Source organism: Grampus griseus (assembly GCF_964374135.1).
Source record: "Grampus griseus genome assembly, chromosome: 3".
NCBI classification, from domain to species: domain Eukaryota; kingdom Metazoa; phylum Chordata; class Mammalia; order Artiodactyla; family Delphinidae; genus Grampus; species Grampus griseus.
The window spans coordinates 131973403-132045491 of NC_139019.1; the positions used below are offsets into that span (position 1 = coordinate 131973403).

At 41.8% G+C, this 72089-nt stretch overlaps 1 protein-coding gene across 2 annotated transcripts; it reads right to left on the reverse strand.

The window, feature by feature from the left end:
• Positions 1–20341: 20341 nt before the first annotated feature.
• On the reverse strand, positions 20342–55005 carry TIMD4 (T cell immunoglobulin and mucin domain containing 4). 2 transcript variants are annotated; one of them, XM_082652507.1, is made up of 9 exons: positions 54907–55005; positions 48873–49211; positions 46380–46706; positions 44758–44841; positions 43371–43451; positions 25349–25395; positions 23784–23877; positions 22352–22391; positions 20342–21412 (listed from the first exon to the last, which is right to left on the reverse strand). In XM_082652507.1, exons 1-9 carry the CDS (start codon positions 54962–54964, stop codon positions 21340–21342), a joined length of 1143 nt encoding a protein of 380 aa, XP_082508633.1. In that variant the 5' UTR covers positions 54965–55005; the 3' UTR covers positions 20342–21339. The 2 variants fall into 2 exon arrangements, with proteins under 2 accessions (XP_082508633.1, XP_082508632.1); XM_082652506.1 differs by lacking the exons at positions 20342–21412; positions 22352–22391 and adding an exon at positions 39768–39840 and having other exon boundaries at positions 23867–23877; positions 54907–54980.
• Positions 55006–72089: the final 17084 nt, after the last annotated feature.

Below are 72089 nucleotides of genomic sequence, written 5' to 3' on the forward strand. Positions count from 1 at the left end.
AAATGCTAAAGGCACTTCTCTAGGCAGGAAACACAAGAGAAGGAAAGGACCTACAAAAACAAACCCAAAACAATTAAGAAAATGGTAATAGGAACATACATATCGATAATTGCCTTAAATGGAAATGGATTAAATGCTCCAACCAGAAAGACACAGACTGGCTGAAAGGATACAAAAACAAGATCCATATATATGCTGTCTATAAGAGACCCACTTCAGACCTAGAGACACATACAGATTGAAAGTGAGGGGATGGAAAAAGATATTCCATGCAAATGGAAATCAAAAGAAAGCTAGAGTAGTAATTCTCATATCAGATAAAATAGACTTTAAAATAAAGACTATTACAGGAGACTAGGAAACTACATAATGATCAAGGGATCAATCCAAGAAGAATATATAACAATTGTAAATATTCATGTACTCAACATAGGAGCACTGCAATACATAAGGCACGTGCTAACAGCCATGAAAGGGGAAATTGACAATAACACAGTAATAGTAGGGAACTTTAATACCCCACTTTCACCAATGAACAGATCATCCAAAATGAAAATAAATAAGTAAACACAAGCTTTAAATGACACATTAAACAAGATGGACTTAACTGATATTTATAGGACATTCCATCCAAAAACAACAGAATACACTTTCTTCTCATGTGCTCATGGAACATTCTCCTGGTTAGATCATATCTTGGGTCACAAATCAAGCCTTGGTAAATTTAAGAAAGTTAAAATCTACCAAGTATCTTTTCTGGCCACAACGCTATGAGACTAGATGTCAATTACAGGAAAATATCTATGAAAAATACAAATACAGGGAGGCTAAACAATACATTACTAAATAACTAAGAGATCACTGAAGAAATCAAAGAGTAAATCAAAAAATACCTAGAAAAAATGACACTGGAAACACGACGACCCCAAACCTATGGGATACAGCAAAATCAGTTCTAAGAGGGAAGTGTACATCAATACAATCCTACCTCAAGAAAAATTTCAAATAAACAACCTAACCTTACACCTAAAGCAATTAGAGAAAGAAGAACAAAAAAACCCCAAAGTTATCAGAAGGAAAGGAATCATAAAGAGCAGATCAGAAACAAATGAAAAAGAAATGAAGGAAACAATAGCAAAGATCAATAAAACTAAGAGTTGGTTCTTTGAGAAGATAAACAACATTGATAAACCATTAGCCAGACTCATCAAGAAAAAAAGGGAGAAAACGCAAATCAACAGCATTAGAAATGAAAAAGGAGAAGAAACAACTGACACTGCAGAAATAAAAAGGATCATGAGAGATTACTACAAGCAACTACACGCCAATAAAATGGACAACCTGGAAGAAATGGACAAATTCTTAGAAAAGCACAACCTTCTGAGACTGAAATAGGAAGAAACAGAAAATAAAAACAGACCACTCATAAGCACTGAATTTTAAACTGTGATTAAAAATCTTCCAACAAACAAAAGCCCAGGACCAGATAGCTCCACAGGCAAATTTTATCAAACATTTAGATAAGAGCTAACAACTATCCTACTCAAACTCTTCCAAAATATAGCAGAGGGAAGAACACTCCCAAACTCATTCTACGAAATACAAAGATATCACAAAGAAAGAAAACTACAGGCCAATATCACCGATGAGCATAGATACAAAAATCCTCAACAAAATACTAGCAAACAGAATCCAACAGCACATTAAAAGGATCATACACCATGATCAAGTGGGATTTATCCCAGGAATGCAAGGATTCTTCAATATATGCAAATCAATCAACGTGATACACCATATTAACAAATTGAAGGATAAGAACCATGTGATCATCTCAATAGATGCAGAAAAAGCTTTCGACAAAATTCAACACCCATTTATGATAAAAACCCTCCAGAAAGTAGGCATAGAGGGAAGTTTCCTCAACATAATAAAGGCCATATATGAAAAACCCACAGCCAACATCGTCCTCAATGGTTAAAACTGAAACCATTTCCACTAAGATCAGGAACAAGACAAGGTTGCCCACTCTCACCACTATTATTCAACATAGTTTAGGAAATTTTAGCCACAGCAATCAGAGAAGAAAAAGAAATAAAAGGAATCCAAATTGGAAAAGAAGAAGTAAAACTGTCACTTTTTGCTGATCACATGATACTATAGATAGAGAATCCTAAAGATGCTACCAGAAAACTACTAGAGCTAATCAAGGAATTTGGCAAAGTAGCAGGATACAAAATTAATGCACAGAAATCTCTTGCATTCCTATACACTAATGATGAAAAATATGAAAGGGAAATTAAGAAAACAGTCTCATTTACCATTGCAACAAAAAGAATAAAATACCTAGGCATAAACCTACCTAAGGAGACAAAAGTCCTTTACGCAGAACACTATAAGACACTGATGAAAGAAATTAAAGACGATACAAACAGATGGAGAGATATACCACGTTCTTGGATTAGAAGAATCAACATTGTGAAAATGACTAGACTACCCAAAGCAATCTGCAGGTTTCATGCAATCCCTATCAAACTACCACTGGCATTTTTCACAGAACTAGAACAAAAAACTTCACAATTTGTATGGAAACACAAAAGACCCTGAATAGCCAAAGCAATCTTGAGAAAGAAAAATGGAACTGGAGGAGTCAGGCCTCCTGACTTCAGACTACACTACAAAGCTATGGTAATCAAGAGAGTATGGTACAGGCACAAAAACAGAAATATAGATCAATGGAACAGGATAGAAAGTCCAGAGATAAACCCACACACATATGGTCACCTTATCTTTGATAAAGGAGGCAAAAATATATAATGGAGAAAGACACCTCTTCAATAAGTGGTGCTGGGAAAACCAGACAGCTACATGTAACAGATGAAATTAGAACACTTCCTAACACCATATGCAAAAATAAACTCAAAATGGATTAAATACCTAAATGTAAGGCCAGACACTATAAAATTCTTACAGAAAACATGGGAAGAACAGTCTTTGACATAAATCACAGCAAGATCCTTTTTGACCCATATCCTAGAGAAATGGAAATAAAAACAAAAATAAACAGATGGGACCTAATGAAACTTCAAAACTTTTGCACATCAAAGGAAACCATAAACAAGACGGAAAGACAACACTCAGAATGGGAGAAAATATTTGCAAATGAAGCAACTGACAAAGGATTAATCTCCAAAATATACAAGTTTTTTGTATAGCTCATGAAGCTCAATACCAAAAAAAAAAAAACCCAATCCAAAAATGGGCAGAAGATCTAAACAGACATTTCTCCAAAGAAGATATACAGATTGCCAAAAAACACATGAAAGGATGCTCAATATCATTAATCACTAGAGAAATGCAAATCAAAACTACAATGGGGTATCACCTCACACCGGTCCGAATGGCCATCATCAAAAAATCTACAAACAATAAATGCTGGAGAGGGTGTGGAGAAAAGGGAACCCTCTTGCACGGTTGGTGGGATGTAAATTGATACAGCCACTATAGAGAACTGTATGGAGGTTCTTGAAAAAACTAAAAATAGAACTACCATATGACCCAGCAATCCCATTACTGGGCATATACCCTGAGAAAACCATAATTCAAAAAGAGTCATGTACCACAATGTTCATTGCAGTACTATTTACAATATCCAGTACACGGAAGCAACCTAAGTGTCCATCAACAGATGAATGGATAAAGAAGATGTGGCACATATATACAATGGCATATTACTCAGCCATAAAAAGATACAAAATTGAGCTATTTGTAGTGAGATGGATGGACCTAGAGTCTGTCATACAGAGTGAAGTAAGTCAGAAAGAGAAAAGCAAACACTGTATGATAACACATATATATGGAATCTTAAAAAAAAAAAAGGTTCTGAAGAACCTAGGGGCAGGACAGGTATAAAGACGCAGATGTAGAGAATGGACTTGAGGACATGGGGAGGGGGAAGGTTAAGCTGGGACGAAGTGAGAGAGTGGCATGGACATATATACACTACCAAATGTAAAATAGATAGCTAGTGGGAAGCAGCTGCATCGCAGGGGTAGATCAGCTCGGTGCTTTGTGACCACCTAGAGGGGTGGGATAGGGAGGGTGGGAGGGAGGCGCAATAGGGAGGGGATATGGGGATATATGTATACCTGTAGCTGATTCACTTTGTTATACAGCAGAAACTAACACAACAATGTAAAGCAATTATACTCCAATAAAGATGTTAAAAAATAAATAAAAATCTATTTATAAAAAAAAATAAAGAGCAGCACATGGACTTGAAATCAGTATTCTGGATGTGGAAGAGGGCAGGACTCAATCATGGCTGTTTTGCTGGTTCTCTTCTTTGAGAAGGAAGTGAAAGGATCGCATCACATGGCAGAATGTTTATTGAGAGTGTTCATGTTTTCTTCTTTCTGTTTGTCTTATCATGACACCCAGAGCAGGTGGTGGGACTTGTGTGCTGCCATGCTTCTTGGGAAGTTTGTGTTGCAAAGTTAAGAGAAGAAGTTGTCCTCAGAACATTGTTAACTTCTCTTTTCCTGGATCTTGTACTTGTTTTCAAATTTGGAGGGCGGCAATAAGGGCAGAGAGGGGGCAGTGTCAATGCAACAGAAAGGTTAAAGCAAGAGAAAAAAAGATGAGATGCCCCAAGATGGGCAAGGAGACGGAGATAATCCACAAAATTGTGGAGACCTTTGCCCTGTGGGGTTTAAGAGATGTGGTCTGTTCTTGGAGAGGGGAATGCCTGCCTGGGGGGACCAGATGAGTTGGAGATCCCACCTGGGTAAACAAATATTCTCAGAACAAGCTTGGCACAAAAGCAACTGAGACATTTGTATTCAAGAGACCCCACTCTCCCCACTCAGGTTTGGTAAGGAGATTTCAGTGGAGGCTGTGATGGATTAAAAATAAAGGAATATCTCCCCCACTTTCTGGCAACAACTCATGTCTCCAAAATTTGGATGTGACCCCTGGGAAAGGGAGGGGAGCCTCCCAAAATGATTGAAATTTACTTTCCCTACAGCCTCCCAGATTATAGGTTTACAGTCTGATTTAGAGAAAAAGAAATACTTTAATTTTTTTTACATTTGCCTTATTGTTTACATTTTATTTCCATTATGACTGTATGAAGTATGGTGAAGGGACTCAAAAGAATGATCTCTTGCCTCAGTGAAAGTCCTATCTAATCTAGAGATAATACTCTGATTTCTCTTGATCATGAAAGGTATTATAGCCAAATAGAAAGCAATGTGACTACTTGCCTTGTCATTTTATCTCGCTGTGTCTTAATTTCCTCCCCTGATAAACAGGGATAATAATGACATAACTTCACAAAGATTACTGATAGAATGTGAGATTCCCATGCAGATGGCGATATTAAATTTGTAATACCCATGAGATTTGTAGCATTTATTTAGGATATGGGTTAAAAGCTTGGCTTCTAGGGTCAGAACATCTGGTTATGCCCTGGTTTATGCCTATGTGAGTCTTTGTAGTTCTGGGTAAGCTAACTGCCCTCCCAAGACTTTAACTCCTTCAACTATAAGACGGGAATAATAATAGTAGCTAGTTTGTAGGGTGGTGTGAGAATTAAATACTATAACCCATGTAATGTTCCTAGCAAAGTGCTTGGTACGTTCTAAGTGTTAATTAACTATGATACATTGGGGAAGTTGAGATAAAACATTTTACAAAATTAAACACATCCTATAAATGTTAAGTCATCATTAAGTACTTGGTATTTCAGTTTAGTTGAAAAGAAATTTTTTAAAAGAAATTAAACACCTGGACCTAAAATATATATAATTATAACAACAAAAGGAGAGAAAATATTTATATCCACAGATGGGAACTATTCCTTATTTGGGTCTAAAAATAACCCAACACCATGATATAACTCAGATCCATAAATACTCATGGGATGATTAACCAATGCAGAGTTAAAATACAGTACTCAAAACTTCTTTTGTGCACGTATGTCTGAATATGTACATCTTTAAAATGAAACGGTTTTCATTAATTTGCCAGGCAGCTGATACAAAGGTCTAATCAATAATTCATCTTGGCAAAGAAACTCATTACTCAGCCGAGACTATGATGAAACTCCTGTCAGGAAGGCTTGCTTTGGCCAAACAAAACAACTAAATTAAGTGCAAAGTGAATAATCCAACTTTCTATAAATCATTCATTTCAGGATTAAACATTATGTATTTCTCCATTAAATATGCATCCCAGGCCTGGACATGTATTTACTTCTATATTGCTCAGTCCTGAGGGATAGCCAACACGGTCTTCTTGGAGTCTCTTTGAAACTACCAGCCCACTGGGCAGAACAAAAGCAAATAAAGGAGAGTTTTGGAGAAGCCAAGAATTGAGAACCGGAAGTCCTCAAAGCCAACCTTTCACATAATCTGGGTATCCCCTCCATCCCTACTCTGAAGGCTGGTCATCCTCTTCTGTGTAAACACTACTGTGAATGGGGGGTTTACTACCCATTTTAGTTAAAAATCTTTCCATTTCTAATGGCAGAAAACCCAATCCAAACTAGCTTAAGCAAAATGGGAATTTATTGCTACGTATCTCGGAGCATGAAGAGTCTAAGTCCATACTATCAGTCTTGGCATAATCGAGACTTAACCAATGTCACCAGGATTTGTTCTTTTTTCCCACATTTATTCTTAGCTCCTCTTTCTCTCAAGTAGACGCTCCTTGTGGTGGCACAATGGCAGCTGCAGCCTTCTACTCCGTCCTTCAGGGCCAGCAGGTAAAGATCATCCCCCTGGATAACTCAAAGGAAACTCAGAATTGTTTCTTTTTGGCTCTAATTGGCCTAACTTGTGGCTTTTTAAATTTTTGAATATCACAGACTTCAATCAGAATACTTTAAAAAATATTATTCTGCATGCACTTAACAAATCTGACAAAAGGTAAGAATCCAGTTGACTTGTTCACATATATTTAAAATCGTTAAGTACAGGTAACCATGAACACTTCACTGCATTAATCTGAGGGCATCCTACTTCTGTGCACACATTCACGTAACACTACTGGTAATTACCCTGGAGCAGAGGCAAGATGGAGATGGAGGAATCACCCTACAAAGCAAGTTTAAGGGATTAAACAGCGTCGTCATCGTCGTCATCACTACTGAGGACAAAGCTGCTGCCTGTGGACAGGGGCCCTTCCTCCTTAACATTCCCTAAATCACCCACAGTCCCTCTCTCATGAGAATCTTCAAACAACTTGTCACTGGCATCGTCATCAAACAACTTCTCGTTGGAATCGTCATCTTCGAACTTTTTTTTTCTTTTTTCTTTTTTTAACCACCAATAAACAAAGATTTATTTGGAAATTTCCAAACCTGCCAGAAGTGGCACTTGCCAAGCCCTAGGCCCACCTTCCTTACCAAGCTCCAAAGGACAACAATAGTCCTCGCCATCTCTCCCCTGCACCTACCCCTGCCCACACACACCCATGCCTCAGGCCACACCAGAGAACTAGTGTGCCCTCCCTCTAGGAAGCGTTGCCCCTGGGCCCAAGAGCTGGGGTGGCAGCCCTCTGGCCTCTCAGGAGATGATGGAGGCCAGAGCCGCTTGCATGGATTGAGAAAAGAAAATAAGGAAGGAGACACCAAGTAGGGCTCCCTGAAAAACCCCAGCTTACCCCTGTACAAAAAAAAGCGGCTCCCGCATAGAAAAACCTGCTCCACAAATAGTGCAAATACCCAAGAAAGGAAAAAAAACCCAGCAGCAATCCATCCCTGCTCAGTGGATTGAGAGGGGTGGGGTAGGTCTACGCAGTGTTCTGATACCTCAGGCTCGGTTTACGTGCCGTGGTTGCGGGGGGATGAGTCAGCGGCCGTGGAACTATAATGAAAGGGAAGAAGAGATATCGAAGCAATCAGTCCAAATGGAAAAGCAGAACAAATGACTGTTTGGTGACCAAAATCCTACTCTCCACAATATTCACCACTGATCATTATTCTAAGTTGTTCTAGTAAAGCATTCCTTTCATTAGATATAAACTAATTTTTGGAATTTCCATTCCCAGTCCTAACTTTGCATTCCAGAATCACACAGAACAAGACTACTTCCTCTTCCCAATGGCAGTCCTTCAACTGTTTGTATACAGACATCAAATCCCCTTTGGTCTAGTCTCCTCCAGGTTAAATATATCAACATACGAGGAAATAGACTTTTTGGATTGAAAATAAATCAAGGTAGGCTATTAAGTAGACACTAGAATCTTACTGTGGAACTAAATATAACTTTTTGTTCTGTTTATCTTTGTTTCAAAGAAAATGATAAATTTGACAATGATTGGCACTGGCAAGGCTATTGGTGAAATAAACATTTTCAAGGACAATCAGTTGATTAGGTAATATTGATTAGATAATTTAGGCCAACCATTCAATCGAAGACACAAAAAACCTGAACAAAATATTTTAAAATATTCTTTCAACTACCAAAGGGCTAACAAAACAATGAAAAATCACTAGGCCTAAAAGTAAAGAATATGCTAAACCAGAGAAGTAAGTCTAGAACTCAAAGTTTCTTTTGCCATAAAGGCATTTTCCAATCTGGAAGGGACATCTGCAAAACTGTGGTTTGGGCTGCCTGATGAAGTTAGAGGAAAAGTGTCAAGATCTAGAATTCACCAAAGTTAGGGACTTCGATAAACCACTATCCAGTATAAGCTAGGACAAAAAGGGCTATACCCTCAGGATAAGGATGAACCTGTTGTCCTATGGGCTTGCAACCTCACAACAAGTGATCTAAGTAATCCATAAACCTTCAAGCATTGCACTTGAATTATGGTAGTCTTAGACTGGTGACACACAAAATGCCTGGCAGAAGCAAATTCAAAAGGTTCTTTCTGGAGAAGATCACATTATACTGGGACTCAAATTATTTATACCAATAATTTCCAAATGCAATAACCTCCATACATTCAAGATAGCCAGGCATACAAGAAATTAAGACAACATGAGTAAGAACCTATGGAGACAAGGGACAACAGAAACAAAGCTGAAAAGACCTCAAGTAGTGGAATATATATATGTAACTAAATCACTTTGCTGTACACCTGAAACTGACACAACGTTGTAAGTCAACTATACTTCAACAACAACAGCAAAAGACTAAGCCAAAACACCCTTAGAAGAAAACATTGGGGTATATTTTCATTACCTTGGATTTGGAAATGGATTCTTAAATATGACATGAAGATAACAAGCAACAAAAGAAAAAACTGACGAAATGAACTTTATCAAAACTAAACTTTTGTGCAAAGGACATTATCAAGAAAGTGAAAAGACAACCTACAGAATGGGAGATAATATTTTCAAATCATGTACCTGGTAAGAAATGAATATCCAGAATATATTGAATGTAAAGAATTCCTACAACTCAACAACAAAAAGACAAACCCAATTGTAAAATAGGAAAAGGACATAAATAGATATTTCTCCAAAGAAGATACACAAATGACCAACAAGCATATGAAAATAGGTTCAACATCATTAGCCAGCAGATACCACCTCACACCTACTAGAATGGCTAAGTGGTTTTTTTTGGTTTCTTTTTTTTTCATTTTTAAGGAAAGTAAAAATTGTTGGTGAGGTTGTAGAACAATTGGAACGCTTGTACATTGGGGGTGGGAATATAAAATGGTGAACCCACTGAGCCAAACGGCATGGTAGTTCCTCAGAAAGATAAACACAGAATTACCATATGACCCAGCAATTTCATCTTAGTCATATACCCCAAAAATCTTAAGCAGAGACTTTAACAGATACTTGTACACCAATGATCATTGCACTATTATAGCCAAACAGTGGAAACACCCCCAAGTGTCTATCAACAGATGAACAGATAAACAAAACGTGGTGTATACGTACAATTGAATGTTATTCATCCATAAAATGGAATGACGTTCTGATACATGGTACAACATAGGTGAAACTTAAGAACATTACACTATATGAAAAAGCCATACAAAGAAGGACAAATATTATTCCGCTTATATGAAATATCTAGAATAGGCAAATTCAGACAGAAAGTAGAACGGTGGTTGCCAGGGGCTGAGGGAAGGGGTAATGGGAGTTATTGCTTAACTGTTACTGACTTTCTCCTCGGGTGATGAAGAAGATTTGAAAATAGATAACGTACATAATTTTGTACAACGTTGTAATGTAATTAATACCACTGAATTGTACATTAAAAATGGATAAAATGGCAACTTTTATGGTATATATGTATTACCACAATTTTTTTTTTTAAAAAAAAGAATCCAGGCAGAAACCAGAGCATTTTCTTATAGTCTTCATCATTTGCTGGGGGTAGAAAAGCCCCACAATGAACCAAGATAGATAAGATGGATTTAAAATTCAAATAGAAAATTACCCAGCCTACTTTAACATAAACATTCAATGCATTGTCTACATTCCACATTCCTGGTGTTTTTAAGTCATGACTCAAGTTTGAAATGATGCCCTTGCCATGGTCCAAGATTCTCCATCATACTGGAAATCCAAAGGGGTGGCTGGTACCAAAGACACAAATGAGAGGCAGGAGAGGACAGCAAATGACAACTGTCAACAGATGTGCAGAAGCCACAAGAGTGTCAGCATCACCTTAGGGGAATTTAGGATGGGAAACAGGATTAAACCAAAAGCCAAAACTTAGAGGTGTTCATGAAAATTAGCTGTGAACCAGGAGCAACAGCTGAGAGTAAGAACCACAGCTGGAGTGGGCAATGCCCTGGGGTCAACCACAGTGGACCACAAAAGAGCAAAATCAGAGCTGAGCACAGGGCCCAGAGACAAAAAAAGATAAAGCAGGGTCAGAGTTCAGAAAAGGATGGCAAGGCAGAGGGGTCAGGAATCGGGACGGCTAACAGGAGCGCTGTTTGATCGTGAGCTTCTGAGCCACCTTCAAAGCGTCTGTGCCCCCTGCTTCAGAACTCCACCAAGCAAGGTTATAAAAACGCAAGTAGTAGGACCCAATTCCAGACTCACTGAATCAGTATCTCCTGGGGGTTGGACCCAGGTATACGTATTCTAACATGTTCCCAGATGCTTCTTGGCTCTCTAAAGTATGAGAACCACAAATCATTCACACAGCTTCTGAGATAGACTGGAAGCTCCCAGGTTCAACATGATGCCCAGGATCTATCCTCACTGGGGGCTATGCAGGTCCTGCCAGCAAGTTTTAGTAAACATAGACTCTGAACTGGCTGGGGCTGGAGAGGGAACTACGACAACGGCACCAACTCTTTATGGAGCACCCACCCTGTGCCAGTGCTTTCCTAGCATTGCTACATTTAATGCTTACTTATGAGGAGGGTCCCATTATTATTCCCAATTTACAGGGGATGAAACTCAGACTAAGAGAAACCAAACGACTTGTCCTGGGCCACCTAGCCGGGCAAGAGCAGCTTCAGGTTCTGGGCCAGGTTGACTCCAAGACCTGTGCTCTTTCCATATACCAACGTGTCACAGAATTTTTCAACCATTGTTTTAAAAAGGTGGTGGATGAAGAGGAGACTGTAGCACTAGTTGTTGGTGAGTCTTTTGTTAATTAAAAACTTATTTCACCATGGCATGTCCAGGGCGTTACGGGGAAGCAAGACTCTGCTGTCTTTTCTAATTATCTTGATCCCCCAGTCAGAAGGTATTGTCAGGTTGTGTAATCTCGTTCGTTTTTTGTTTTTTTTCATCCCAGGGAAGAAGGATCTGAGATTAAGTTTAGGAAGAGATTGAAAACCAAAGCTCAGAGGAACAGAATAAAATGATGCAGAGGCATCCTGAATCAGGAGAAAAAAAATGATAGGACTTTGTTGATGGAGCTGCTGAAGGAAGAGAAGATGCTGAAGGCATCTCAGAGGGAAGAGCAGGGGGAATGAAAGAGAGCAGAGCCCAGGGAAGAGAGATAACCGGGTGGAGAACAGAGATAAAAGGCAGCACACGGGCAAGGCCAGGGAGGAGGACGGCAGGCTCTCCAGGCCACTTCCTTTCTCTTTCTGTTTTGTTTCTGTCTCTCAGGTTATATCTTCAAAAGGAGGGAGGAGGCCATTTTGGAGCATATGTTAAATGTTCAATCCTGAGCATTCAATCTCTATGCCTGAAAACATAGCCTCATTTGGTGGTAAATCTAAACTCTAGTCTCTTGAAGAATGTGAGGCCCAGGCCCAAAGACCTTCTGGCTTCATGTCCTTCACATTCCCCCCACTCCCATTTCCAGGTCTGTTGTATTCAGACAGACGTAGGCAGGGAGAACACCTGATTTTCCTGAGGTTACTAGGGGGAAACCTACAACTTCCAGCTGAATAGCCCTTTCCACCTCACACACTAGTATAATCATTGAGAGATCACCATGGTACTTTATGTATCTGGAGGGGCCAGGGCACAGGGGCTAAGGCCCTGGGCTTTGGAGCTGCTCCAGAACTTGAATCCAGCTCAACTGCAGACAAGCTACTTTTTGTATCTGAGGTTCCATTTCCTCATCTATCAAACGGACAAAACTGGCAGCTCCCTCATAGAGACGTTGCTATGATTAAATAAAATAGTGCATTTAAAGTGCTTAGGGCCCAGGAGATGGAAGCAACCTAAGTGTCCATCATCAGATGAATGGATAAAGAAGATGTGGCACATATATACAATGGAATATTACTCAGCCATAAAAAGAAACGAAATTGAGCTATTTGTAATGAGGTGGATAGATCTAGAGTCTGTCATACAGAGTGAAGTAAGTCAGAAAGAGAAAGACAAATACCGTATGTTAACACATATGTATGGAATTTAAGAAAAAAAATGTCATGAAGAACCTAGGGGTAAGACAGGAATAAAGACACAGACCTACTAGAGAATGGACTTGAGGATATGGGGAGGGGGAAGGGTAAGCTGTGACAAAGCGAGAGAGAGGCATGGACATATATACACTACCAAACGTAAGGTAGATAGCTAGTGGGAAGCAGCCGCATAGCACAGGGAGATCAGTTCGGTGCTTTGTGACCACCTAGAGGGGTGGGATAGGGAGGGTAGGAGGGAGGGAGACGCAAGAGGGAAGAGATACGGGAACATATGTATAACTGATTCACTTTGTTATAAAGCAGAAACCAACACACCACTGTAAAGCAATTATACTCCAATAAAGATGTAAAAAAATAAAATAAATAAATAAATAAAGTGCTTAGGGTAGTGCCTGGCACACAGAAGTGCTGAAATCATGTTGGTGCTGACTGCTGGCCCTGTGAGTAGGTCCAAGTGCAAAGCTAGGTGCACATGGCAGGCACCCCATGAAGATGATATTGACTCCTGGATTGAGGGCGCTTGATTCTAGCTCTCATTCACGATAGAGGGAACCTGGAAGGTCACTGGACCTCTCTGTGCTTCCCTTTTTCTCCTTTATAAAATGGAGATGCACCCTTCCTCTGACACAGACTGCTATGTGTTTGAAAATGCTTAGAAAAGTATGAAACAGCATAGAAATACAGAAGTGGTCATTTCCATTACTCTAACACTGCACTTTTACCAAGCTGACCACTCTCTACTGAGCTTACAAAGTTTCACGGTAGCTAAGAGTTTTCGCTCTAATTGGCCATCACCTCCTAGGGCAGAATGTTTCTACCCGCATCCTGCATTGACGCCGGACACTTGCATCAAAGGCACAGTTCCACAGCTTCCAGGAAGTGTGCATGCAGAATTCCAAACATTCATTCTTTTTTCTCTCTTCGTTCTTTTTGCCTCTCAGGTACATTAGAAATGATTCAAATTTCTGTACTATGCATTTAGCATAATAAAGACGGAAATGGCTTTGTAGACTGTAAGCTGTCTGGGAACAGGGACCAGGCAGGTCTGTCTAGTTCATCGTTATACCCCAGCACCCAACACGGCCCTTTGGCACATAGGAGACACCCAATACGCTTTTGTTAGATGAGTAAATGTGGTAGAAATCAAGACTGTTTGCCCAACAGCCGTTCCCAGGTTCTCCCATGCTGACTGATCCTAAGTTTTGGCTGAACGGCAATGTGCCCAGCCTCAGTCCCTCTTGCCTAAGGGTGGGCCTGTGACCCAGTGAAATATATGCGGAGGTCTTCTGGTAAACTCTATGAAACATTTCCCTTTTTGACAAAAGATAAGTGTCATATTAGGGAAAAAGTCCCATTTCCCATCTACCCCTTCCTTCCTGCCTGGGATGCAGGAAGAGTCAAGGGAAGTCACAGAGACTCTAATATCTCATTGCCAACTAAAGGATGTCACTAACCACCTGGCTCTACAAGGATTGAGTGATGAGCCACCGTAGCTGCCGACCTTCAACACACCCTGAAAGAAGTTCAGGGCGGAGATCAGGAATGAGAAACTCTGTGCTCTGGGGGAAAAGGCAGAACAGGCCTTCAGATAGATATTTTCAGAAGAAAACTTATATGAACCTGGATTCTTGCAGCTTCACATACTTAGAAAAGCACTAAAACCATTAACTATCTGTTCCTTGTGACTAGCAGCAACCTTCTACAGAGAAGTGAATGTACTCCCTTGGATGAACATACTCCCTTCACCAAATTCACATATATACGGGGTCTCCCATTATATTTAGGTACCGGAGGGCAGAGAGTTGCCTTTTGACCAAGTTCCTTGTTCTGCAACAAAGGTTTCCACTTAACCCATCCTCCATGTTTCTCTTATCACCTCGGTGCCCTCTCCTCATTATGCCTCTGATACCTCTGAAGAGATTCACAGCACTGCCCTGTCCCCCACCCAGACATTCCTTCTCTGTTTATCTTTTCTGTTTCCTCATTATCGCTTTCCACAAACCAAATAGTACATCTTGGTTTTTAATTACTTTAATGGGCCTCATGTCCACAGTAATTGGGACATTGAGGTCATTATCCTGTCTCCTCAGATCTTCTTGAACAATTTTATTGATCATTTCTTGGACTAGACTCACATAAACCTATAATTTAGGCCAAGGGTTAACCTGATTAATTAGCATCATTACTTTCTGGTGCAAAGCTGTCCTCCCTTTAAAATAGTAGTTTGCAAACATGGCCGTATATTAGAAGTACCCGAGGTGCTTTAAAAACTCCTGAAGCCCAGGTCTCCCCCATGCCAATTAAACCAAGAGTGCAGAGGGGAGTCCAGCTTCAGGACTTTTTTAAGCTCCCCACAAGATTCCAGTGTACAGCCAAGTTTGAAAATCAGTGGTTTAGACAAGGACTTCCCAATCTTTAATGTGCATGTGAATCACACAGAGGCCTTATTTAAATGCAGATTTTGAGGGTCTGGGGTGGGACTGATATTCTGCATTACTAACTAGCTCCCAGGTGATGACAATATTTGTCTGAGGCCCACAGTTTGCATGGCAAGAGGCTAGAAACTAGATTTTGCAGTCTATTCTAATGCTGGATCTGAAATTAAATTCCCCTTGGGTCCAACTGCAAAGTCACAGAAAAAAAATAATCCCTGCAATAAAGTCAAGAGCTGGGGCAGTGAATGAAAGAACTCAGAGGGTTGTTGTCTTTGATCTCTAATTTAGTTATGGGCTTGGGTGGACAAACCATCCCAGTTTGTCGGGGACCGAGGGGAGGTTCTTGCATGCAAGGATTTTGAGCGTTAAAACTGGGACAGGGCTCCCCTGGTGGTGCAGTGGTTGAGAGTCCGCCTGCCAATGCAGGGGACACGGGTTTGTGCCCCGGTCTGGGAAGATACCACATGCCGCGGAGCGGCTGGGCCCGTGAGCCATGGCCGCTGAGCCTGTGCGTCCGGAGCCTGTGCTCCACGACGGGAGAGGCCACAACAGTGAGAGGCCTGCGTACCGCAAAACAAAAAACTGGGACAAGCTGGCCACCCTAGTTAATGGCGGCGTCCCTAAGAGAGCAACAGCCGAGCTTTGCACTTCAGCGTTCCGATTCCTCTTTCTGAGAAAAGGAGTCCACCTCAGGGTCACGTGTATGCCGGGAAAGATAGCTTATGGAAAAGAAATGCGGAGTTGCATGCCCAACAAGAACTTAAAGAATGTGACTTCAAAGGGTAACTAATCAGGCAGGTGAAATTAGAAAATTCCAAGAACAAGGTTATACCAGGGCCGTAGAGGTCAATCTAGGGTTACATGGTTTAGGTCTCTGCTCTAGCACTGGTTTCCTGTGTAGCCTGGGGTAACTCATTCCCCCTCTCTGGGCCTCAGTGTCATCAGCTAAGAAATGAGAGTTGAATCGAAGGGTGTGTAGCGTCTTTCCTGTTTCCCCGTCCCCCGACTGCTTATGCAACACGGATAAAGCTACAGCAGAAGTACACCTTTTCAGCGCAGTTAGAAAGTGAACCCACCTTCTGTTTTGCGAGCAGCCATCCCCAGGTCTCTCCAGGCTCCTCCACAGCAGCATGAGCGTTCCTCGTATTCGGGAACACTTCCCTTTGCTGTCCTTTAGTGCTCAGAGAGCCGAGAACTCACGGTGCTTGTTTGTTTGTTTTTTTTCCTTAAGACCGTAACATGCGGACAAATCTAAATGAAACTCTATTTCAGATCCAGCCTTTTGGTTACAAGTGGTTTCCTCCCTCCACGCAGGGAGCCCACTTAACTTTTCGTTTTTCTTTAGAGAGACAAAGAGCCTCGCCAGCCACCCACTGCCGGATTCCTGTTAACCTTTCATTAAGCCCGCTGACACCTGACTTCAGCTCTTCATGACTTAGTTCAACACATTCCCATTTCAGTGGGTCCACCTGGCTTCATTAAGGTTCCTGCCAGCTTCTCTACTAGCAGCTTCCTCCGCAAATGCAAATAAGATCCTGCGTAACTAATACGGGGGGCAAGGGAAGATTGAGCTCTAAAGGGGTTGGCATTGGAGAAGCATCCCAACACTCAGGTTGCCATGGACCTGAGTAAACTAAAACCCATTTCGAACCAACACGGGTCAGTGTCTCAGTTTCAAATGCTTGAAGTGTTAAACGAGGGCCATCCCTGTGAAGTATGGGGTAGTGGTGAAGAGCCTGGAGTCCTTCAGGCCTGGTTTCCAGACACGGCTCTGTCACAGCGGGTAGGACTATGTGACCTTGAGCAAATTTCTTCACCTCTCTCTGCTTCTCGGGAGTAATATACTGTTTCATGGGGCAGCTGTGAGGATTCAATGAGAAACTGCCTTGACGCACTTGGTAGAGGAGCACCCAGAACATAGCAAACGCTCTTTAAGGATGGGATGTTATCCATTTCTTTTAGTCTAGAAAGGCCAAGGTGGAGGTTTCAGAATTAGGTTGCTTTAAATCCTCAAGGTTTGACTGTGGTCCCACCATGTAAACATCAACTGTAAGAGCCCTGTCGCCATCAAATTCCTTCCCTGTGGGAATAAAAACACGACTCTGATTCCCTTCTACTGCATTTCCCCGGTGGGTTTTGTCTCATTTAGATTTTTAGGCTCCTTAAGGGAAGTGATTCTCTCTTCTGGGCCCCCTACGCAATAGATACTAGGGAGTTATTTGTAGACTGCTACCAATTCATCCTGATTGCACAGAGAGGGAAAGAGGAACAAGTGCCCCAGCAAACTCCTCGGATCAAGGAGTCTCAGTATAGAAAACCATAATTCAAAAAGAGTCATGTACCAAAATGTTCATTGCAGCTCTATTTACAATAGCCTGGAGATGGAAACAACCTAAGTGTCTATCATCGGATGAATGGATAAAGAAGATGTGGCACATATATACAATGGAATATTACTCAGCCGTAAAAAGAAACGAAATTGAGCTATTTGTAATGAGGTGGATAGACCTAGAGTCTGTCATACAGAGTGAAGTAAGTCAGAAAGAGAAAGACAAATACCATATGCTAACACATATATATGGAAGTTAAGGAAAAAAAAAGTCTGGAAGAACTTAGGGGTAAGACAGGAATAAAGACACAGACCTACTAGAGAATGGACTTGAGGATATGGGGAGGGGGAAGGGTAAGCTGTGACAAAGTGAGAGAGAGGCATGGACATATATACACTACCAAACGTAAGGTAGATAGCTAGTGGGAAGCAGCCGCATAGCACAGGGAGGTCAGTTCGATGCTTTGTGACCGCCTGGAGGGGTGGGATAGGGAGGGTAGGAGGGAGGGAGACGCAAGAGGGAAGAGATATGAGAACATATGTATATGTATAACTGATTCACTTTGTTATAAAGCAGAAACTAACACACCATTGTAAAGCAATTATACTCCAATAAAGATGTAAAAAAGAGTCTCAGTATAAGAATTATATATTTATTAATTCATCATTCTGTGACTTCCACTCCCCATCTCCTAAACCTTTGAGTCTCAAACTAGCTGCCTTGTTCTAGTTCCTGGCCATGTTCTGCTTGCCTAGGACATTCTTTTTATTTTTATTTTTTTTTTTGCGGTATGCGGGCCTCTCACTGTTGTGGCCTCTCCCGTTGCGGAGCACAGGCTCCGGACGTGCAGGCTCAGCGGCCATGGCTCACGGGCCCAGCCGCTCCGTGGCATGTGGGATCCTCCCGGACTGGGGCACGAACCCGTGTCCCCCGCATCGGCAGGCGGACTCTCAACCACTGCGCCACCAGGGAAGCCCTAGGACATTATTTTAATACTAAGTGTGAGTGTTAGTGCCTGTAAGTGGACACACAAACTTCCATTTCAGTAGAGGCCACATCACTTCCCCCTGCTTCACTCCTCCGCATCAGCTGCCCATCCTCTGAGTTTGCCACTCCAGCCTTGGGCAGAGCCTAAGGGTGCTTCTTCTATGCCCCCTTGGGTGGAAATCAGGAGATAGGAATCTCACATCTGCATTGGGAAGATTCCTCTGTCACAGCATGGAGAACAAATTGGAGACGGAAAGGAGTGAAGTTGGTGAGGGTGGTTAGAAGCTACCCTAAGAGTCCAGGCAGGAAGTAATGCTAGCTTAACCGAGGGCTGACAAGGAGCCCACCCAGACCTTGGGCACTGGCTGCTGGAAACTCCCACTGCCCCGCGCCCCCCCGATGGCCACACCCACCAGCACAGAGCCCTGGTTACAGGAGAGTATTTTCTTACAATCTCCATCCTCCTATTAGGGGTTATTATGCTTCCATAGTTCTCAAACTCTAAGGTGCATCATAATCACCTGGAAGACTTGTTCAACTACAGATCACAGGGCTCCACTTGGGAGTTTCTGAGTCAGTAGGTGTGGTGCGGGGATGAGAATGTGTATGACTAACAAGGTCCAGGTGATACTCAGGCTGCTGGTCTGAAGTGCCCCGTTTGAGAACCACGCAGCAACAGCAGTGGTTCTCAGCCCTGGCTGCACATTAGAGCCACTTGGAGCATTAAAAAAAAAAAAAAAATTCAGATGCCCAGGCCACACCCTAGACCAATTACAAAAGAATCTTCTAAAGGGTAGGACTCAGGAATCGACATTTTAAAATATTCCCCAGATAACTGCAGTGTTCAGCTAAGGTTGAGAGCTACTAGGCTAGAGGGTCCTGGAGGCCATTACCAGTTGTAAAATACTACAACTACTCATTTAGATGTTTCTGAATCTGACCAAGGAGCTGCAGAAATATAGTTGGGAAAAGACTGAAGATGGCCCCTTGCAAAACACAAAGATACTCATTGAGCTGACATGTTCTGTTTAGGGGGTATCGTATTTGCTGTCGGCTTTTCTAGGTAGACCCGAGTTGGTCATGGCACTGGTGGTGGTCGTTTGGGAAGGTGGGTAGGCAGGCAGCATGAGCTAAGTTAGGATGGGGTGTCTCAGTGACCCATGAAATATTAAAACCTGTTTGTACAAGGTCACCTAGTCCCACTCCATTTTCCAGATGGGGACACTGGAGCCCTGCACCTGTCTCTACTGCCCCACACCCACCCACCCCCAGTTTCTAAATTTGAATGTAACAGGCTGGTCAAGTCATTTCCAGTATTTTCAGTTAGCACAGAGGAGAAAGTCAAGCTAAATAAAGAAGCAACCAGCGTTCTGCTAATTATTTCCTTCACTTAGTCCAAACCTGCCACTCACCTCGGCACCGAAAGAGTGAGGCAGAAGGCATGCTGCCCTGGGCAGGTAGTTCTCCAAGTGCTCAGGTAAGAGGGGGATGTTTTTATTAACTGCTGGATCCGTGTGAACTAACAGTTCGAGGAATCTAGAGGCTGTGGCAGTCAAGTCATAAGACTGCTTTTTTCTCCCTCTCTTAAAAGTAATGTCAAGAGAGTCGAAATATAAAGTATGGTTACCTGGAAAGACTGTGCACTTATTTCATTAAGGCGGTTACTGCCCCAAACATACCAGGAAGTATTTCAGACAAATTTCTTTCAGCTCTGGCTGACGCTCCACATTTCTGCCCAACCAGAGGCCTCTCACTCAGGTGCACATTCTTTCCATTCAGTCATCAACTGCTTGTTTTAACCTCTCTCCCATGGTTCCTCATGCTACTAGCTCTCAAAGTAGGTTTAAATAAACCTATTCTTATTGAGGAGTCAATTCCCATGAACTTTATTTAGAGAAACTGATCTGGACCGACTCACTGTCACATCCATGTGCCCGCCCTGTTTGAACATCCATGTCATTCGCCACAATTTACTCTGATGAACTCTTGGCTGTTTCCAACATTAAATTCCCCAAGCAAGAATTAAGATGTGACACTATGGTCGCCTCTAAAGATACTCAGGTGTGAACAGAAAATAATAGAAAACCTAGACATTTTAGAGGGGAGTCAAAATGATGGTGTGATTCCATGTCGTTTCCTGCATTATTGATGACAGTCAATACATAATATATCATCAATATGTTATTGATGACAATCAATAACGCAGGGATGCTCACACCATACCCAGAGTGGGGCACTGAATTCTTCAAGCTGGGCATAAAAGGAGAGATACAAATGAATGCAAGGCAAAGGCAACTAGGGTAGGGAAGGGACCAGAAATCATGTTCCAGAAACAAGGCAATTTAGAGAAACATGAGGTTCTCCTTTCAGTATCTGGAGCACTGTTACCAGGTTGAAGAGAGTTTAGACCTGTTCTGTGTAAGCACAAGTTCAACTAGGACCAGCAGGCAGATGCTATCTGGACACAGACTTTGTTCTAAATATTTCGAAGTCTCAGAAGTGCCCTGAGATTGAATGGACTTCCTTGGGTGTGATAGTGAGTTCACCATCACTGAAGGTGTTCAATTATACTGTGGAAGATCACTTAGCAGTGATGCTACAGAGATTAAACCATGAGAAGGTGTGGTCTCTAAGGTAACTTTCACTTGTGAAACTAAGGCAAGACTGGATCAGTGACACCAAGGCAACAGACGGTTTTAAAAAAAAAACATTCTAAGACTTATTTTGATAATTCACACATCATATCCTCATCCTCAATCCTAAGAGAAAGGGGCACTTTAGAGTGTGAAAAGACCATCTTCATTTTCTCTTTCGTCGAGTACATTTTTACCTTCTCCAGCACTGTCTAGCCTGTAAAGAGAGAAGAGAGGCTGATGATGAGAAACACCAAGACCAGGAATGAATGGATGCTGGTAGATTATAAAACACCTAATCAAGGGCTGTTAGAGTTAAAAGGGCTCAGAGTCCAGTCCAGTCCAGAGTCCAGTCCAAGCCTCACATTTCACAGATGGGAAAACTGAGGCCACAGGGGATAAAGGGCTTTTGCCAATCTATTATAATAAGGGGATTTAAAGTTTCTGTATTAGCAAAGTATAAAATCATGATCTAAATTTACCAAGAGGATCTCCAAGTATGACTTTGAAAAGTTACCTTGCTAACCTTTAGTTTCCCTACTTGTTAAAATTTACTTGTTAATATAGATATTGTGGTATTGATGCAATTATTAGGTGAAAGCAAGGTCTTCATCACAGTTTACACCAAATCTTTTCACTTCTTTACCAAAAAGCTATTTAACAGGACAGATATCCAAAATCCCTTTCCAAAGACTCTTCAAATTATTTAAAAAACAAAACAAAAACCTGCTCCCATGGTCTAATTTGCCAGAGGAATTAAATCCCAGGAATGATACTATACATGCTTTTTCATTTTCCATACTGCCAACTCTCCTCTCAGTGAACTCCAGTTTAACAATGACCTTTTAAAGTGAGTCACCCAGAGTGGAACAACTAATGGGTAGAATGACATATCACCTTCTTTCTTTTGCATGTCATACTTCTGTTAATGCAACCTGCCACTGTATTTGCATTTTGGACAAATATCACAGTGTTAACCAAGACAGAGGTTAACGTGAGCTGAATCCCCACATCTTTTCCACCTCTAATGCCACATTTCTCCAACCGTGTATTTAATCCGAATACAAACACAAGTCATTAAACCACTGAGTAGTATCTAATCATTGGTAACAGCTTGTACAATCATTACAACAGTCAGTCATGCAAGATGAATTACCTGGTGTGTTTCTGGACACAATTGGTTTTCATGACTTTCCCTGAAAAGACAAGGCCAGGTTAGAAGCAGAGTAGCTGTGCTTATGTGAAATGCTGGGGGAAGGACAGAGCAACATTATGAAGAGCAGAGGTGGTCCAAAGGTGGGAACTTAGGAACTGGATTTGGTAGAGAAAGCCACTCCTTTCCCCAGATCAGATGATTGCTTCTTTAGGCCCCTAGTTACTGCTCATCAATCACAGAGTTGTTCCAATATTGTGGGCAATGGCGTTAAGCTGCTTTATTCTTATTTTTTTGTTGTTGTTTTGTTTTTGGCCAGGCTATGAGGCTTGAGGAATCTTAGTTCCCCGACCAGGGATTGAACCCAGGCCCCGGCAGTGAAAGGGAGGGCGACTGGAGGGCAAGGGAATTCCCTAAGCTGCTTTATTCTTGAGTTATTTGAATTCAAGTACTCACTTGGGTTTTAAAACACTTCCTTAGGACATGCACCCATAATTTCCCAAACTGTAACATGCCTTTGTATGAAGGTTAATGACAAACTTCCACTAAGCTCCACACTTCCTTTTGTAGTGCTCACTAGGGATAGATGTGGAGACACACGAGTTTCCCTGTTGTTGCTCAAACAGGCTGAGATGGTTACTACTAGTCAGAGCTCCTCACTTACTACCAGTTTCTGTTAATGACTACAGAACAATTTTTTCCCCATTTTTACAGGACCAGGTGCTACGTGCCTATACTTGGCATGAAAACTATAAACCCTGGTTCATGATTTCTTTTTGCAATGTTTTAAAACTTTTTTTTTTTTTGAAAGCAGGGGAGGGCAGCCACAAGGTCATGGACCAGCTCAAGAATCTAATGACAGCTACGGACCCTGCCCTCTGAAAAATGCAGATATGAATGTACAAGTGCTTTTCCACACGATTTTAAGGGATTCACTGGTCCCCTGAGGTCCATCTGTGGACCCTAGGTTAAGAAGTTTTACTTTAAGGGAACAAATAAGAAGACCGGGGTGATTCACAGCTCTCTTCCTGGGGCATTCCTAGCCAGAGGAAGAGGCTGGGTCAGGGTTTCCTCCACCCCAAGACAGTGATAAGAATAGTACTTCCCACTTAAGGCAGTCAGGAGCATGAAATGAGTTAGATATGTCAAGAATATAGCAACAGGACTGGCACAGAATAAGTGTCCAATAAATAAAGGTGCTTTTCTTTCCCAAAATGTAAACTCTATCAGGGGCATGATGCTCAAAGCCTTTAGCATCTTGGGGAGAATGAGTTTACCTCTAACCTCCTTGACAGGGATGATGAGGGCAATCATAGCAGTGGGACTCTAAGGAATGGGGAAAACAGGCAGGAAGCAGAATCCATCCACTCCCAGATCCCCCTGGAGTTTCCAAAGCTCTGAAGGGCTTCATCCCACCTGGTCCTGCCTTCCTTACCTCGAAGGAAATATGCCAGAAGCAATGCCAACAGCACAAATCCCAGGGAGGGAGCAATGATCATGAGCAGGTTGTAGTTGTTGGTCATTTTTATCTGGTGAGACACAGGGAAGGCGATTGGGTCACTCATTTCCGAACAGCATCCTCCTGTGAGTTTCCCATCACTAGCACACCATCCAGTGACCGGCAGCTTCACTGCAGCTCACCACCTTTTGCCCAATGTGTCTCAAGATCAAAACAAAGCCAGCCTTATTAATTAGACTTAAAAAAAAAAAAAAGTGGAAAATCTGAAACATTTTACCCAGACCCTTCCCTCAAATTTTCCTAAGTCTTAAACACCAGGCAGTTGGGTTGTGGGGTGTGAAGATTAAAAAAGTAACTGTCCTGTAAGCTGTGCCCTCCACTGTCAGATCTCTTTACCGGCCATTGCCTAAATCCTTTCAGCTCTACCTACACCTGTGTGTTAGTTCTTTTCCTGGCTGACTTAGACTTCTAGAGGCAATAAGGTGAAAGAGAAGGTGAAACTCAATATCAAATTTTCTGCAGTCGTGGTTCTCAAAGTGTAGCCAGGGGACCCCCTCATGAGATCAAAATGATTTTCAGGACACATTATTTGCCATTTTTACTGTCATTCTTTCATGAGACGTACAGTGAAGTTTGCCAGAGGTTACAGTTATGTGACATGTGATGTGAAGGTCTCAGTGCTCTGATAACATAATATGCAAGATACGAGAACCTCTATCTCCTATTGAGCCAGACATTAATGAGACTTGCAAAAATGTAAACCAATGCCACTTTTCTCCCTAATATTTTTTCATTCAGGAAAATGTAGTTATTTTTCATAAAGTATTATTTATGTTAACATGTAATGGGTTTGTTATACTTTTTTAAATGAATTCATATTGTTTTTAACTTCTCAGTTTTAATTTTTATGAATATAAAGGGGTCCTGACACCAAACAGTCTGAGAATCACCGCTCTACAGGCAGCATCTAGTTCCCTGGGGGCTACACCATCTCCCATTGGCCAGGCCAGGCTCCATCCCCTCAGCTTCCTGTCCCTTCTCTTACAAGGCAGCAGAGGCAGGGCAATAATCTCTCTCTGAGGAGAGAGAAGGGGAAGAAGGAAGAATGAATGAGACCTTCACGTTTCCCTTATAGGTTGTCTATACTACCTGAAGGTTTTACATGAAGCAGCTTGAATCACTTTCACAAGAATACAAATGAATGAAGGATAAGCTCAGAAAATAAGAGGAACGCTGGTGACAGGTGTTGATTCTGTAGAATGTCACTAATTCTGGGGCAGCAGAGGGACCACAGAATAATTTCAATGTTTTTTGTTTATACTTCTTTTTTCTTTTCAAAGCGTCTGCACATATAGAAGTAACGATATCAACATTATTTCTGCCAAGAGTACAAGTCTACGAATTCCTTCACTGTTTCCTAACAGTTGCAATGTATTTTGCCCTTAGATAGAGCTGCTCTCCCAGTCCATTTCCACAAAACTTTATTGTGGATTTTAAAACTGTAGGTTATATACTTCAAAATACTTCACAAAAATTTTTACCTGTTCTGATTCAAATCCATTTTGCACAAGAAATGGCGTCTCAGATGCTGGGAAGGAGAAAGAGAAGATAATGTTTATATTTCCTGTGGGAGAATAAAATGCAACACCCTGAAATAGACCCTTCAGTTGATGTGTTTAATCTTTCAATCCCAACTTTCCTTCTTTTGCGTAATTTATTTATGCACGTTTGTTTTGGTATGTTTTTATCTAAAGCTCATCTGCTGTCCAGTATTATCCCACAGGAGCATCTCCATTTTATAGATGGGTAGAGTGAGGCATTAGGCCAGGAGGCAATTGAATCTAAATTTTCTTTAAGTCCCAGTAATGCATTCAGGACTTTTCTCCAGCAAGAAAACCTGTCAGTCTATCAGTCAACAAATATTTATTAAGCATTTATTATAGGCCATGCACTATTCTAGCTGTACCATCGACCTTCTCGATGGAGTTTACAACTTAGTACAGAAAACCAAATTTAAACAAATAATGTAAATAGTTGTAAAAAAGCAATTGTGCAAAATTCTGGGAAGAAATAGTATAAGGTGTCAGAGGTACATCATAAGGATGGCTGACCGGTTCTAGAGGGTCACATCCTTGAAAATGTGAAATTTAAGCTGAGACACGGAGTCATGGATTTATAACTGATAGCTGAGTTCAACAAGGGAAGCATACTGAGAATCTACCAAGTACTAAGCACGGTTCTGGGCACCAAGAATGCAGAGATGAATATGGCATGGTCCCACCCTCATGAAATTTACAGTACACTAGACGAGGGAGACCAGAAGCTTATTTATTTCAGCCTAACGGGCCAAAGGTAAGGATGCAGGATGGACAGGCCGCTGGGGAGGGTGGGCAGAGGGAGAGGCACTTAGCCCCATGGTAGTTCAGTGAGCGCTATCAGAATTAAGCTCCGTGAAGACACTGTCCCTCTGTGCCCGCTCAACAGTGGGACTCCAACACTGCCTGACACATACTTGGTGCTCAATAAATGTTTGTTGAATGAGTTAACACCTGAACTGAGTTAAGGTTGTGTAACGATTAACAAAGCAAGATGGTAAAGGCATTTTAGGTAGAACATCAGCAAAGCTACGGAAACATGAAGCAGGATGGTTCCCGTGCAACTGGCAAGCGTCTGTGCAGGTGTAAAATGAGAAGTCGGGGGTGGCAGGGGATGGCATGGAGATGGGCAGGAACCAGTCACGGAAGGCCTTCTGTTTCATGCTGCTAAGTCTCCCTTTAGTTCTGTAAGCAGTGGGAAACCACAGAAACGTTTCAAGCAGGTTATGATCCAGTTAGGAGGATAAGAGAACAGCCAAGAGATTACTATCTACCTGATTCCAGGTCTGAAATTCAGAGCTAGAAGTGAAGGGAGAGAGACAGATTCCAGAAATGCTTAGGAGGGAGATCAAGAGGATACGGACATTGAATGGGGGGTGGGAAAGAGCTGAGTCGAAGTTTCCTCCTTGAGAAAGCGGGCCATTGCCTGAACTGTCCCCTAGGATTGGGAAGAGAAGCAGCAGCAAGGCAGTGGGCGAAAGGCAAGGAGCTCAGATTTAGAGTCGCCGAGTGTAAGCTACTAGAGGGACACTGCAAACACTATTGGCATAATAAGCAGTTGACTGATTTGAATCTGAATCAAAGTCGGGAAAAGGTTGGAGCTGGAGATACTGATTTAGGAGACATCAGGATCCAGGCAGCAGATAAAAACCTCAGAGTGTATAAGAAACCCAAGGGCTACATGTCCAGAGAAACAGGGGAGCAGGAATCCTGAGAAATCCTAGCACTTAAAAGGTAGGCAGAGGAGGGGCTTCGCTGGTGGTGTAGTTGTTGAGAGTTCGCCTGCCGATGCAGGGGACACGGGTTTGGGCCCCTGTCCGGGAAGATCGCACATGCCGCAGAGCGCCTGGGCCTGTGAGCCATGGCCGCTGAGCCTGCGCGTCCGGAGCCTGTGCTCCGCAACGGGAGGGGCCACAACAGTGAGAGGCCCGCGTACCGCAAAAAAAAAAAAAGTAGGGAGAGGAGGTGGAGGAGAAGGAAGAAGAAACAGGGCAGGGGGCAGCGAGTGAGAGCAGTGTCCCGGGGCCAGGGCAGGGGAGAATGTCCAGGAGGGGTGCAAAGTCGTATGTGCAATAAAACCTTCCCGTAGAAGCAGAACACAAAGCCACACACAGAGGAGGCCCGAATGTAACAAATAGGGTAATAATTATTGAAATTGATCGCTGTTTCCCCCAAGCTTCTCTGCACTCAAGGCAAAAGGAGAAACGTGACAGGTTTTGTAAGGTTCATAATTTGGTACAAGACAGCTTATTTGTTCTACAGGGAAAGTGACTTGTTGAATGCCTAGGAGCATAAAACTCAGAGGGGGATATTCAGCATGTTTTCATATCCTACAACTTAGTTAATGTTGTTTTTCTCTCAGCTATTATCCCCTAGAGCTGGAAACTGCATGTAAGTATTCAAAATTCCTACCCTGTTCTGTCAAAATCCTGCTGAAATCATTTGTGATGGGTAAGCCTGAAATTGAAACCATCAAAGAGAAAAGCCAGCCTGGGTCATTTTTGTCAGAGCTAATCTGTATTTTAAATTGGAGGTGTCTAAAGGGAGACACATTTTGCAAACACAAACACCACTGAGTGATACCAGACAGGACTTTTTCTTCTCCTTCTTCTCCTTCTCCCTTCTGAAAATGCCAGAAGCCCAAATGGAAGTACTCATAGGGCTGCAGTGTTATACACCAAAGAGCAACAAGAAGTACACATTGGTGGTTGGCTTTTCTTCCTTGTGAAAAGTAGCAATGCCTGCAGCTGGGGGATAGGAGTTAGACAAGTCCAGGCTATTGGTTTTCGTGTCCTCTGTGTTCTGCTGGCCATTACATTCTCAAGGCCCTGAACGCTGCCACGAGCACGTTCAGGCAGAGGCAGAGCCTCCCAGAACTTGCAAGAAAAGCAATTCTGTGAGAGAGGAATTGTAGTGGGTTGAATATTGTCCCCACGCCCACCCCCCGCAAATCATGTCCAAGTAGAACCTCAGATTGCAACCTTATTTAGAAATAGGGTCTTTACAGATGTAATTAGTTAAGGATCTTAAGATGAAATCATCCTAGATTTAGGATAGGCCCTAAATCCAATGGCCGGTACCTTTACAGGAAGAGAAGAGGACACACAGAGCCACACACAGAGAAGGTCATGTGAACACGCAGGCAGAGACGAGAGTGACGCTGCCATAAATCAAGGAATCCCTGCGGCACCAGAAGCTGGAAGAGGCGAGGAAATATTCTCCTCTAGAGCCTTCAGAGAGAGTAAGGCTGTGCTGATACCTGGATTTCAGACTGCTAGCCTCCAGAACCGTGACAGAATAACTTTCTGTTGTTTTAAGCCACGTTGTTTGTGATAATTGTTACTGCAGCCCTGGGAAACAGATATAGGTATTAAAGGAAATTGACATATGAAGAACGAGCGTGGCCTTCCATGGAGGAAACCAGCCTAAGAAAGAAAAAGGAAATGGGTGCTGAGCACATATAAGATGACTAAATGGGTATAATGATTTGCATTGAATCTAGAAAAGTGATGGTCCAGAGCCGTGGTCTCCAGAGAGGGCTCAGCGCTCACCTGGACTGTGCAAGGCCATCCACTGGGAGTGGGGAAAACGAGAGCTTCTGTTTACATTTAATTAAATTGAATCCTTGCAACATTTATTCGGGAGGGATATATTCCAACATGTACATGTTAGTATGGAGGTGTATTTGAACAAATTACCAATAAGTGTTTACCACTAATAATACATTTTTAGCCTGGTCAGGAGAGGAAGAATGAGTCACTTGGAGACTATGGTAGACAAATTAATGAAACCCAAAGGTGTCTGTGTCTAATCTTCAGAATTTGTGATATGTATATGTATGGCAAAAGGGACTTTGCAATGTGAACAAGTGAAGGCTCTTGAGATGGGAAGATTATCCTGCATTACCCAGTGGCCCAATGCAATCACAAGGATCCTTATAAGAGGGAGGCCAAAATGTCAAAGCTGGGATAGGTGAGGATGGAAGAAGAGGCCAGAGAGAAAGAGAGATTTGAAGATCCTATGTTGCTACTTAAAGATGGAGGTAATGGGCTGAAAACCAAAGAAAGCAAGTGACACGCAAACGCTGGAAAAGGCAAGGAAATTGATTCCCCCCCAGACAATTCGGAAGGAATACAGCCCCACCAACCCCTTGATTTTAGGACTTCTGACTTCCAGAACTATAAGATTAATCTGTGCTATTTTAAGACACTACCATTCAGGTAATTTTTTATTTATTATTTATTTTAATTTATTATTTATTTATTATTATTTATTAATTTATTATTTATTTAAAAATTTATTTATTTTAATTATTCAGGTAATAACAGCAACAGAAAACTAACACAGAGACACTAGCCTCCAAGACAACAGTGGCTCTGGGGATGCGCACATGGGATGAAAGGCAGATTGACTTTCTATTTAAAAGTTTTTTGTACGCTTTGTAGTTTTGTCATGCAGGTGTAGTATCTATCTTAAAAAAATTAGTTAAATTGCAAGAACAACAACAAAAGAATCTTAAGATTAACCATGCTTTTCCCAGGTCCACGTACTCACCAATGCTTCTGATGAATATCAGATTTTCCTACAAGGTGAGAATGTATTTACATTAAAAAAAAAAAAACCAAAATAGGGACCCCTTAGCAGTTAGAGTTCACACTGTAAATTAGTAAATTGGCTTGCTGGTTTAATTTTAGGCTCTTGAGTTCTGGGTATACATGGGTACTCTGAAAAATGGAATTTCTGTAAAAAATTAACCCCAGACCTCAGAGCACAGTGAGGCTGCCAGTTGGCCTCCCTCATGCATTACCACCACTAAGTATTTCCCCCAGACTTCCTGGCTCTGTGACCTTGGGCAAGACATTTCCTCTCTCTGAGCCACAGTTTATTCATCTGAAAATGCTGCTATTTCACCAACTGATCTCCTATGTCTTTTTTAACCTTTATGTCTCTGGATAACTTTTTACAAAGTATTTGAATGACCTGAGAAAATTATCATTACATAGTAATTTTTTTAAGGATATAAAGCTATACTTAGTGTAGGGAATGAATATGTAAATACTTCAAAATATATATACAAACACATGCATACCTCTTGTTCCCCAAAGAAAACTAAAAAGAAATCCAGGCTAAATACACCTGACTTTGAGTGGAAATATTGTAGGCAATTCAATTTTTTTATTAATACTTTTGTATGATTTCTAATTTCCTCAAATGTGAAAACTTTAACTGTAAAATATTCCGTGTATCATGTGTTAATTACTGAAAACTCTGCAGGATGACTTAGTCAAGGGCAAACTGTTAGGGGTGTGTCATTTCTCTGAAGCAAGACCACAGTGACATTCTAAGTGAAACTTTGAAGATAGCTGTTAGAAACTCATTCACCCACAGCCAAAGAAGGGTTTTGTGGTGCTATTAGAAAAAGGCACCTCCCATGATCTAAGAGTACTGAGGTATGATGATGTAACAGGATATATATATTAGTCATTTTTAAAGGTCAAAAACTTTTTTTTTTAATATAATGAGTGCATATAAAAACTGGTGAAATCCAAGTAGAATTTGTAGGCTAGTTAATGGTATTGTACTGATGTAAATTTCTTCATTTTGATAATGTACGGTAATAGTGTAAGATGTTGCCACTGAGGGAAGCTGGAGGAATGTGTGGCTCTCTCTGTACTATTTTTGCAAGTTTGTGGAAGTCTACAATTATTTCAAAATAGAAAGTTTTTAAAAATTAGTTTAAATATCAGCCATTTCATATAGTTCAATCTAATCTATGCATGACACGTAGTAGCTTTGCAGTAAAGACTTGTTGAACAAAAATGTTGAATGAACTTTAAAGCAAGTTTTAAAAGACTATAGAGAGAATGATTTTGTAAACAATTTGACCATTTTTATGAAAAATAATAATAGATGTGACTATGCTATTAACAACAAAAAATGACCTGAGAGGATATAGCCCAAACTGTTACAGTATTATTTCTTCATCTCAATCATTTGGGGCGGGGGCTGGGTGGAATGTTTGGAATACAAGGAACTTCAACTTTATAGTGTTTTAACTTTTTATTTTACAAGAGCATCTATTTATTTCATAACATGAAAACTAAAGTTTAAATGTTAACAGTACGGCATGAAAACACCATCTTTCTCTTCAGAGGACTTCTCATCTAGTAGGGTAGGGGGCAACATTCAGTGTACACTCAGGAAAACAAACCTATCCAAATAAATTCACATCCGCCCTTTCTAAGGAACGCATCCAGTATCTGGATGGTATAGATCAAGGGCTGCAAATGACAGCCTAGGGGCCAAATCCAGCCTTGGCCTGTTTTTGCACAGCCTCAGAGCCAAGAATCCTTTTTAGATTTTTAAATGGTTGGGAAAAAATCAAAAGAAGCAGAAGAACTCATAACACATAAAAACTGCAGGTACGTTATATTTCATTGTCCATCAGTACAGTGTTATTGAAGCCTAGAGACACCATTTGCATGTGTGTTATCTCTGGCTGCTCCTGCAGTGTTAGGGCAGGGTTGAGTAGCTATGACAGAGACAGCACGGCTTGTAAGGCCTGAAGATGTATTATCTGGCCCTTCACAGAAAACGTTTGCTGACTACTGGTAAGTGAGTCTACATGCAGAAACAATGCCCATGGAGTCAGGGAATTAAATGTGTTCTATCTGAGTACAATTTTGAGAACCTTCAGACCTTCACACCCTAGGGTGATGAGGGAGTAGACTGGACCTCATTCTCTTACTCAAATAAAACCATGTGCTTTGTGCAATTCTGGAATGGCACTGAATTTTTAGGGTAGAAAATCTTTTAAGAATCTGTTTTGAATATTGCCCGTTTCCAGCCCATTAACAGAAATGTGCTTCAAAACTCCTGGAACCTCCCTCTCAGAATCAGTTTACTGAGCACTATCACATGCCTGGCATAGTGATGAGCACTTCGTGTAAATTATTTCACTTTAATGCTTACAAAACCCATTTTACAGATGTATAAACTGAGGCTGAAAGTTTAAATCACTCATCCAGGGTAACACAGACAATAAAAGGAAATTTGAACTCAGCTCAACTCGGAATGACTCAAAAAATCATGATGGTAACATCTCTGAGAGAAAAGAAAAAGAGCATATTAAAATCCTATTTGAAAACGTGAACTCTCCAACCAATGGGTTTCAGGCCAGAAATCACCTGGAAATAAGAGCACTATCTTCTCAGTGGGTACATTTAAAAACTCATATTACATATGTTGACTCATCACTGAATTCATAGACACTGGGACTCATCGGTCTCTACTTCTAAAACAAATTTAGTTTTGAAATAAGTCAATTCAATGATACAATCTTAACACAACCTAGAATTTTAAAAGTCAGAACTTCAAGCCTTCAGAGAAGTTTCTTTCCTTTCCCAGGTAGCAGTTGCCTTATGCTGTCCCCTTGTGGCTTACTTGTGGCATGGTCTTAAAAATCCAAAGAACAGCAAAAGGATCCAAAAGTCTGAATGTTTTAGATTTGAAAGGAATTCAAAATTATCTCCTCTGATGCCCTTTCTTTAATCAAGAGAAAAATTAAAATCTAGAGAGACAGTTTCATTTGCTCAAGGTTTCACAGTAATAAGTAACAAAGGAAGTGACCAGAACCCATACTTCCTGACCTCACCTAGCAGCACTAACGCAGCTGGAATTTCAAAATACCTTTTGAAAATAGAAACAGGCATTTACTGAATTCACATACTTCCTTTAAATTTTGGAGACCCCTGCATGTTTTTGATATGTGGAACGATCAAAAAGAGTACGATGGGGCTTCCCTGGTGGCGCAGTGGTTAAGAATCTGCCTGCCAATGCAGGGGACACGGGTTCGAGCCCTGGTCTGGGAAGATCCCACATGCCGCAGAGCAACTGGGCCCGTGAGCCACAACTACTGAGCCTGCGCATCTGGAGCCTGTGCTCTGCAACGAGAGAGGCTGTGACAGTGAGAGCCCCGCGCACCGTGATGAAGAGTGGCCCCCGCTCGCCGCAACTAGAGAAAGCCCACGTACAGAAACGAAGACCCAACACAGCCAAAAATAAATAAACAAATAAAATTAAATAAAAATAAATTGGATCATATATTAAAAAAAAAAGGTTTTTTTTTAAAAAAAAAAGAGTACGATGCACTTCAATCAATCAATCAAGAGAGCATTACATACATGAATTAGGTGTTCCTTAGCCCCAAGAGCAAAATTGGGTAGGGTCCATTTAATTTTGAAAGGAACCAGAGAGCAAATTGTGTTGGCACCCAAAGTGGTTCATAAAGGGGGAGGAATGATGCGATGACTGCACGTCTTACACAGGTGAGGTAACAGAACGAAACCAGAGACTCAGAACACCATTGTTTGAGAGTCACCCAGTTCTAAACAGTGTCTCAGCCTTCCACTGCCTCCAAGGATGCCCAGCAGCACAAATGTCCTCATCATTGTGAGAACTCAGAGTCACCACCTCAGGCTACTTCTCCCGCGTGCCAATCTCTGCGCGTCTCGGTGAAGCACAGACACGACCTCATCCCTGATCCTTCCCCACTGGACTCCTCTCTGAGGGGCAATGCCTAGCACTGCTCTGCACACACCAGCCAATCCCTACGTTTTAATTGAGGGAGGGGGCAAGGTGCACATTTCACAAAGAACCTCTGGATTAGCAACAACAACAATAATAAATGGACACCATGTACCAAGCACTTACTCGATGCCCAGCACAGTGCAAAGTGTTTTCCATGTTTGATCTCAGAGCATTCTGCACTAGGTACCATTACTGTCCTCATCTCACAGCGGGAGTCCTGTGGCCTAGAGATGTCAGGCAACTGGCTCAAGTGACATAGCTAGCAAGGGAGAGAGCAAACCTCAGAGGCAGGATTACCTATCTGTAGAGCCCAAGCTCTTATCCTCTGGGCTCTATGGCCTTTGGGAAGTGTAGCAAGAGCTCACATACACTTGCTCTGAAAAGATCAGTGCTGGAGGGTGCATGACCATGCTATTTCATGGCACAGTGGGAAGTGGTCCTGTTGGAATGGAATCCTAACCCTCCACTGCCTAGGTGGGTGCAGTTTCTGAAAAGACATTCTAAAAATTATTATTACTGATGACAATGTTAAGCATAATGGAAGCAGCTAAAAATGCACAGAGTACTTTCACATTTATTATCACATTTGAACTTCAAAATGAATCTATGAGGTAAATAAACTTGGGCGGAATTATTGAGAGGGGAGGAAACTGAAGCCCAGAGAGGTCTCGTGTCTTGCCCAAGGCTGCAAGGCTGGTGCTGATTGCTAGTAAATGGTAGAGCAATGATGTCTGATTCCAAATTTCACTTCTGTTTCCCTCTTCTGCTTCTGGGCATCACAGGAGTCAAGAGTCCACAAGTGTGGGTAGGTTCTTGCCAAAGGGCATTGGTACCTTTATTCATTGACTTGTTCGTAGTGGGGAGAACAGCTACCTCACCTCATCACAGAGCTCACTGAGGTTTATCTATTGATCCTACCCTCCTGTGAAACTGGAGATGTCTCCAGCACCTGACTTGGTGTCCGAGGGACATTTTGGTCTGCAGAGCAGTCACCCAGCTCACCTGGGTAACTGTTAGTGAGGACCCATCTTAGGGCCAGCTCCGAGTTCTATTTTCAGTGGATGGTACCTTACTTCACTTTCACTTTCTGTTCACCTTACCATGGACATGCCTCTCCTAAAGTCTGGCAACTTTCTTTCGTCTTATTTGGTTGACCTTTCTGAAGGTGAGCTGTTAGATGCTAGAATTACACAGATTCAATCCCAACTTTAATGGAAAAAAAAAAAAACATTTGTACGGTTGATAGATGTAAGACTATTGTGAGAAGCATCATAAGAATCCACTTTTTGTCCTTTTCCTTCATCCCCAGACTGCCAGCCTACCAACTAATTCCAGCCTGCGAACAGCACTGGGCATGAAAGATAAAACAAACAGGCTACTGCCTCGCGAAAGATGTTGACTTTGAAATCGACTGCATCCAATTTCTTTCCTCCTAACAACGGCATTTGTGAGTGAAAATGAGCTTTGCTTCATTCCCCTGCCTTCCTCTGCTCCTTCTGCTGAACTTGCACTGAGAATGGCAACTCCTCCTACAAGTTCTTTATGCCCTTGATCAACTGAGGACCCAGGAAGTGTCAAGTTCTGACAGGACTCAACTTTGACTTCAATGAAATAGTGCAGCGCAGGGGAAAGAGCTCTGATTTGGGACCCAGAAGAGAGTCCTACGTAGGACTTACTTCCTCGTCTCTTTGAAATTTTTTTGTGCTTCTGTGCTTCAGTTTCCTTCCGTGTAGAATAAGGAGAGTCGACCACACCAGCAATTCCTAAATGCCTTCTTGGGGCTAGGGCTGGGCTTCAGTTTCTTGGACCCACCCCAGAGGTCCTCATTCTGCAAGTCTTGGATAGAGTAGGGCCACCTACGCTTTGACTAAGCTCTCTGTGGTTCCAGACCATGGCCAGGTCTGGCATAGACAGACTGGATGATCTCAGAGTTCAAGGTCTTGGTTCCCCAGTCGTCTCCTACCTCCCTGGGAGGTCTGCATGAGATCTGATTGCTCTCCCACCTTCATTGATGCCAACCTAACTCCCCTGTCTCCTATCTCCATTTCTAGACCAAACCCTTCCTCTCCCATTTTTGATGGCCTCCCCTCCTCCTATAACAGTGCAAGCCTCCTCCCTCTACCCTGCCTCCCCTCTAAATATTCACTCTCCAACTCCTTGAAAGAACGCCTAGCATTTATTCTCTCACAATGGCTCAGCGCTGGACTTCAGGGTGTCCATCCACAATGCTCACCCTGTTCGCTTAGCGGTCCTCCTGCCACAGTTCACAGCCACCTATCTAGATGCCACATCTGACCGGTATTTAGAATTCCCTCATATTTAAGTACATACCCCATAATCTTTATCTCCTGGACCACTTCCTACCTCTGCTGTCTCTCTAACTGGCCGCCTGGGCCAGCTTTTCTGCCTCTACTACACCCTCTCCCAATGGAGTCGTTCCTGTAAGGAGGTGGGGTGTCTGCCTTCATCCCACCCTTCCTCTCCCACAATATCTTCAGACGATGCCACAGGAGCTTCAATGATGCCCTCTGCTAATGAGACAATAGAATCAAGTGTTTAAGAGCTAATTTTCAAGAGTAAAGAGACCTGGGGTTCCATCTCTGGCAAATGTCTTAACCTCTGCAAACCTGTTTCTTCTCCTTTACAACGAATGCAATAATAGAATCTTCCTCACAGATCTGGACGATGCCTCATGATGAGATAATGCACTGAAAGCATGGAGCCCAGCCCTGTCCTATAATAAGCACTCAGTAACTGTCATATTATATCGATAGGCCTGAACTCTCCCTCATGAGATAGTACGTATGAAAGTTTTGGTATAGGGGCAACTCCTTATTCAGCACAGTAATGATTCTTGGATCACAGGAGGTGCCAATCATCAGACACCCAATCCCCACCGAGGCATCCGTAAGTCCGCCCAGCCCCACATTTCCAACGGCCTGTTAGACATTTCCCAGGGGCACTTCAAAGTCAAGATCGCCCAAGTAAATTTCACTCTTCCTCCTGGGGTTCCTCTACCAGTGAATCCATCACATCGAGCTGATCTCCCAAGTGCGGAGAATCAGTCATCCTTCCTTCTTACTCCAGTCACCAAGTCCTCTCAGTTCAAAGTCCTAAATGGCTCTGACTCTGTCCCTTCGCTGCTGTCACTGCTGCCATCATCCTGGTGGAGACACTCACCTCTTGACTGAGTTATTGCAGGAGGCTCTCTGCCTCCAGGCTTACTCCCCTCGAATACATCTTCCACACTCTTGCCAGAGCAATTTTTCCTAAAACAGAGCTGAAAATGCCATTCCCGACTCCAAAAACATGACTGGACCTGTGTGACCCCGGAACGAAATCTAAATTCTTCAGCCCATCAATCAAGTCCTTTAAGAACCTAGGCCACTCCTAGCTAACTGTCTTCATTAGATTAAACTAGACTCTTAAACAGTCGCCAAAGATTTCGTGCTATTATAAGTCCCCCTATTTCTGCTCATGCTGTTCTCCCTGCCTGTTCACTCTTCTCTGCTCAATGAGATGTTCTCATCCATGAAGAACCAATTCAAGGATCATTGAGTGAAATCATCCTGGCCTTTCTTTCCAAGTTAGAATCCTTCTCTCCCTTCTTTGGGTCCCCAGGGTACCTTTTCATACTTCTATCCCAAAACCAAGCTCACTGGATAATTGTTTGCTCTACACAAGCCTGTCTGTCCCACCCCTTTAAGAACAGAGGTCAAGACTTCCTCATTTTTATATGTTCTGGGTCTTGCACAGGGAAGCACCCAGGGAAGCCATGTTTAATGAATGACAGATTTGAAAGGCCTTTACCAAATATCATGTGACCTATTTCCATATATCCAAACCAAATGCCAAGGTAAAGATATAAAATCTCATCTCTAACCACTTTTCCCTCTGAGAATCCTTTGATTCCATGGCCAGGCCAGCTTGCTCTGGACCATGAAGCTTGGGCTGGTTTTGTAAAACAGAAAGATACAGTAAGAGAACAAGAACTCCTAAAAGCACCCCATCCCCACTCCCCCACCATCCAACCCTGGGATGGAGAAAACACTACTGTAAGAATCTCAGAAAAGGAAATTAGGACTATTGCCAGAGGAATGTTCATTTTTTCCCAGTTTTCCTGGGTTGACAGCCAAGCCCTCATGCATATTTGGGGGCATTAAATTTGAAATTATTTCACAGCTTGGACTTCATACTGTTGATGAGTATAATGATCTACCTGGGGGCTGAGAAAAAGTGAATCCTAATACTTGAGGAGCAAATAGGAAAATCTGCCCTCAGGGAAGCTCTGTTGAGAGATAGTGGCTGCCAGTCTTGGGACAAAGGTTAACTGTACGTGGGATCAGGAGAACTGGCCTCTGGTCTCAGCAGCCTCCCTATCACTGCAAGCCCTCTCTCAACTCACTGGCCTTTGCTGGGCCTCAATTTCCCATCTGTTTTCCACTGACAACACCTCCCGAGGAGTTCGTGGGCCCAAATTTCAAACCTCTGAAACCTGGGTAAGAGTCTCAGCTCTCCCTCTGCCTCACTGTGTGATCTCAGGAAAGTCATTCCACATCTCTGAACTCTATTTCTAGGCAGCCACAGAGTGGAGGTGAGGATTTGACACCCTAACTAGGGCTTCTTCAGATGATGTCTGCAGACCAAACACCTTCAAAGCAGAAGAGGGCACCAGAGCAGGAGATACATACTTGGAGGTGTCTAATCAAATAAATAATACAAATCAGGAAGCCCTTGCATGGCAAACTCGACCACAGCTCTTTTTCAAGCAAAACTTGATTTCTGAGCCTAAATTATAGAGTGAAGCCTCCCTAGATTGAGTGATGTGAGAAGGACAAAACAACTGAGAGGCATCAGAAGATTAAAGATGTCCACCAGAGGAACAAAACCCATAACTGAGAGTTCCATAGAGCGATGTAATAAGCAGCCAGTGAAAAGCTTTCAGAATCAGATTTATTTTAATAGTGAGTCGAGAATGACTGCCATGAGATTTTTTAAAAAGCTTTCGTCACTTCCCCAAGTTTGCAATTTTGTCACTCATCAGCTGTTTTCCTGGTGCAATTAGCAGTTAAAAAATCATAAAACCAAAAAGTGTCTCTGCCGTGTATGTGAGGGTTTATTCTCTACTGTATTCATTGGTCTGTATGTCTGTCTTTGCGCCAGCACCATACTGTTTTGATTACTGTAGCTCTTTAATATGTTTTGAAATCAGGGGAAAAAAAAAAGTGTCTCTGTATTTGGAAGGAAGTGAGTCAGCTGGGAGCTAGTAGATGTGGCCTCTTGCTCCCCAGCCGGCCTGGCCAGAGAATGAAGATGTGTGAGTAGGAAGATCAGCAGAGATCCAGTGAGCAGAGGGGATCAGAATCCATCACGAGGACTGTCATTTACTAGCCAGTAATTATGGACCAGACATTTTTCTCATGCATTTCCTCACTTAACAGCCCTATGAACCATGTACCATTATCTCCATTGTACATTTTGAGGAAACTGAGATTTCAAAAAGCCTAGAACAAGAACCTGATATTCTAAAAGAAAAAAATAAAGCATAAAACATTAGAGCTGGTATATAACCCTGAGCCTTCACATTCCCCAAATGAGGTGTTTTAACCCCCACCTCAGGCTCCCGAGAAGAATGTGAGGAGAAAGGACTAGAAAAAAAGGATTTGGGATGTTACTGAGGCACTAAAAGTGAGGCTGAGGCATAATCTGCAGAGGATTTAATCCCAAGCCACCCGATTTTATTTAGGAAATGACATGGTGATGTGGGTCTCCTCACCTTAGCTTCAGAGTCCTTACCCAATAGAGATGTTGGGTCACTATGGAGCAATTTGGGACCATTTCACACATTCCTGTGGCCAAGCAAGAAATGAAATTAATCCTCAGGCTAGAGGGACTGATTTGAGTTCCCAGCTACCTAGAGGCGTAAGAGTTCGTATTCCCCTAACAGGCTGCCTTTAGCTGGGGGGAAGAAACCTATGAGAATTTTTATTGTTATTGTTGTTTGTTTGAATTATGGTTCCTAATCATTTGGAGCTTTGCAGAATTCTTGGAGAATCTAATAAAAGTTCTATACTTTTTTCCCCAGGAAAATGTGTGTGTACATATACAAACACAACTATATATATATAATTTCAGGGGGGTTCTTGTCCCCCTGCCAAGTTCATCCACAGACAACTCCATTTAGGAGTCCATGTACACATTTTAATAATACCCCTGGAAACTGGGTGTGATCCCACCTCTCTCTCTGCACTGCTGTGTTGTGTGATCTTGGGCAAATCACTCCACATCTCTGAACTCTGTTCCAGGCAGCCAAAGAGAGGAAGTAAAGAATTGCCATTCCAGGTAATGCTAATTTTAGGGAATAATAATTGTAGCAAGATCCACTTGAACAATTTAAAGCAGCCCTCAACCATGGCAGCCTGGCCATCCAAAAATTACATGAAGACATGAGGAAGGAATTGGGAATATTTAGCCAAGGTAAGAAAAAGCCCACAGAAGCATGTAGGTTCTCTGAAATGGGTTGAAAGCATTTTTATGCAAATGAAGAAGTAGTTTTATTCTCTAAGTGCTTCCAGAGGGTAGATAGGGCGGGGGCAGCCTACCATGGGGTCAGAATGGCATCAGAGTTGAGCAGAGAAGGGTTAAGCCCAGGTCCATCATCTACCAGACAAGATATACAACATTCATGGACTCTAAAATGGAGGTGATAATGGTATCTGTCTCATAGGATTTTGTGAAAAATCAAATGAGGTAATGCATGTAAAATGCAGAGCGTTGAAACAAAGACAGACCTCAGTAGGTGTTAGCTTCTATAATAAATTCCCTGACCCTCCATTTCTTTATCTGTAAAATGGGGATAATACCTATACCTGGCTAGAAGGTCATTGTTAGATTTAAATAAAACAATACAAGTTAAAACCCTTATACAGCACCTAACACCTAGCTAAATCCTCAGTATGTATTATAAATGTTTCATTACAAAAACCGATGGAAAAAAAGGATGGTAAATGACAAGAACATGCTATTTTATTTCAGACTGGAAGGTAAGGCAAAATAAACTAATACCTAAGAGTATGGAATCAGAGCTAGACTTCCTGGCTCTGGCACCCAACAGCTGTGTGGGCTTGAAAAAGCTATGACAAATAGAGATTGGAGCATCTGGTAAGAGGGATTGAACTAAGTGGCCCAGGAGAATAGTTGACCCCATGCCAGCACATGATATGTGCTCAATAAACCCTGGCTTCTTCCACAACGAACAGATGTTACACAGAGACTGACAGACCTTCCTATAACCAGCTCCTCTTCAGCAGTGCCGCCTATGGGTATGGGCACAAGTGTTCTCTCTCCCAGGATTTATCAAGCAGAAGTGACATGAAATTATCAGGGATATTATAAAAGACGGTAAAACATCAGATGACCTTCTGTTCCCTTGTATTCAGTGTAAAATAGTCCAAGATTTAAGTGGAATAAATGAAACATTTTGCAAACTCGTTGACCATCCTTTGTCACTTTTCTAGTTGCTGCCTTCTCTTCTGCCAGAAAATAGGCCCCCACCCTACCGCATCCCATGGACAAAGAAGGTTTGGATCACTGGCACCTTGTTATCAACATCCAGTCCAGGTTTCCCGTCCTCCCACTGTGTGAGTTAGTGCATGCCAAAGCTTTTCAACATGAGATCACCCTTGCATTTCATCTTGATTTACAGTCTTCCTTCAAAACCTATCTCCCTTCCGCTCACTCTTGTCTGGACCCTCCAATTCCATCTTCCGAGCCTTTGTCAGTGATGTTACATTGCCTCCTTCACAGAGTTAAAGGATGGCTGTTTTCTGGCTAATAAACATAGAGAAAGACACTCCAACTCTCTGCTAATCGGAACAACAGAAGAATGAGATGACATTTTCTTCTCGGGAGATTGAAAAAAATTAAACAAATGGTTATATCGAGTGTGGGGAGGATATGGGAAAGCAGATACTCTGTGGGTGGGAAGATAAATTAGCACAGCCTTTCCAGAGGACAATTTTGTAATAGCTATAAAATTTAGAAGCACACATTTCAGACTTCCCTGGTGGCGCAGTGGTTAAGAATCCGCCTGCCAATGCACGGGATACGGGTTCGAGCCCTGATCTGGGAAGATCCCACATGCCGCAGAGCAAATAAGCCCATGTGCCACAACTACTGAGCCTGCACTCTAGAGCCCGTGAGCCACAGATACTGAGCACATGTGCCACAACTACTGAAGCCTGCGTGCCTAGAGCCCATACTCTGCAACCAGAGAAGCCACCGCAGTGAGAAGCCTGCGCACCACTACAAAGAGTAGCCCCTGCTCACCGCAACTAGAGAAAGCTCGTGTGCAGCAATGAAGACCCAACGTAGCCAAAAATAAAATATAAATAAAGTTATAAAAAAATAAAAGCACACATTTCTTTGAACCTAGTATTTCTCCTTCTTCGTCACCACCCTAGCTAAAGAAACGTTTGCATGAACACTAAGGAGACACCTGTAAGGATCCTCACTGCAGAATATTTATGATGTGAAGCTTTGGAACAACCTTAGTGCCCCTCAATGCGGAATGGATACTATAAGTACCCATAGTAGAAAATACTATACAGCAATTTAACACAGTAATGGAGATCAACATGGACCAAAAAAGAAAGTGGTCCAATGTATAATGTTAGGTGAATAAAAATGCAGAAGGCTGCACACAATATGATAGCATTTTTTAAAAAAATCCACACACAAAACACAACTGTATATTTCTATATCTATACCCACTCATAAGGGAATAGAAAAAGATCTGAAGAATGATCATCTTCAACTAATATCAGTGATATTACAAAACAATGTATCCCTAGGGACTTCCCTGGTGGCACAGTGGTTAAGACTCCACGGTCCCAATGCAGAGAGCCCGGGTTCCATCCCTGGTCATGGAACTAGATCCTACATGCATGCCACAACTAAGGAGCCGGTGAGCTGCAACTAAGGAGTATACCCGCTGCACCTAAGACCCAGAGCAACCAAATAAATAAATAAAAATAAATAAATAAATAGCTTTAAAAAAATGTATCCCTAACAAAACTACACTGGTGTACTATTTGCATAATTTAAAATAAATTAGTAATGTTTTGAAAGATGAATGGTTACTTTTCCTACTAGCATTCCTAGCTTCAGATCCCAACAGAGGGTTTTCAGAAATGAGGCAGAGAAGGGATGGAGCCAACACTGATGCTTTTAGCAAGTTTCACTTTCATCCTAGCTGGTGGGAGGATGTAGGACGTGACCACAGTGCAATCAAAAGAGCAGACTTCCAAGACAAGCAGGCAGATGACAGATTGTTCCCAAGTCCAAAGGCAAACCACTCACAGGAGCACAACCCCCCTACCTCCTGGCTGAGAAACCACCGAGTCACTCGCTTCCCGCATCAATGCCTGGCGTGTTGACTGGAGAACCCAACTTTTAGACCCTGGAAAATATACAAAGGAAAGGAGAAAACAAATTTAGGTAGATGCCTGTCTTCCTATTTTGTGGGGAGGTGGTGGGGTGGGGGGGCACTCTTCCCCTAAACTGACTTCTGTCATTAAAAAAAAGGGCTGGGCTTCCCTGGTGGCGCAGTGGTTGAGAGTCTGCCTGCTGATGCAGGGGACATGGGTTTGTGGCCCTGTCTGGGAAGATCCCACATGCTGCGGAGCGGCTGGGCCCATGAGCCATGGCTGCTGAGCCTGCAAGTCCGGAGCCTGTGCTCCGCAGCGGGAGAGGCCACAGCAGTGAGAGGTCCACGTACCGCAAAAAAAAAAAAAAAAAAAAAAAGGGCTAACGTTTACTGAGCATTTAGTACATTCCAGACGCTGTTCTAAGTCATCTACCTGTATTCTCTCACTTAATCCTCAGAAAGAGACACAGGGTAAGTGCTTCATTATTCCCATTTGACCCGTTAGGAAGCCAAGGCCCAGAGAGATTAAGGAACTTTCCCAAAGTCACACAGCAGAGAGGAGGCACGATTTGTACCCAGGCAGTGTGACACCAGAACGCACACATGAACCACTCTATGTTACGGCCCCCCTATACTCTATTATCACAAGCATTGATTTATTTACCTCATAGATGTCTGTTTTCCTCTGCTTGATTATAAGCTCCACTAAGGTAACAGCTACCTTTTGCACGCTTACTAACAGGCCAGGCACTCGTCCAAATTTTATATGCATGAAGCTACACAATGGAGGGCAGAGGCCCCCAGGGGAAAGTAGTACAACTGATAACCAAGCCCGGGTAGGCCCCTCTAGCACCTGCAAGGCTGTGAATTATTTTCAGGGTGTTCTCTGCCCCTGGGCACTAGTAAATACCTAAAGAAGTCTGGCTGGATGGATGAAAGGACAAATGAATGAAAGAACTCTTCCTCCACTATAAACAGCCAAGGAGTCAAGTGAGTACACCCTCCGGGGTTTCAACACAGAAGACCAGTATGCTTGGAATTGGGGGATGAGATAGCCGAGCGCCACCCAACCTAGAGTGGAAAGGCAGATATTCTAGAGATGTGCTACCGTGGAGAACTGCACAAACAAATCAAGGTCAATGGGTCTCTCTCACTTTCTCAAATCCATAGGGAGGAATGAGCCACAAATGCGGTATTGATACCAATTTGTCCCAGGTGGACTTCATGGCACACAGGACCCAACAGTCATCTCTAGTCATCTGACTTGGTGACACGCTATTCAGTGTTTCCCTCAGTCTAAGCGGTGAGGAAAGAAAAAGAGAGAACCCCGGCCACATACCTTTGGATGTGAGTAAGGCAGTGTCTGCAGAAGTCGCCTCAGTGCTTCTCTGAGAGGTCCTAGGGAGAAGGACAGTTTCTGAGTCTGGAAGAGAAAAAACGTTTGGTAAAAGGCAGCTAAAAATAGGTGTTTGTGCTGAGTGGTGGGATTTGGGGCTATTTTTATAGTTGTCTTTGTACTTTTCTATGTTTCTTTCAGTTTTTCTTCCAAGGATTGTAAGTAACTTTTAGAATCTAGGGGAAAAACTGTAAACGTAGTAATTCTAAGATGATTATTTTAAAGACCAGAGGAATAAAAAATTACATATTAAAATTGGCTTAGGGTTCATGGACCTTAGGCGACTACACAGAGTATAATGGAATTAGCCAATTCGATACTGTAAAGTTGTTTAAATTAATCCAGGCCTTATTGAGGCAGCTGAAACACCTAAGCTTTCAAGCTATCTCATGATTCTTTTCTAATATTCTTACCTCAGAATCAGAGGTTGAAATGTGGTGGGAGCTTTGATAAGCCCCCATAATTAATGGAGCTAGTAATTCAGTGAGAGTTCCAAGATGTAGGATCAAGAAGGATTCAGGATGAAGGAAGGAAGGAAAGGAGGGAGGGAGCTAGAGAGAGAGAGAAAGAGAGAGAAAGAAAGGAAGGAAGGAAGGAAGGGAGGGAGGGAGGGAGGGAGAGAGGGGGAGAGAGAGACAGAGAGAGAGAGAGAGAGAGAGAGAGAGAGAGAGAAAGAAAGAAAGAAAGAAAGAAAGAAAAGAAAAGAAAAGAAAAGAAAGAAAGGAAGAAAGAAAAGGTAGAACCAGTTCATCACGGGATATTTTAAGGCATCTGGAGGCCTTTCCTCAGCCAATCTCTAATGCCTGAGTAGGGACTTAAGCCCCGGCAGGATGGAACTGGTGTCTGACCCAGGTTCACATTTCCTGGTTCTTTACAGTGTCCCCAAGACTCCTGGGAGGTCAACTGGAGAACCAAAAATGCTGACTTTTCAAAAGCACAAAGGAAAAAAAAAGCAACAAAAAAGGAAATCATAAAACAATGAAAAGAAACAATTTAATGAAACTATACACACACACAGAGTTTTGGGATGAATTGTGTGGTCCCCTCCCACCCCTGCCCCAGCCCTACCTGAAAATTCATACATTGAAGCCCTAAGCCCAAGTAGCTTGGAATGTGACTGTATTTGGAGATAGTGCCTTTAAAGTGGTAATTAAGGTAAAAATGATGTTACATGGATGGGCCCTGATAGAATATCACTGGTGTTCTTACAAAAAGAGGACATTAGAACACAAACACACAAAGGAGGAAGACCATGTGAGGACACAGGGAGAGGACGGCCATCTAGAAGTCAAGGAGAAAGGCCTCAGAAGAAACCAACCCTGCTGATACCTTGATCTCAGACTTCTAGCCTCAGGAATTGTGAGAAAGTAAACTTTTGTTGTTTAAGCAACCCAGTCTGTGGAATTTGTTATGACAGCCCTGGCAAACTCATACACAGACACACACACACATAGACCTAAGAGTAAGTTGCTGGGCTGCCCCATTCAGCAGGAGAACCCTCTTCCAAGGGATCCAAGGTACATCTGACCAGAAGAAGGGAAAGAATGGCCCGTTGAACCAGGCACCTGCAGTGAGGATGGGCCCTTCTGTGGAAGGCTCAAGGGTCAGAAGTATCGTGTCTTCCTCACGCAGGGACTCCCGTGTTGTCAGAGGGCATGTGGCTGCCGTCGTGGTGAGCGCAGCAGCGGTTCTCATCTGAAGCGGTGGTGTGGCTGGCAGGTCAGGTGTAGGCACGACTGTGGTTGTTGGAAGCACAGCTGTGGTTGTTGGAAGCACAGCTGTGGTTGTTGGAAGCACAGCTGTGGTTGTTGTCACGGCGGTGGTGGCGGCGGTGGTTGGGCGATGGGTGGTTGTTGAGCGATGGGTGGTTGTTGAGCGCGTGGTTGTGGGACCTGTACCCAATAGAAGATACGTCTGGTGCCAAGTGGAGACGGAGGAAGACAGAAACCCTACAGATGTAGCCGGCATCCGTCCATTTCTCTGCCTTTCTGCTGCCTCACCCGGCCCACGAGCCTGGACCACTAAAATGCCCATGAAAACTGGGTGTCTTAACTCTAGTCCTGGTCTTTCCAACCTGTTCTTCACACACTGGCCAGAGTAATCTTTGAAAATGACAAATCTAATTATGTCAGTCCCCTACCTACACTTCTTTACTGGATTCTCCATGCCCTTAAGATGAAGACCCAACCCCCAACCTCACCCTCAGGGCCCCACCTGATCTGCTCTTTCTTTCCCATCTCGGGCCTCCACTCTATTCTCCTCACTTTTCCCCAGCCCACTGGCCTTTCTTCAGTTCTTCCACAGTATTAGTGACCTTCCATCTGAGGGACTTTGTACCTACTGCTTCCTAGACTCTCTCTTCCTTAGATGGACTCCTCCTTAACCCTCATGTCTCAGCTAAAAGGACGCTTCTGCAAGGAGGTCGTCCGCATTCGACATTTTTTGCACACTCATACTTGACCTTCATAGCATTTGTTGCATTTCCTAACTACACATTTAGCTGTTGATCGTTATGGAATGTCTGTTTCTCCTGGTACACTGTAAGCTCCACGAGGGAATGGCTGGTATTTATTTTGTTCTCTGCTACAAATCTAATACCTACCACAGTGTCTGGTACATAGTAGGTGTTCCAAAAACATGCATGAATGAGTAAATGAATGATCCCACCAAAAGTGAGCCCAAACGTAACATTTCAGTCAAGCAAGATGAATAAGCTCTAGAAATTTGCTGCACACATTGTACCCATAGTTAACAACAGTACATTGTACACTTGAAAATTCATGAAGAGGGTAGAACTCATGCTAGGTGTTCTTTCTACAATAAAAATTAAAATCTAAAAAGAGCGAGTCCAAAGAGTGTAACATAGGGTGAAAATGTAATCTCTCAGATATTAAAGATTGGTTCATGCCCAAACCACTCACCCCCTAAACATCTGAATCTGAGTTCATTAGCAACAGTTATTCTACAGATACCACCCTCTCTTAAATATGCCAACTTTCCACTAACTCTAACCAGAAAGACATTATTAGTTTCAAGTGAACTTAGAAATGTCCTCATAGAGTGCTGATGTCAACCAATATTTTATAGAGTAAGAGCTGGTTATATCAGGCTTGCAAAGCAAAGACTTGGATTGGCATCCTTTAACTTCAACAAATCCTAATGATACCTCTATCTCACAGAGTTGAGAAAAATATACTAGATATATATATTCAGTATATAAAAAGTATACTTGCATATATGCTTGTGAAAGTTCTCTAATTAGAAGCATCCCCGTCAGTTGTTCTCAATTTCAGAGCACATGAGAGTCATCGGAGAAGCTTATGACTTGCACGGCTAGCCAGAACCTGCCTCCATAGATGCCAGTCCAGTTAGGAACAGAGCCCAAGAATCCTCCGTCCTCGGTGCAGGCTGAACACAGGGCTGAATTCGAGAGGCTCCTTTCCAGACCAGCAGTGGCTATTGTTCACATAATTCAACCACAGGCTGCACTCCATGCAGCTCAAATCGTTACGAGTTCCACCATATTTCAAATGTCATCAAAAGCAACTGATGGTAACAGAAGGAACCATCACCTGAAAACTGCTGTGACTATCTCCAAATCCCCTGCCCTTTCCCCTCTGCTGGAAGTTGGGCTTATGGACTGAAGCTGATCCACGAACCACACATTTTATCTCATTCATCCAATATCTTTTAAAATTGTGAAATCTTTGCCAACAGGCAAAAGTCAATATACTTCACATGATAAGTGGGAGATCTGAAAGCACTGGGCCCAAATTTCTGCAATTCCCTAGAGAAGCAGCAGCTGCCCTCTTCAGAGTGACCCTGAATTTCACTGGTTCCCTACCCCCCACCCTCTACCCCTCCCTCATTTCTGTGGGATTTTTGGCTCCCACAGGCGTCTGCTCCAGGCTGTGGCTCCTCTGGTCATCAACATGTCTCAGATGTAATCTGCCCACCCATTGCTTAAGCAGCTCCGGCCTCTCCACCACCATGCACTGACTCTATGACCCATGACTCGTGAACCTCTCCATCCCCAGACACAGCCCCTGTGTGCTCACCTCTCAGCTCCAGGCGGATGTTCCTCTTCACATCGTTGAACCAGCCAGGCACCTCTATGCGGCAGCAGTACACACCACTGTCACCTTCGTTGGTGTTGAAGATGGTCAAGGAGACATCCCCTCTCCGGATATTCCCCAGAAGTTGGTATTTTGGCAACTTCCTCGAGACCACCCTTCTCCCATCGGTGTAGAGAAGCTCATCATTGCATTTGGAGTTGGGACACTGGCCTTTGCCCCAGCACATGCTGTTGCTCTTAGGAGACCAGGATGAGTACGTACAGGGCAAAGTCACCGACTGACCCCAAAACGCTCTCACGACACTCTCTGATACAGCTGGAGCTGCGAGGAAAGATGAGAAAACTAGGCTGTAAGGTACTGAAATCTCTCAAATATGCTCTACAGGGATTGTGCAGATAGATACTTCCAGGAAGATGAAGAGGGTCGTAGTGTATATATTTCTTTAGCCCAAATTCTGGCCTGCCCTTAGCTGCTGCTAAGCTCCTAACTCCACACCCCGCCATCCCTCAAGTGGAAACAGCTGACCGCCTGAGTCAGCTCACATCTCCACAGCAGATTTGCTGATTAAAAAAACCCTGACCGGCGCTTCTCTGGTGGCGCAGTGGTTGAGAGTCTGCCTGCCGATGCAGGGGACGCGGGTTTGTGCCCCGGTCCGGGAAGATCCCACGTGCCGCGGAGCGGCTGGGCCCGTGAGCCATGGCCGCTGAGCCTGCGCGCCCGGAGCCTGTGCTCCGCAACGGGAGAGGCCACAACAGTGAGAGGCCCGCGTACCGCAAAACAAACAAACAACTAAAAAAAACTCTGACCTTAAGTACCATTCAATAAAACAATAAATTCTCCATGGAAAATCCTGACCCTTTAATCCAATTCCACTAACTCATATAAACAGGTCCAAAACTGCACTCTACCCAGTGTATCTTAATAGGCAGTGATCACCTCCTACTGACTTGAATGCCTCAAATGGGTCTCTGTCTGTCTTCCACCCCAGAGTGTTGCTATGGCAGGGAGACAGGCTGTTGAACTAGATCCCATTGTCCTCTTCTCCTTTTAGTACTGGAGGTAGAAATTAATTGCTCTGGACCATTTGTTTGTTGTTAGAGAACGTGAACTTAGGTGGAGTTTGTGGATTTTTTTTTTTTAATGTTAGAACTGGAAAGGAATCACAGGAATTCTTTGGAATGGCAGCTGTGACATAAAGATGCTGGTGATTAGGTTGACCATGTTAGCTATATGAAATAGAACATAGCACCATTTTTAAAATGAAGTATCTGTGTTTCCCAACTTCAGCTGCTCATCAGCATGGCCTGGGGAGCTCGCTAAAAATACCTATTTTCTTACCCAACCCTGAGTCAGAATCTTAGAGGCCAAGGCCCATGGAAATGTACATAACCGAGGCCTCCAGGTCGTTCTGATGTCACTGACCACCCACTCTGTTTGAGGACCACTGGACAGCCTCTTCTAAGATAACTTCCATCTCTGAGAGTCCGTGAAAGTTTTTCACTGCTGCAAATGTTAAGCCCTCTGATTTAATTGAGCATCAGTGATTGTTCTCAATCAAACCATGCTATTGACAGGAGAGCCAGGCAGGTTATAGCTCCAGTGTCAGGATGACATCCTGCTCCTTCTTGAGTACCTAGATCCCTTTTATAGTTTTTAAATTATTTTAACATCTTTATTGGAGTATAATTGCTTTACAATGGTGTGTTAGTTTCTGCTGTATAACAAAGTGAATCAGCTATACATATACATATATCCCCATATCTCTTTGCTCATGGTTTTCTTCAAGGTACCCTCCTGTAAGACTCTCCGTTCGCTAACTCTGTTAACCCCGTTGGCTAAGTTGTGTAAGACATGGCCAGTAGCACCGTATTCCTCCCTGACCCTAGGCGGCAGCAACTTCCAGCTATCCTTCTCTGGGAGAAGGTGAGCTTGAGCCCTAGTAGTTGCCCAGGTAGTAAGCCAGATGAGGTACTTGCTGGGTTTTGCAAAGTTTGCTCTCATGATGAAAGGTCATTCCAAATTCAGACCCGCCTGGAGCCTTCCCTAAACTCATCGTCTCTTTACTTTGCCACAATGGAGATGTTTCACAGGTTGTACATGCTGTGGAAGCCCATTTTGCCTCCCATGAAGCCAGGGAAAAAAATAAAATTGTCTTCAACCTCAGCTGTGATAGCAATGCAGAACACATGCACCAAAAACCAATGGCTTCTAAATATGAGCTTGTTCCTATGAATATTTGGTAAATTAATAAAAAATGTGGGACAGAATTATTTCTACTGGAGATCCAACAGTTTATTATCCCAAGTATCGCAGTATAGAAAGAGGCATCCTACTACTCAATAAGGAAAGACTAGATAGAAAAACTGGCAAAGGCAACAAACAGATGAAAGGATGCTCAACATCATTAATCATTAGAGAAATGCAAATCAAAACTACAATGCGATATCGTCTCACAACGGTCAGAATGGCCATCATTACAAACAATAAATGCTGGAGGGGGTGTGGAGAAAAGGCAACCCTCATACACTGTTGGTGGGAATGTACATTGGTACAGCCACTATGGAGAACAGTAGGGAGGTCCCTTAAAAAACTAAAAATAGAACTACCATACGACCCAGCAATCCCACTACTGGGCATATATCCTGAGAAAACCATAATTCAAAAACAGTCATGTACCACAATGTTCTTTGCAGCTCTGTTTACAACAGCCAGGACATGGAAGCAACCTAAGTGTCCATCAACAGATGAATGGATAAAGAAGATGTGGCACATATATACAATGGAATATTACTCAGCCATAAAAAGGAACGAAACTGAGTTATTTGTAGTGAGGTGGATGGACCTAGAGACTGTCATACAGAGTGAAGTAAGCCAGAAAGAGAAAGACAAATACCGTATGCTAACACATATATATGGAATCTAAAAAAAAAAAAAAGAAATGGTTACGAAGAACCTAGGGGCAAGACAGGAATAAAGACACAAACCTACTAGAGAATGGACTTGAGGACACGGGGAGGGGGAAGGGTAAGCTGTGACCAAGCGAGAGAGTGGCATGGACATATATACACTACCAAACGTAAAATGTATAGCTAGTGGGAAGCAGTCACATAGCACAGGGAGATCAGCTCGGTGCTTTGTGACCAGCTAGAAGGGTGGGAGGGAAGGAGACTCAAGAGGGAAGAGATATGGGGATATATATATATGTATAACTGATTCACTTTGTTATAAAGCAGAAACTAACACAGCATTGTAAAGCAAGTATACTCCAATAAAAAAAAAAAAGAAAAACTGGCAAAGGACAAAACAGGCAATTCATAGACAAGGAAATATGAGTGATCAGTAAACTTCAACTATTAGACTTGCAAAAAATTAGAATGCTGATGATATGAAGTGTTGGCTAGACTGGGAGCTGGGAAATGACTTAGCCTACTGGAGTAAACTGGAGTGAAATGGGGTGTGAATTGGTACAGCCACACTCTGGGGAAATTCGGCAGTTTCGGTTAATACTCAACATGCAAGTGACCTCGCTAAGCCTGGGCAATTTTATGGTTTGTTATTGGCTCTAGAAAAGCACAGGTGCACAAGGAAGCCTATTTGCAAATGTTTACTGCAGTGTCATATGTGTGTGAATGAAATGAACAGTGTGCGTATGGGGAGTGGCTAACCTATGGCACAGTCCTTCCGTGGAACCACAATGTACACGATTAATAGAATTAGACAGATGTATATCCATCGGCATGAAAACTCCAAGCCTTATCAACGTACGAAAAGGAGAAATTTCAAAATGACACATAAAATACAAAACCATTTTAAAAAATAAATAAACCAGTTGGCAGGTTTTGTGGGCACAGACACGTGAAAGTAAACGTAGAGAAAAGTGGCTGGTGGGACATACACCCAACTCATTGTGTCAGCAGCTCCATGATCAGAGGAAAGGGACTGGGGTTGAGGGCAGTAGTCAAAAGGGATCTAACTTTATAACATTTTAATTGTCCCACCAAGGGTGTCTCTGTATTACTCATTGGATTAAAAATTAATGTTAAAAAGAGGAAGCAGGTGTGGCAGAAAAACACCCATCAGGCTTACATTGAGAACTTTATTCTGCTAGTTACTGCTTTTGTGTTCTTTGGAGGAAAACCACACTAATCCTGACCTCATTATCCTCATAAGGCAAAGGGGGAAGATAATGCTCGCCTCAGAAATAGTTCTCAAGGGCTTCCCTGGTGGCGCAGTGGTTGAGAGTCCACCTGCCGATGCAGGGGACGTGGGTTCATGTCCCAGTCCGGGAGGATCCCACATGCCGCGGAGCGGCTGGGCCCGTGAGCCATGGCCACTGAGCCTGCGCGTCCGGAGCCTGTGCTCCGCAACGGGAGAGGCCACAACAGTGAGAGGCCCGCGTACTGAAAAAAAAAAAAAAAGAAATAGTTCTCAAGTTCACAAGAGATAGAGTATTAAATGCCACATGAAATTAATAAATTATTAGTACAAATAACCAAGCATTTCTGATCTTAGAGATATGATAAGAAACTTTCTTTCCAGCTGCAAAATTATCTGAATTATCTGCAAAATTATTGATTGGTACTAAATCAATTTCTCTTTTGGGGAATTACCCAGGATGGTGGGTACAACCTAGGTTCTGGTGCCAGCTTGGTTCCTCCTCTAGCTGGTGACCTTGAACAAGGCCTTTCCCCAGTCTGGGTCTCAATTTCATCATCTACAGAGTGAAGGGTTTGATCTGGCATCTTTTAAGAGCACATTCATTTCTGATCACCAATGAGTCTGAGCAGTCACTGCCTTCTAAAGTGGTCATTTTAGAAAAGGCACAAATGAAAAACAAACAGATCATCCACCAGGTGCTGCCTTCTTCAAGTAGGGTTGGAGAAGCCCACTCAGTCAGTGTCCAGCCAGTAGCCGGAAAGGTGGCCAGAGCAACTTTCAGCATCACCAAACCCTCCACACCTCCAGGTCCCAGGACAAGGTAAAGACCAAGCAAAAACAATGATAAAGAAAGGGAAAGGAACTGCTTTCATTCCACTAACTCCCACAGGGTATCTGGGGAGAGAGACAGTTAAATGAGCAACTACTACAGGGCGACAAGTTCTCTAATGGCGGGACTCCAGGGAGGACAGGAACTCACAGCAGAAACACTTAAAGCAGTTTGGAGGCTATGGGTAGTCAGGAAAAGCTTGACTTAGGTGGAGACCTGAGGGTGTATGGAGTTCTAGAGGAAAGAAAGGCACAAAGAACAGTATGACAAAGGCTTGTTTTTCGTGGAATGGTGTTTTCTCACACAGCACATTTGAAAGATTCATGTGCAGAAACTATGAAGTGTTAAAACTGCAAGGGACATTAGATATTGTCTAGTTCTAGAATCATGGATTGTTAAAACTGGTCTTTTCCAAGTCCCTCATTTCTTCCATGGAAGGGCCATAGTCACCAGTGTCAAAAGTTAATGATCAAGATGCAACTTCAGCTCAGCCCAGAGCATTCCACCTGTATAGCAGCAGGATGTGAAGGTCTATACTGGTCCACACCTAGTGTGTGTACATTTGCATCATCCGAAACCTGGAAACAATATGTAGAACAGGTAAACCTCACCTGGACGCCTGACCCCCAGCAAAATAAAACAAACCAAGAAGCAAACAAAAACTCCGAAAAATAAAGAGAAAAATAAGGATTATAATAAGGCGTCTTAGCAGAACAAATTCCCCTGGCTCTGATTGTGCTAGTAAAACCTGCAAAGGACATTTCTTTTCCCCATGTTATCTGACCCCTTATCTCTGTGTCTCTTCTTAAATTACCATTCCTGGTATGAACATAAATCCCCCCGCCCTAAAACTCCCAAACCAGTCTCAAGATAAACCCTGTGTCACAAAGAAAGGGAGAGACCTTCCAAACAAGAGAAGCTGAGTGGACGCAGGAATGAAATGGACTTCACCTTTATAGATCAGTCATGGAAATCCAGGAGGTGCCAAGCCTCCAGGGACTCCTGGATGGAAGGTCTGAGAACACTTACTCAGATACAGCCGCTGGAGCTCAATCACCAGCCAGAGAATCAGAGGCCCTTTGGACATTTTGGTTGTTGGCAGGCCCCAGGAGTCTGTCCGTCTGTCCAAATTCCATTTCTTATACTCCCGTTAATGCTGACAGGGCGGGACCTTCAGGTTTCATTTCTCGTTTTGCCTCATAATCTTCCCTTTCCCCCTCCTGAATGGCCTTCCTCAATCTGGGATGTATAATAAAATGTGCTGAGCACGTTTCTCCTGCCCATTAGTGTGTGTGCAAACATGTGGAGTGATGGTGTGGGCATGCATGTACTCCGTTGTCCACTCATATAGGGGGATTTCCTACACATACATGAGCATCTATGCTTGTGTGTATGTGCACTTGTCCTCCTGGCTACCATGCAGCTTACAATAAAATGCAGTTAACTCTCCCCTCTGGCAGTGGTTTACACACAGACTCCTCATGCTGAGCCAAAGGCAAGTTAGATGGGAATTTGGCTCTGCTCCCATTCTGGGTTCTCCCTCACCCAGCCCCTGTACCCCTCGCCCTGATAATACAGAAATAAAAGCAGGGCTGCCATCAACTATCACATAAGCCAAAAACACCATTAGAGTTTACTGGGCAAGGAAAGACGTTCACTAGAGGAAGCATATGGTGATAGTTACCAGACAGGCTCAGGTAACAAACAGGCTCAAGGTCTGGGCCCAATTCTACCACTTGTTAGTGAAACCACTTGAAGGAGAGGAGCACGCAAGACAATTCATGAACTAGATTTCAGGGCTTGAACTAGATGATATTTATGGCCCTTCTGCACGCTATGGATTCAAGAATATATCCAGAACCACAGAATCATTTAGAGGAGGAATCAAATCAATGCTCACCAACCAGATGTGTTTTCTAAATCATCATCGTTAGTTATTGAATGCTTAATTATATGCCAGGCACTCTGCTACATGATAGAGCTGTATTATTGAATTCTCACACCCTAAGAAATAGAAATTTTTTTTCTATTTTAACAGATGAGGAAACTGAAGCTTAAGGGAGCTAAGTAAATGACATTCACAGCAAAAATATTGTAGAAACAGAACTTAAGCTAAGACTTTCTGATTGATCCCAAAGTCCGTGATCTTAATCACTACACCCTCCTTTGATCTGTGACGCTTATGGCATTGCACCATGAGACCAAGCATATCAGTGGCCAACTCCTACCTAGCCCCAGAGAGGGAATTTAAGGATGCACAGATGTTCTAGATTGTTTTAGAAAATTTCATTTGATTGTCACCAGCCAAATGAACCTTAAACCTTCAAATTTCTCACACTGAAGGATTAGTGAAAATACAAATCTTGGGTGAGGCTCTGGAATCAGAGAACCCAGAAAACAGGGGGGAAGGGATGAAAATAGAGGCATTCAAAGAAAGTCTTTCCACTGTATGTTCACTAAACTGTGAATCCTTTTCCCACCCTATTCCCTGGAAACTGGGTGATTTAATCTCTCAATAAACTGACGGCCCAAATAAAACACTCAAAGATACTGATATTTGGGTGCCCCCAACAATATCACCCAATCCCCCTTCAATAAAGTCACCAGTACATGAGTCTCAGTCATGCGTGCAGCACTGCTAATCAGTTTTTAGGGTGTCACTTTAAGATATGAAAAAACAACCAAGAATCTCAACATTTCAGGAAAGTCTTCTGTACGAAAAAGATGTAAAGACAACAGAGAGAGCAGAATAAAACAAGCAAACAAACAAACAAAAAAGCCCAAAACTAGTATCTTCCAAGAAAAAAAGAAACAGAGAAACTATAAAAAAGAAAAATCAGAGAAAAAAGAAAGAGCTCCTAGAAATTTAAAAGATTATACTTACCCCCAAATTTTATGGAAGATTTGAAAAATAAAGTTAAGGAAATTTTCTAGAAAATATAACCTATCTATGAAGTCTAATAGCTAGGGGTGTTTCAGAATATTAAAACAGAAAATTGAGAGGAGGAAATTATTAAAGAAATATTTTTCTAAATTTTCATAACTCAAAAACATGAGTCTCCAGATTGGGAAGGTCAATCAAAGGCTAAACTTCATGAATAAAAAGATCCTCACAGAAATAGTATATTATCATGAAATATAAGAATATTAGGCATAAGGAGAAGATATTAAAAACCTCCAGAGGGAAAACAAGCAAAAACATATTGCCTTGAAAAGATTTAGGATCAGAATTGCACTGGTCTTCTAAATAGCCAGGCTAGAAAATAATGCAGGAATGCTTTCAAAACTCACAGGGGAAAATGCTGGTCCTATCATCATAAGAGGAACTCTGGCTACTGGTTTAACACAAAATTGAAATAAGACTTCCTTGGGAAGATGGGCAGACAGAAAGTAGGGTGGTGGCACTAGAGTCCAACCCTATTTGCCATTACAGGAGGTCAACAGTGAATGTCCAAACTGATCAAACAATACCAGCAGAAGCCCATTATTAGTAATATGGATGTAAAAAGCTGAAGAAAACCCCATGGGGTTCGAATTTTATGGAAAGAAGTAAGAAAGGAATTCACTATATTTTTAGTAAGAAGCTTTTAAAAATAACTAGATTGTTTTAAAAAACTTAGAAGAATTTATTTGTTATTTACAATACATTTATTTTTTAAAATGCACATATTGAGCACACCTAGTACTCAGATCTTAGCTTCCAACACTCCAACAAAAGGAACTACAGCTCCTTGGGAAAACGACTGATTCTAGGACTGAGGCAGGAAATATTTAAGATTTGTCTGGAGCATCTTGCAGTGCTAGGAAGTAGGGAAGTGCTGGGGACGGGGGGCGGGGGGGTGGGGGTGGGGGTGGGGGGGCGGGGGGGTGGGGGTGGGGTGGGGGGGTGGGGGGCGATCTACAATTTAAAGCTGTTAAAGGGACAAAGGAGACAACTGAAAGAGTTCCTAATGACCGGAGCTAGAATAATCTTAACAACAACAAAAATAAAGTAGTACTGGCTTCTAACCCAAAGTGGATAAGGTATCTATGACTCCATACTGATACAATACATAATTGAATCAATACGTATGTGGGGGAGAAGAGACAAATCTTCTTCACAGAAGAATTCCAAGTAATGTATGTAGATACACCCTCCTCAAGGAGGTGAAGCAAAACTCCCTTCCTCAAGTGTGGGCTGGACACAGTGATTTTCTCCCAAAAAAATACAGTTTGGAGAGGGAGAAAAAAAGGCTAACTTAACAGTGGAGAACCCTGGCAAACACTGCCTCGGGCAGGCAATCAAGATCATCGTCAACAGAGATAAGTCATGTTGATAGGATGCAAGATGTGAGATAAACGGCGCTTTACCTCTGCAGTCTCTTCCCAAGAACCCACAACCTAAGTCTAGTTATGAGAAAAACAGCAGACACAGCCCAACTGAGGGGCGTTCTACAAAGTATCTGGCAGGTGTTTTCTCAAAACTTCAAGGTCATCAAAAATAAGAAAGGTCTAAAAAACTTACAGCTAAGAGGAGCCTATGGAGACATGGAAACTAAATGCAATGTGGTATCCTGAATGGGATCCTGGAAGACAAAAAGGCCATTAGGTACAAACTAAGGAAACTTTTGGACTTCGGTTAATAATAATTATGAATGTTCATTCACTAATTGTAACAAATACACCACACTAATGGAAGATGTTAACAATAGGGAAAACTAGGTATTGGTTATATGGGAACTCTCTGTATTAGCAAAACAATTTTTCTATAAATCTAAGGCTGTTCTAAAATATATAAAGTTTATTATTAAAGAAGTACATATATGTTTATTTTAGAAATGAAAATGCTACTAGTAATTTGGTATCTGGAAGGGGTCACACACTGGAAAAAAGAAACTAAGCCTTGCTGTCTTCTCTTCCTAAGATGGGATCAGTGGACAGGCTTCAGGGAATTCACAAACATCCTAATACTGGATGGTTAATTTGTATCATTGTATTAAAGCATAGTATTCTTCAGGGAGGGGCAATAGCATTCCTAGATTCTCCATGTGTTTGCCACCTTTTTTTTCTATGTATGGAGTTTGCCTCTGGAGAACCTGCTCTCCCTCTTTCTCAGTCAACAAGGTGCAGTTGGCATTAATTTTATTTGTGGTGATTGGCTCAAGGATGGACAGGTGACCCAAACAAAGCCAAGGATACACAGTCTTGTCACATTTACTACAGCTTTTGAGAAACGGGGACTCTCCCTGTTTTCCGCTGGTCTTTGAACTGTGAGGACATGAGCCTGAAACCAATGTTACTCATCGTACAGCCAATGGGTGAAGGCTGCCTGTTAAGAGAACCAATCAGGCAGAAGGCAAGTGGAGACATAGAGAAACCATGATTTGAGTCCCTGAATCAAGGCACATCAATGTGCCAGTAAATTCCCTTTAGAGCTTCAGCAATTTGTGTTGAGTCTTTTGTCATTTGGAATCAAAAGACCCCAAGTCTAAACCTAGAAGGACCTCTACATAGTGGTAATTTGGCTGGATGACTAAAGTTTTCCCAGTCTTAAGAGTTTACACTATTATCTGATCCAACTACGTGCCTCACCAAACACTTCACCCCAGCTAGTGTCTGCCACCTATTATACCCTAGGCATGTGGGAACTCTGCTAGGCTCTGGGCTCTGGGAGTAAAGACAAATAAGATTTGTCTTACCCTTAAGGACCTGATAGGTTCATAGATTTTACCCTTAAGGACCTGATAGGTTCATAGATTTTATCCTTAAGGACATGATAGGTTCATCTTTAGGCAGAGGCGCTATTAGCAGGTCCCATTCTACAGATAAGGCCACAGAGGATAAAAGTCTTTTAAGTAATAGAAAGAAAATAGAATACATGTTTCCTGATAAAGGGGTCTTTTTGGTAGCCAGTAATTCCTCTCTGGTTAACTATAATCCCACTCATTCATTTTTATTTCTTCATTTCTTCATCACTAGAGCAGGGGTCAGCAAACTATGGCCCATTATCCATTCTTATAAATAAAGTCTTATGGCAACACAGCCACGCCCATTTGTTTACTTCGTGTCTGTGGCTGCTTTCACACTGCAATGGCAGAATTGAGTAAATGCAACAGATACTGTATGGTCCACACAGCCAAAAATGTTTACTATCTGGTCTTAACAATAAAATATTGTCAGCCTCTGAACTATATATTGAGTTCTTGCAATGTACCAGGCTGCAATGTTACACCAGCCATTCTTGTCCTCAATAAGCTCATGGGCTAGTGTTTCCTAGTGAGAGACAAGCAAGTTAACAGGCAATAAAGCACATTTTGATAAGATGTGACAGGGAAAGGATGGAACGCTATGGGAGTGTTAGGAAAAGATTCCTAGCCCAGTCTTAAAGGTGGAAGAAAAGAGTCAAGGACACTTTCTAAGTCTAGACGTAAAGGACATTGGAGAGGATTGGGGTGGGGTAGAAAGAATTTCAGGCAGAGGGAGGAGCCTATAAAATTCAGTGGTGATAGCCGCAAGGCATTTCAGACTAACTGAAGAATTTCAGCTTTTCAGGTGTTTATTACATTATTAAAACTATTTAAAAGTGTATATTATAGTATTTAAAAATAAAAGCAGAACTTAAATGTTCTCTCCAAAAAAAAAAGTTAAAAAAATAAAACAGGTCTATGTGTAGACTAACAATGAGACCATGTAGGGATCCAAGGATTTTGATTGGTGCATGTGTGTGTGTGTGTGTGTGTGTGTGTGTGTGTGTGTGTGGATTTCAATATGGCTGGACTTGAAATCAGGAGGAAGAAATGGAAGTGCCAAGTGAGGAGGCTGGAACACAGGCTGGGGTCAGATCACCAAGGGCCTGAAAAGCCACATGAAGGAGTATGGGCACCATCCTGAGGGCAAAAAGGAACCCATCTTTTTCTCTTTTTTTTTCTTTTAAATTGAAGTATAGTTGATTGCTATCTTTTGTGTATGATAATTGAACCTGAAAGTAAAACTTATTAAAAAAAAATAATTTCACAATTGGGAGCATTTTCAAGAACTGACTAGTTGTAAGATCTTTAAATCTCCTCCAGCTTGTACAGCTTATGATTCTTGAGATCAGGAAATGGCTTTAGCCTGAGAAGGGGACTATTTTATGGGTTCTCTTAGTAGGAGAAGGGTAGCCTCTCCTGCTTATTGTCAACCATGAGGATCCACTCAGTAAGCTTCCTCTCACCCAGTGACCCTTGCATCAGCTTCCTTACTATCTATGATTTCCTGTGGGATGGGAAATCAGACTGCCTGGATTCCATCTTGACCACATACCAGCTGTGTGGCTATGAGCAATTTACTTAACTTCTCTGTGCACAATTACCCCTCTATAAAATGGAGTTAATAGTACCTACATTTTGGATTGCTGTTGAGTACTAAATGAGATGGTCCATGGAAAGCATTTAGCAGCGTACCAGGCAAATAATGAACACCCAACAAATGTTAATTATACAAGTAGCTGCTATTCAGATGGTGTTGAAGGAGCACAGAAGGCAGAATGACCTGTTGCAGTGGATATCTTGTCATTGCCTGCTCAACATCCCTTCCTTTGTAGAATCATCCCTTCCTTTGTGGAACCAACAATTCCTCAATTTGTGTGGATCCAGTCCAGCATCTGAGTGGGTGGGTATAGCCAATAATTTTAACCCACTCCTTTGTAGGGACTAGTACAAGGTAAAGAAAATAGACAGGTTTACCTTGAGAAGCTAATTCAATCAGAGATGTGGAGAATCATGAATCTTGGAAAAGAAAGGCAAGCGAAAGATCACTAATTTACCATCCTTTCAAAGCCTGATACATGTGGTCAAGCGTCTGCTTGCCTACTTTCTTCCAAGTAGTCCATTCTACCTCCATACAGCCCTAATTATTAGGAAAATGGAAAGGAATTAACATTCATTAAATTGCAGCTATGTGCTAAGTATTGCGTTGTTCACATATATTCCCAACCACAAACCTGTAAAGAAGTATTATCTTTCACACTACTTATGCAAGGAAAGAGAGATAGGAAACGTTAAAAAAATTAACTCACAATATAGCTTTTGTTGTCGAGTATATTAGCTAGAGCTTCTTTGAGGACAAGGACAGAGGGTCATTCATATTACCCCAGAGAAGAGGGGACTCCTGACAAGGGCACTCATGGTCTGGAATGCCTACCCTATCAAGAACCTCCAAGACATCACCTGCTCTGCTCTTCTCTCAGGTGTCTCTTTCTGCTCAACTCTGAACCTCTCCCCATGACCAGTTTCCTCATGACTTCAGCTTGTTCCTGGTCCACATCACACACCCCAGACCCAAGCCCTCTCTGCGACCCTCAGTTCAGCTCTCTGAGTTGGTTGACTCATTCTCTCCATTATAAATTCCATAGCCCTGAAAGAGAACTCCAGTTCCTCCATTTCTCATTTCCCATGGCAGGCCTTAGGTTGTAGTTCACTGGCAGGTCTGTGGTTGGCACCCTAGGATCATGAGAAGAAAGACCCCACTGTGCAGAATACAATCATTCCATTTGCAATTTGAGCAATGAGGGCTATGAATGCGGTACAGTCCCTCAGAACTGGCTGGGGTGAAGCAGCAATGACTAAGAACTCTAACACAAATAAGAATTCGTATGTTTGTCACCAAAATAGTCAGCTGAATCACTTAGGAATTCATTCAAATGTGGGCAACAGAGAATCCAATTCACAGAAGCCTAAACTTAAAGGGTTTGTTTTTTCCTCTCATAACAAGACATCTGGGTGTAGGCAACCCACAGATTCAAAATTATCAAGGACCCAGGCTCTTTTCTTTCAGTTCTCTCTTATTCATCTGTCACAACATGGTCACAGTAGAGTTGACGTACTGTTGAACGTCAGGTTCATTTTTGGGAAGGGGAAAGGAGAGTCAGAGGGTTCTCACATCATTGTTCCACGACTTTCATTGAGGAAGGAAAGACCTTCTAAGCAGTCTTCCTCTTATAACTTATTATCCAGAACAAGGCTACCAACCAGTTCTCAAATCCAACCTATGAGAAGTATATGACTGGTTTAGACAAATCAGGGACATCCCCTGAGCCTGGGGTAGGGACTTAGGGTCTCTGAGATCAAGGGACACAGTATGCTCATTTCCTGAAAAAGTAGTAGAGTTCTATTAGGAAAAGGAAAGGCTGTTAGTTGAGCAACGAACAGCAACTTCTCTAACAGAACACTCCTCCATAACAAGAGACCTGTATATGCAGCTCCTGCAGCTGGCCCATTGCTTCCAGTAGATAACATGTTCTTGTTGAGTCAATGAATAAATGAATGAATGAATGAATATTTTGACTCATGAAAGAGAGAAACTCATACAAAGTAGAAAGAAGACCATGGTGGCTGTCAGGAAATACAAATATTTCAAAAATCTCTGTGAGACCTTGTCTCACCTCTCTGAACCTCAACTTCTTCATCTGTAAAATAAGATTGAATAATCCATTCACCATAAAGTTGATTTGGGGATGAAATGAGACTACTTATGGGTAAGTTGTTTGAAATCATAAAGAATTAGGAAATATTGTTTCAACTTACAAGCAATGGAAACAAAGATAGGAGGAAACTGGCCCGAGTCAACAGGCCTTAGAGATCATTCTTACAAGGGAGACCTCCACAAATAGAAAAGGAGAAATGGAGTCTGGGTGGATACTCATTCTGATTAGTTCAAAAAGTCATTGTTACGTTGATTTTACCCTCTGAAGATGAAAGATGGTTTCCATCTGAATAATATGGGAAGTGCTTGTATGTTGGAAACCCAACGCTTATTTTCTGGCAAGTCCAGATCTTGGGTTGAGAAATTGAAAGTGGGCACATTAGATGTAAGAAGGAAAAAGTACAGCATCCAGCTCCCCCAGGGATTTCCTAGTTGGTCCAAATATAGTGAAATCACTACTTCCAGGTTACACTGTATTGTGGAACCACAGATGCATATAGCTGGCTGCCTGTGGCAACCGAGCTCCATTTGATTCCATAGAGCTTAGAGGTAGTTGTTTTTACAAATATTTCAGCTAACTTCAGGCACATGGTGAAGGAGCATGCCCCACGTCATGGTGTCAGATTCCGCCACCAGACTTGATTTGGCCAGTGTGTGTGGGCAGAAGTGTCACGGGTCACCTGCAGGTGGAAGCCTATAAGAACTGGTGTACAATTCACTACGTTCCCTCGCCTGAAAGGGCAACTGGCTCCAAACAGTGAAAGCTCCACAAGCCTGAGTCCCAGGGTGAGAATCACATCAAGCAGGAACCCCTCCCCCGATGACCCTCCACGGAAGCAAGCAGAAACAAGACGGTATTGTTCTAAACCACTAAACTGTTTCACTGTAGCATGTCATGTACCCTAAGGCCACCGCAGTGGTATGGAAACAGCAACAAGGAGGGGTTAAAAACATTCTTTGAAGTGAGCCAGTCCAGGATTGGAGGCACTGACACTTAGTCCCATGGCCTAACTCTCTACACCCCCTTAGCCTTGCTCACGTTCGTCTATCAGCCTAGATCTGTGGTGGTTCTCAGATCTGGCTGCACCTTCAAATCACAGGAGGAATTTCAAATACATATCCAGGTTCTACACCAGACATTGTGATTTCATTGGTCTTGGGGGGGTGGGGCTAGGCATTGGTATTTTTTTAAGTCAAATGCACAGCTAGGTTAGAGAGCTACTTGTCTAGAATTCCTTAATGTTATTTAACTGGTTCACCCTTTAACACTCAGACTGAATCTTCTCCAAAAAGTCTTCCTGAATCCAAAGTTCCCACTTGAGCTCCAGTAGCAACCTGGGCACATGTGATCTCTGTAATTAGAACATCACATAAGATTATCCATTTCCACATCTACTTTCCAAACCGAGTCAAACCAGCACACCCTTCAGTGTGCTGACTTCTCTTATCTTTGCCCATTTTTCTAATTGTTTCCTTTCTGTGTGTGTGTGTGTGTGTGTGTGTGTGTGTGTGTGTGCATTGTCATCTTTGAACATTACAAGTGATTCCTTCTGCTCCATCATCCCTCTGCCAACTTTGTCGATTGAATATGTCATTGAACTGAAAACCTTAATAATGATATATTAAAACCCATCAAGCTTTATCCTCATGGCTTCTACCTTGAGAAGGTCTTATTTAAGAGTTCTTTTTCCACTCTAAAATTACTATAATATTTGCCTATATGTTTTTTCTATTAAGTGTATAGTTTTACGTTTGAAATTGGTCTTTAATTCCTCTGGAGTTCACCATATATATGGTATGAGGTAGGGATTCAACATTATTTTTTCTATATAGTAAGCTAGTTTTCTCACTACTTCTGCTAAATATCCATTCTTTGTTCAATGATTGGTGATGCCATCTCTATCATAAGCTATGTAGAATATTAGACAAGTAGGTAAATATGTGTGAATGTGTTTGTGTTCTATGCTGTTTACTCTGATGCACTGGGGTTTCTTGTTCTTGTTGGTGGTATTGTACATTCTTTTTTGTATCAGCTTTGTATCAGGACTTAATATTAAGAAGGGTGACTCTAAACTCTCCCACTTCCTTTGGTCTTATTAAAAAAATTTTTTAAAACTATTTTATATTTTATACTTCCATGAAAATTCTAGATTCAATGGTTGAGTACTTAAAATGATCCTGTTAAGATGGGTGGTGGGCAAAATGGGTAAAAGTGGTCAGAAGTCCAAACTTCCAGGTATAAGATAAATCAGTTCTGAGGATGTCATGTACAACATGGTGACAAAATTTAACAATCTTGTATAGCTGAAAGTTGCTAAAAGAGTAAATCTTAAGAGTTCTCATCACAAGAAATAAATTCTAACAATGTAAGGTGATGCATATTAACTTAACTTATTGTGGTAATCATTTCACGATATATACAAATATCTAATCATCATGTTGTACATTTAAAATGAATACAATAGTATCTGTTAATTATATCCCAATAAAATTGGAGGAAAAAAAGATCCTGTTAGAGTTTTATTGATAAGCTTGAATGACCTGATTAAGGAAGAAATGATATCTTAATAAATATTAAGTCATTCAGTCCATGAACGTAGTACATCAGGTTTTCTTGTGTTCCACGACAGAGTTTAAAATTTTTCTTCATACAGGTTTTGTGCATCCTTGATTAGGTTAATGACTACAATATACTTTATATAGCTAATGTGATTTATATCTTATATTTTCTAGACAATTATTGCTGAGATAGGAATTGCTGTTGGCATCTTAGCTACTTTCTATTTTGCATTCAATTAACATGGATTACTTTTTTTTAATTTATGAAACACAAGGGGGGAAAAGAACACACATGAAAAGTATGCCTTTGTAGGAATAAGGCTATTTCTTCTTCTATATCAGGAAGAGTGACACAAGAAAGGTCAAAGAAATAGGGAAATGTAGTGGATTAATTGAGGGAAGTTGATTAGTTCATTCCTCAAATAGAAATAATCCTGATGGGTTCGAACTTCATCCCTTGAAGAAAGAAAATACCTTTCTGTTAGAAAAACCCAGGTCAGTCATTGTGTATCAAGGAGTTACTGGGGCAACAACCCTTTTCAGGAAGAGTTGCATAATACAAGAACCGAACAACTGAAACTTTAGAGCAAAAAAGAAAACTCTGAAAATATTCCTTTCAGAAAATGAAACTTGGGAGTGAAAAAATAATTTTAAGTGCAAATTAATCTCCTCAATTGACTTTCCTATTCTATTGTTTTTTCTGGCAAAGAGACTTTGAGAAGAGTTATTCTTTCTTTTTTTTAATTTTTGAATTTTATTTTATTTATTTTTTTATACAGCAGTTCTCACTAGTCATCAATTTTATACACATCAGTGTATACATGTCAATCCCAATCACCCAACTCATCACCCCCCCCACCCCCACCCCCCCACCACTTTCCCCCTTTGGTGTCCATACGTTTGTTCTCTACATCTGTGTCTCAATTTCTGCCCTGCAAACTGGTTTCTCTGTACCATTTTTCTAGGTTCCACATATATGTGTTAATATATGATATCTGCTTTTCTGTTTCTGACTTACTTCACTCTGTATGACAGTCTCTAGATCCATCCATGTCTCAACAAATGACCCAATTTCGTTCCTTTTTATGGCTGAGTAATATTCCATTGTATATATGTACCACATCTTCTTTATCCATTCATCTGTCGATGGGCATTTAGGTTGCTTCCACTACCTGGCTATTGTAGTGCTGCAATGAACATTGGGGTGCATGTGTCTTTTTTTATTTTTGGCTGTGTTGGGTCTTCGTTGTGGTGCATGGGCTTCTCGTTGCAGTGGTTTCTCTTGTTGCGGAGCACGGGCTCTAGGTGCATGGGCTTCAGTAGTTGTGGCACGCAGGCTCAGTAGTTGTGGCACACAGGCTTAGTTGCTCCGCGGCATGTGGGATCTTCCCAGACTAGGGCTTGAAACCATGTCCCCTGCATTGGCAGGTGGATCCTTAACCCCTGGGCCACCAGGGAAGTCCCAACATGTGTCTTTTTGAATTATGGTTTTCTCTGGGTATATGCCCAGTAGTGGGATTGCTGGATCATATGGTAATTCTATTTTTAGTTTTTTAAGGAACCTCCATACTGTTCTCCATAGTGGCTGTATCAATTTACATTCCCACCAACAGAGCCAGAGGGTTCCCTTTGAGAAGAGTTATTCTTTATGGGAAACTCAAGAGGAATGAGTTTAGTACATGTGACTGCACAGAGACAATTTGAGAATGGATGCTTGGGGAGAGAACTGGATTATTTTTATTGCTGTCATTGAGGCTGGTTACTGAACTGGCTCCTTCCCTTTCATCAGCTCTACCCCCACTCTAATACTGAAGCGCTTTTCAACAGGGTCTATGTATTTTAAGAGTTTTCTAGCTTGGGAAGAGAAGAGGAAGATGGAGAAGTGAAACCTCTGGTGTTGCATTGTTGAAGAAAGCTTGTTCTTTCAGACCCTTTCCTGCCAAAATTTTACTCAAAGTTCCTCTTTTGTGAGGTAAGACTTTTTTTTTCTTCATATTCAAATAAAAAAATATTTGTGACAAAGTACAAAACCCATCACTGGAGTATCTTGAATAACAGGTATATTTTTTCACTTAGATGAGCTCCATGCCTCCACCGATACAGCAGGTCCAATCCCCTTACCAACATCTCCAGTGTAACTTGGAAAAACACCAAAGTTATGCTTTTGAAGAACAGTAAATCTTAAATCAAATGACCATCTCAAAATGCAAAAATACGGTTTAGAAATAGGTGGAGATACAAATAAATTATTGAAAACAAATGCAAGACTATTGCTAGTAATAACACAAAACTGAAAATAATCTGAGTGGAACATGCCATTGAAATGAAGAGTTAGACTGAATCATCCATATAAAGATTCAGCAACCATTTACAGGACTGTTACAGGTGTATCCTTATTGATGTAAAATGATCTCCATGACAGAAGTGAGGAAAATGACTCATGATTGAGTGTGACAATCGAGATACAAATGATTATGCACAGTCTTAACCCATTTTCTAAGAAGAAACACACACATACACAGACACAAGCCTGAAGTGATATAAAAGATGTTAACAATGTCCTCCTCTGAGCAGAGGGAATAGGCGATTTTTCGTTCCTTTTCCCTTCATAATCTATATTTTAAAATTTTGTGTAACAATTAACTTATATTCTTGTATTAAAGCAAAAGATTCAAAAAGAAAGAAAACAGAAAACAAACCAAAGACAAGTGAGCACTGGAGACACATGGCCCAGTCTCAGCATGTCACAAGCCTAATAGAAAAGTCAGAGTAAATCACCAAACTTTGTTCATGCCTCAGTTTCCTTACCTGTAAAGTAGGAAGAGCTGTCTTCCTCCGGCACAGAGTTTTTGTGATATCAAAACATCCTCCCACAAACAATTAGTAATAAGTTAAACATACGTTTGCTGTGTGGCTCAGCAATTCCACTCTTAGGTATTTACCCAAGAGAAATGAAAACACGTCCACACAAAGACTTATACATAAATGCCCACAGCATTATTCTCAGTAGCCAAAAACTGAAATATTCATATATTCTAAAATTCTAAAGTGCTAATCAGCAATAAAATAAAAAAGAATAAACTACCAATACATGCAACATGAATCTCAAAAATATTATGCCCGGTGAAAAATCTAGACTGAAAAAAAAGAAAAACCATGTGACAGACAGCAGAAACAGCAGATCAGTAGATCAGTAATTGATCAGTTGAGGCTGGAAGTATGGGGAGGGGACAGGTATTGCCTGCACAGAGGTACAGGGGAACTCACTGGTGTGATGGAAGTGTCTGCGTCTTGAATGTGGTTGTGTTTACGTAATTGTATGCAGCTGCCAATATGATATATGCTTAAGATGAGTGAATCTTATTGTATGTAAATTACACCTCAATAAAGCACACAGCAGAACTCAAGAAAAAACACTATCCAATAAAGTATGTGAAAATATATTATGAAATGTAAACCTCTATAGAAATAAAGGAATTTTTCTTAACGGCACTTCTATTAAAACTAAACAAAGTACAAAGAAACAACGTTGGAATGCATTCAGCTAATGACAATTTCCCTTTGATAAACGGTGGAGTGTGTATAAGCAAAGAGAAAAAAGAATTGCTATCTATTCCTTTGATTTCTTTTAGCTGGGTTAAACTTTACATAACAGTTCAAGGGAAAACATATATCCTATAAATTACTTTAATACTGTTCTCTGCTAAATACATAGTTGGAAAGTAGAGGGAAGAAAGGAGAGTAGGAAAAAACTTCCTCAGCTTCAGCCCCAAATCCTGCCATTGGAAACCTAGCAAAATAGCTATATTAAATATTTGAAAAACCTTCAAGTCCACACTTTGCGTTTCTAATGATACTTTGGAGAAACTAAGTCTGAGAATTGTTCATTCCTTGCCTAAAGACACATGCCAACAGGTGGTAGAGCTAGACGTTACTGGCAGGTTAGAGCCTGGACACCGGGTCACCACCTCACCTCAAACAAACGTTCCCAATAAAAATACAGTAAGAGCCAATGCGGGAATGGTGAGAGGTCTGGGAGAAGGAAGTCCTTTGGAAATAAGAAGTGGGAAAGGTGGGGTGGCTACATAAGGACAAGAAGCCCAAAGGGGAAATAACAAGGTGCTGGAAGTCACATCCTCTTTCACAGCTGTGGCCTGGCTGGCCTCTGATGCCCCTTACCATGGCATGGGGGAGGGGTACCCTCATGACACAGTCTGGACTGTGCCTAGGGTGACCGTCCAGTGTGTCTCAGTCACGGGGTGGGCATTCATGTGCTGAGGGCTCCCTGAATCTCTGGGTTGAAAAGAAGCAGATACATGCTGTTTTACATGTTGTATCTAATTTGCCTTTTGCCTCCTTTCCCAGGTTTCTGGGCTTCTAATATAAAAACACACTGAACCCATCCAGGCGTTCCATCTTTGAAGAAGGTGGTATGAAGGAGCTGAGGAACCTGCAGGAAGCCACAGGGTTTTACACCCTCTTTACACCATTCTATTTCTGGGATGCTTTTTAAAGATAATTTGCATTAATTTAATATTAGCATTATTACAAAGCAATGCGTGATCATTAGGTATCTCTCTTTCCTTTATTTCCTACAAAGGAGAACAGGACAACTAGCTTATGATCCCACCACTAACTGATAGTGTTGTGCTGTAGATCCTGCCAGTCATAATCACCCAGAGCATATATATGCCCTGGTGATCAGCTTTTATCATTTACTGCACCATGAACATGTTTCATAGTCTCAAATTTTAATTTAAGCCCTCTTTTATGCATATTTTTTAATGTCTTCAGGATTGGCTGTACACTGTAAGGATATGTCATAATTCATTTAAATAAGCCTCCTTTACTGGATAGTTAGGTAACCCCTCCAAATTTTTAGCTATGAGAAATAGCACTTTAAGAACACGACTTATGAAGTATATTTTTTACTTTAATAAACAGAATAATTATTTGTACTATTTACATACATAGTCTTCCATGGTAATGTTAAAGTTACCATTTTCTTCAAATGCCCCTCAAAATAACACAATTTGCCTTCCTATTTTTTAACAAAAATATTGAAATTGGATCTAATCAAGCATTTGGTTCTAACTTCCAGTTTATAGGGAATGAAACAATCTGAAAAGCTCACAATGTGGGACATCTCACAGAACAAGCCATCTAGTTTTTCAACAGGTCAGAGGCATGAAAAAAGGGAGAAGTCACTGTTCTAGATGACAAGAAACTTAAAAGACAAAACAACAAAATGTAACCTAAGGGTCTTATTTGAATATTGATTTGAATCACTCAATTATAAACAGATACTTGAGAGAAATCATTAAAGAAATATGCACTGATTTTAAAGAGTTACCACTAATATCTTAGGTGCAATAATGGTAATTACACACAAAGTTTATTTTATATTTTAGAGATGTATACTGAAATACTTAATAAGTAAATGGCCATCATTTTAAAAAGTATCCTTGTCCCTAAAAATGTCTAGAACTAAGAGCAAAGAAATGGAAATTACAAAAATGAGCCAAATGGCAATCAGGGGATTGAAAAATATGACAAATAAAATAACTGAAATAAAAGCTAGATGGATGGGCTCAATATTAGGTGGAGATAATAGAGGAGAGAAGGAGAGAACTTGATGACAGATTAGTTTACCCAATCTGAGTAACAGAGAGAAAATAGATTGAAAAATAATTCTCTAAGAATCTGAGAAAGCCTCAAACAAGGGAAATTAAAAAATAATTCCACACCAAGAAAAATCATAGTCAAATTTCTGAAATTACAAAGAAAAAATCTTGAAAGCAGCTAGAGAGATATGATGTTTATTTATGGAGAAACACCAATTTTAGTGACAGAATTTCTCATCTGACAGCATGGAGGCCCAAAAAAGTGGTACAATATTTTGAAGTGATAAAAGAAAACAACTGTCAAACATGAATTCTGTGTCTGCCAAAAATACTTCCAGGACCAAGGGGGAAAATAAAGAGTCTCAGATGAAAGAGAATCTGTTGCTAGGAGACCTACCCTAAAAGGATAACTTACAAAGTTGTCTAAACAAAAAGGAAGTAATAAATGAAGGAATTTTAGAATATCAGAGAAAGGAAAGATGATAAGCAAAAATATTGGTGAATACAACAGGCTTCACTTCTTCTGTTGTTTTACAAATCATGTTTAAGGTTGAACAAAATTTATAACACTATCTGCTGTTGTTCTTA

Coding starts and splice junctions, on each gene's coding strand:
- TIMD4 (XM_082652507.1), bottom strand. CDS start 54,964: ATGTCCAAAGGGCCTCTGATTCTCTGGCTGGTGATTGAGCTCCAGCGG. Junction 23,878..25,348: donor ATGGATTTGAATCAGAACAG/GTAAAAATTTTT, acceptor GTGTCTCACCAG/ATAAAAATGACCAACAACTA. Junction 21,413..22,351: donor TGTGTCCAGAAACACACCAG/GTAATTCATCTT, acceptor CTCTCTTTACAG/GCTAGACAGTGCTGGAGAAG.